Genomic DNA, 72,089 nt, shown 5'->3' on the forward strand with positions numbered 1-72,089 from the left:
CCAACCTAGGTTTCCACCGCTGTTCATCCTGCGAGGACATCCTACACTCGCTGCAGCGGTAAGACTCCCGCTCCAAGCTTGCACCATGCGATTTCTCGATCCATTTAAACCTCCACAGTATAACTAAAATTCATTATTTATGTCCACAGAGGGTGGGGCTCACTGCCCCTTTCTCTCCTGTCCTGGACTACCGCCAGCAACATTAGGTGGTAAGTCCCCCTCGCTCAGAAGCATCCCTTTATTGGGGAGTCACTGTTCCACTGTTGTTATTCGTTCTGCAGCAGCTTACGCTGCCAGTCTTATTGAGTCCTGTGAATTATGCTCTTTAACATGGTTCTATTTCCTATTTCCTATCAGGCATAGTGTATAGCTGGGTTTCCACTGAGTTTGAGATTCTGAAGTGTGTGACTATTCTATGAGAATTGTTTAACGTGTCTACCTGCTATATATTTGGTATTTTTTCCTATAATTACAAGTATTCATTTCCATTTTTCTCTTTCATTTCTCTGTTTAGTTGCCCGAGGCCCTGATGAGAATCTCCATGAGATTAGAGGAGATTCGAAACGCGTAGGCCCATCTTCTTACTGGTCTGCCAACCGATCTAAAAGTTACAACGTTGCATAGACCCGTTGCTATTTGTTGGACTCCCTCTAATTTCCGTTGGATTTGCAAAAGATTGTTTTGAAATTGTAAAAACCTTCGTTAATGGTCCATTTTCCATTACAGAGTACAAATAGCGTGTTCACATTAAGGCAGTACCAGTGTCCTTGGTTCTATTGTTGTAGATAGTGTATATATGGTATGTGTGAAAGTAGCGCGTATGCTGTTGAATGTTTGGCAAAAGTGATATGATTGTAGGAATGAACGGTGGTTTGCTCCAAATTGATTGTTTCTCCATGTGTCCCCTTTGAATTCCTGTCTTTTCCTTGAATGTTTCATTTCCAAATGTACAAACAGATTTTTTATAAAACATTATTGAATATATAATAAAATTGCGACTAAAAAGCATTCCCTTTTCTGAATTTGATTTTCAGTTAATGGAGGATTCATTCTAGTGTTTATCCATGTTTATCAGCACTGGCACCCCCTTCTGTTATTTATAAAAATTAATAAAGCACTCCAACACCGAAAGGTAATTACACTGTTGCGGCCCAGGAGGAAGAGTAGGAGGGCAATGCTATGTCCTGCCCTCTTTGTGATTTAAGTGTGCAGAGTGACATTGTGCAATGTCATTGCTATCTTTGGTCTAATAAAAAAAGATTCCAGCCGTAATAGGGCCCTGGCTTCACCTCCTGGTGCAGGGTGTGCTGTGTTTTATGGCAGGCATGGAGGGAGGGAGGAATAGTCTCGGCTGCAGCACCAGCCTTGTACAGTGCCCCTGCTATTATTAGTGAGTGAGAGGCACTGAGTTGGTGGTGGTAGTGGTTGTGGTGGTATTGGTATTGGTGCTGGTGGTATTGGTGGTACTGATATTGGTGGTGGTGCTGGTATTGGTGGTGGTGGCATTGTTGGTATTGATGGTGCTGATGGTATTGGTGGTATTGGTGGTGGGGTTTTGGTGGGGTGGTATTGGTGATGGTGGTGGTATTGGCAGTGGTGGTGGTGGTATTGGTATTGATGGTGGTGGTGGTATTGGTGGTGGGGTTATTGGTATTGGTGGTATTGGTGGTGTTGGTATTGATGGTATTGACGGTATTGGTGGTGGTATTGGTGGTGCTGGTATTGGTGGTATTGGCAGTGCTATTGGAGGTTGTGGTGGTATTGGTGGTGGTATTGGTGGGGTTGCTGGTGGTATTGATGGTGGTGGTGATTTTGGTGGTATTTTTGTTGGTGGTAGTATTGGTGGTATTGGTGGCGGTTGTGGTAATGGTAGTGGTATTAGTGGTGGTTTTGGTGGTGGTGGTGATATTGGTGGTGGTGGTATTGTTGGTATTGGTGGAGGTGGTTTTGGTGGTGGCATTAGTGGTGGTGGTATTAGTGGTGGTGGTATTGGTATTGGTGGTGGTGTTAGTGGTAATGATGATGGTATTGGTGGTGGTGTTATTGGTATTGGGGCTGCTGGTGGAATTTGTGGTGTTGGTATTGGTGGTGATGGTGGTGGCGGCGGTGGTGGTGGTACTGGTGGTTGTATTAGTGGTGGTATTGGTGGTGATGGTATTGGTGGTGATGGTAGTATCAGTGGTGGTATTGGTGGTGGAGGTGGTGGAGGTGGTGGTGTTGGTGGTGGTATTGGTACTGGTGGTATTGGTGGTGGTGGTATTGATGGAGGTATCAGTGGTGGTATTGGTGGTGGTGACAATGGTGGTGGTATTAGTGGTGATGCTATTGGTGGTGATGGTAGTGTTGGTAGTGGTGGTATTGCTGGTGGTGATATTGGTGGTGGTGGTATTGGTGATATTGGTGGTGGTGGTATTGATGGTGGTATATTGGTGATGGTGGTATTGGTGGTATTAGGGTGGTATTGGTGGTAGTGGTATTGGTATTAGTGGTGGTGGTATTGGTGGTGGTGGTATTGATTGTGGTGCAATTGGTGATATTGGTGGTGGTGGCATTGGTGGTGGTGGTATTGTTGGTATTGGTGGTGGGGTTTTGGTGGTGGTGGTTTTGGTGGTGGTGGTTTTGGTGGTGGTGGTGGTATTAGTGGTGGTGGTATTGGTGTTGGTATTGGTATTGGTGGTGGTATTAGTGGTAATGATGGTGGTATTGTTGGTGGTGTTATTGGTATTGGTGGTACTGGTGGTATTGGATGTGGTGGTATTGGTGGTGGTAGTATTGGTGGGATTGGTGATGGTATTGGTGGTGCTAGTAATGGTGGTGGAGGTATTGGTGGTGGTATTAGTGGTGGTATTGGTGGAGGTGGTGGTGGTATTGGTTGTGGTGGTGGTGCAATTGGTGGTGGTGGTAGTATTGATGTTGGTGGTATTGATGGTTGTATCGGTGTTGGTATTGGTGGTGGTATTGGTGGTGGTGGTGTTGGTGGTGGTATTGGTATTGGTATTAGTAGGATTGGTGGTGGTAGTGGTATTGGTGGTGGTATTGGTATTGGTTGTGGTATTGGTAGTGGTGGTATTTTTGGTGGTGGTGGTATTGTGGTGGTGGCACTGGTGGTGGGGTATTGGTGGTGATAGTGGTGGTGGTATTGGTGGTGGTGGTGGTATTGGTGGTGGCAGTATTGGTGGTAATGGTGGTGGTTGTATTGGTGGTGGTGGTGGTATTGGTGGTGGTGGTATTGGTGGTGGTATTGGTATTAGTAGGATTGGTGGTGGTAGTGGTATTGGTGGTGGTATTGGTATTGGTTGTGGTATTGGTAGTGGTGGTATTTTTGGTGGTGGTGGTATTGTGGTGGTGGCACTGGTGGTGGGGTATTGGTGGTGATAGTGGTGGTGGTATTGGTGGTGGTGGTACTGATGGTTGTATTGGTGGTGGTATTGGTGGTGATGGTATTGGTGGTGATGGTAGTATCAGTGGTGGTATTGGTGGTGAAGGTGGTGGGGTTGGTGGTGGTATTGGTAATGGTGGTATTGGTGGTGGTGGTATTGATGGTGGTATATTGGTGGTGGTGGTATTGGTGGTATTGGTGGTGGTATTGGTAATATTGGTGGTGGTGTTAGTGGTGGTGGTATTGGTGGTGGTGGTGGTGGTGGTATTAGTGGTGGTGGGGTTGTTGGTGGTGGTATTGGTAGTGGTGGGATTGGTAGTATTGGTGGTGGTGGTGGTATTGGTAGTGGTGGTATTGGTGGTGGTTCTGGTATTGGTGGTGGTGGTGGTATTGGTGGTAATGGTGGTGGTGGTTTTTGGTGGTGGTGGTACTGGTGGTGGTAGTGATGTTGGTATTGGTGGTGGCAGTATCAGTGGTGGTTTTGGTGGGGGAGGTGGTGGTGGTATTGGTAGTTGTGGTGGTTGTAGTATTGGTGGTGGTGGTATTGGTGGTGGTGCTGTTGTAAGAGGCTTTTGAAAACAACCGGTCAGGTGGCTTTATTGCAGATTACATGTATCACATAAGTGCTGTTGTCAGCTTCAGTCCTTTAGCACACGTGTGCTACCTGGAATTCACATGACTTAATTTGTTAATCATTTCTAAATCAATGTTACTTGGGGGGTTGACACAGACACAAGATAATGCTGGGTTAATGTGATTGAAAGCAGGCGCCTGTGTTACTGAGCAGTTTACTACTTAACAAAACACAAGCGGTTTCAGCTGAAGCAGTGCATGTCCGGGCTGCAGTAATAGAAACTCCTTAAAGTAAATAGTGCTTACAAACTAAATAACAGGTCCCATGTAACAACCGAAGTAAAGGGGCCAGTAGCCATAGGGGGTTACAAATGAAGACAAGGCTCTACTGAGGAGGGACCAACAAGCTCATTAATGAATTTGAAGGCAGCCGTTACGGAAGACAATGACACAAGCCAATAAATAATATTAGCAGAGAGTGGACGCAGCTTCTCTCCCATACTCCACTACAGCAGTCTAGCAGAGCATGCAGCGCAAGCGCGCTGCCACTAGGCTCGACTTAAAATTTAATTCTACTACAGCAGTCACTCAGAGTGAGCAGAGAATGCACACTGCTGCTAGGCTCGACCTAAAATATAATTAGTAGGCGTGTGTCTGTAATTTCAATTTGATTTGGAGAACTTGAGTTCTCAGTTTGGTCCACTGCCACAAACTACATTTCCACCAATGAGATGTTATCGATATCCAGACAAACATTTTTATGATGCGCTTTTAGGTTAAGGTCTTGTTTCTCAAATAGTTCTTGACTTGTGTTTTGTATTCACATAGGCCAGACTAATTGTTGAAGTTAAAACCCTGCGGTGTCACAATAGAAATATCTTATGAATCTAGGAGAGAGAACTGCAGATAATTCTGTAATTCTTTCAGTGTTGTTACCAAAATTCTGCAATATACGAAGGAAATTTGACCCGGAAAGTTTGGAACAGGAAGGCCGAAACGCGAATCATTATTTTATGGTTTTTGCACATTGTGATGATGATATACTATGATTTTAACTAATAATTTTATATTTAGAGTGTAACCCAAAGGGAGGAATTAAATAAATATCATTCTTTTTTTACTGAATCTGATTTCGATGTCCAGTAATTAGTGACACTTGCCCTAATGTTTTGAGTCTTTTATATAATTTGTATATTGCAGAATTTTGGTAACAACACTGAAAGAATTACAGAATTTTCTGTAGTTCTCTCTCCTAGATCCATAAGATATTTCTATTGTGACACAGCAGGGTTTTATCTTTGTCATTTACCCCCTTCCCTGTCAATTAGTATAGGGTTATCTTCCTAATTTTTGCACGTAATTGTTGAAGTTACACACCCTCTATCCGGAATAGAGGCAAAATTCAGATGACACTGCACATCCACAGGGGACCGACGCAGAGTAGTTGTGCATTTGCGTAACTGTGAGCTGTCCTCTGAGCACTTTAAGCTTATTTCTGTTGGAGAACCATAGTTTTGGAAACCTTGTATTCTTCAACGGCTGATACCTGGTTTGACCTGGTCCAAACGAATTTCGTTGAGTGCACTGCATCCCAAAATGCAATGCAGTGCACGCAACGAAATTTGTTTTATTTATTTAAATGTTTACTTACCAGTAAAACTCTGTATTCCATACAGTACTACACCCCACCCTGCCTCTCGAACTCCCCACGTCACCGCCCTGCAGGTACTCCCACTGCCGGCTGCGGCTGCTCCTGGTCTTCCTAAGCCATCATCCCAGCCTATTTGGTGAACGTATTGGTAAGTGTATTGCCAATTGGGGAACAACTGCCATTTCTTCTACTGCTTAACTTTTATTTGTGACTGCCATCTAGGTTTTTTTAACATGTCGATTTTCATCCAGTACAAACGTACAACTGGAATTTGGTCTAATATTGTTTGAAAAGTTACATTGTCTGAAAAAGTTATATAAATGGAGTTAAGTAAATAGTGGGAGCCCACCTTTCCACAAAGATACTCTGAAGTAGGATATTTACCAAGGAGACTTAGGATATCTACCATTAGAGAATCCAAGTCTTTAAATTTGGATTGCAGCTCAAAAGGCATGTTGGGTATAACAATCAAATATCCATGGCTAGACTATACAGAAATAATACCAGAGAATGAAGACTTGCTGTTTTAATTGGCCACATATAGGGATCATATAGGGATCAGCCAACTACTGGAACCTTCAAGAAAGATATGGAGCAAGGATGGATAAATGTGTGGCTGATTTTAGAAGTAAAATATTTTGCCAGGAACATGTTGGATTATAGTACAGCAAGCATCTTGATGTTTGAGAAGAAGATTGACACTATTCGGAATAAGCAGCAACAATACAGGAATAAACTTGCAGAAGACAGCCTGATAATAGATTCAGGCTCTGATGTTAATTCAGGTATGGACACTTGTGTGAGACGTGATATTTCATCTAAGAAAGTACAACAAAAAGATACTTTTTTAGACGAAAACAGTGCAATCGCGCAGAGGTTGCATCGGTCATTGATACCTCTGTGGGGAGGGATATAAGCTAATCTAAACAACTACAAAAGAAGAAGAAATAGATGTATTCAGACTAATATCTTGGATAAAAAACAATGTAAATGTGTAAAGGCCTCCTGTCAAAAAGCAATAATATCATAGTCAGGATCAGCCAGCAGTGATGCACTCTTCTTTTCCATCTCACACTGCACCCATTAACAACCTCATGCAGTAAGAATGTGTCGGCTGTTGTGACAATGGGAAAGGAGAAGAATATAAGAGAGAAACAAAGAACATGGATATCACAACTCTGATTCGTCAGTGGGCACTGATTCCAGTTGATTAGATGGGAATCAAAAGACAACTAGGTTCACTAGGAAAGTATATCATGAAAGTGAAGCTTCTGGCATCTTGAAGCAAAACTGATCTGTCTGACAGTGAAGCATAAGTATATTCAGAACTTCTTGTTGAACAGCCCTCCACCTGTATTAACAAAGTAACTGCAGTTGACTTCTAAATTTATACTGTCTTGAGATGAAGAGATGTGTTTATAACTGGCATACCTGTGCAGCTAAAAAGCAATTTCAATTCATTGATCTTCTGTGATTCGTATACCTAACAAAAAATAGAGGACTTAGCAGATACTCATTGTACCTTCCAAATATTCTTATAAACGTAGGAAGAATATTGAGATGTTCATTGAGCAATTACACTTTCCTTCATGAGCAGCAACCAAGAGTATTGGTTACATAGTATAAGTAAGCCTATACATCTTCCAACCCAACTTGATTTCAGAAATACTTTTCTGAATGGCAAACTGTCCTGCAGTAATTATTCCTGAACCATGAGTTTTTCAAATGCAAACCTGAATCCAAGCACCATTAAAAGATGAATGTCAAGCAAGGATTTTTTTTCTCCAAAAACCTTATTCATGAATGTGCATACAAGGCAACAACATACCTATAATTGTCTTATTATTAACATTCATGGTTTTCTGTTTTCTCCCCAACAGTAGGTAAATACAGTGGTAATCCCCTTCAATAGTCACAAAGCTATGCACCATCTATACCTTCAATTTGGCCACTCGGCGCGAGGAAATGCACACCTATCTACGGGGAGGTTGATATAGAACATCTACATCCATACACGTGTCTGAAGAAGAAGACCCGTCCCCTCCCACACCCACCCCAACTGTCCCGCCCCCAACCCCCCTTTCTCCTGGGTGCAAAAGTCTCCCATTGGTATGATTCTCCGGTCATCAGTGCCGACTACGGTGTCACTGTGTTCATACTGAATCCTAGGTTCCTAATCTGACCTTGGTATAATTGTCTCCAGACTCCCTCCTTCAGTGTGTATCCTGTGGTCGCTCTCCCTAGGATGGTGTCGGGTCCTGTCTGTCTAACTCCAACAGCATGACCTCCCAGTCCAAAGCCATGGGATTCTTCCGCCTGCCAGTGTCCTCCTCCCTCTTCAGGGTGGCGCTCTCTATCCGGCCCCATTTAACTACGTCCCCCCGCCATGTCTCTACACTGGGCGCTCTGGGGGATTTCCATCTCATGGTAATCACCCTAGTAGCCAAGAGAAGCACTTCATCCACAAATCTCAGTTTGTCTTTCAGTGGCTTAGGGCGGTGGCGTGCTCCTACTAGGCAGTACAAGGCAGTCTCCTGTATCCGCATACTCGTAACCTCCCTTAGTGTCTGACATACCTCCCCCCAGTAACCCCTCAATTGTGGGCATGCCCAAAGCATGTGAAGGAGGCCCGCCTCATCCGCCCTACACCGAGGGCAACAGTGGGGAGAGTCGGGGAACATCCTATGAATCCTCTCCGGGGTTAATTACGCCCTATGGAGTACCATGGATTGCATAAATTTAAACTTCACATTCCGTGATACTCTTTTAGGGTGTTCTAGCACAGTCCGCCATATGGTATCTGGTAGTTCTTCTCCGGTATCCTGTGCCCAAGTATCTCGCAACGAGGTGAGGGGTATCGCTGCGTGTGTTCTGATCCCCGTGTATAACCACCGCACCAAATGTCCTCATGTAGTGCAACAGGTGTACTAGCTCGTGTCTAGGTGGTTGGGCTCGTTGTGGCACCCAAGTTGTCCGGATATAGTGGGATACCATGGCATGCAACAAATACAGTCCGTCAGGGGTCCCCGTAACTTGTACAAATGTGTCATGATCGAGAAGGATGTCGTCCCTGAAAAAGCTCCCAATCTCCTCAACCCCGCTCTCTGTCCAGTGGCACAGTGTCTGCCTTGTGAGTCTCCCCTTTGGCGTTGGGATGCCCAGTAAGGGTATATTCCCGGCATAGGGTGTTATTGGTGCTCTGTACGCTAGTGCCTTCTTCCAGAAGTTGAGGGCCGTAGGAAGCAATGGGTGACATGTCTGCGGTATCTTACTTTTCGGCAACAGTAAGCTATTTAGTTCACCCCAATCTAAGCGGTCCGTCGTGAATCCAATCTCGTGAAGGTTTCTGCATGCCAACCGAAAGGATAGCCACTGTAGCTGGCTGGCGTAGTAGTACCCCCGGAAGTCTGGAACTCCAAGGCCTCCTATCCTGGTGCAGAGCTGGAGTTTGCGGAGACTTATTCGCCTCCTGCCCGTCCCCCATATGAGAGTGGTCAGTAAAGTGTTTATCGTGTTAAATGCCTGCTGTGGGAGACATACCGGCAGATTGACAAAAAAATACAATAGTCGAGGGAGCATGACCATCTTGGCTATCACAATGTGTCCCATAACGGACAGAGGTAATGAGGTCCAGAACCCAATGCTGCTGCGGAGACCAGTGATGGCCTTGGAGATATTACTATCTATCTGGTCTTTCGGTGCCTTATATAAATACGGATCCCCACATATCTAAAAGTAGACTGTGCCACTGGGATCTGGTACTCCCCAAAGGGTATAGAAGGAGGGAGCGGTGCATCCCAGAAATAAAAGCCGACCAATTTATCTGGGTTTATGGCCAATCCGACACTATTTCAAACCTGCAGAATGTGTTGTATAATTGTGTGTGGTCCGCCTCCAAATCCCGGAGGTAAAGCAACATGTCATCCACATATACGGAAAGTAGGTGGGACGTCCCTGCCACCGGAATTCCCAATTGTTCGGTGTGCAGGTGGAGGGCAATGGCCAGGGGCTCGAGTGCTAGAACAAATAGCATTGGGGATAAGGGGCATCCCTGCTGTGTCCCCCTATGTACTAGGTATTCTGCCGAGACATATCACCCCGTTCTCGCCCGGGCGGTGGGATCGGTGTACAGCAATCAAATCCATTGCAGTAAAGAGGCAGGGAAACCGAAGCATTTCAAAGCTTCGAACATGAAGGGCCAGGAAAGGGAGTCAAAGGCCTGCTTCAGGTCCAGTGCAATGCACCCTACTCGGTCAAGTTCCGTCGGTGATGCAGCCATCAGTGCGTGCAGGCGCATCGTATTCAGGGATGTATTACGCCCAGGGAGGAATCCACACTGGTCCCGGTGTATTAGAGCAGGCAGGTGCGGTTGGATCTGCAGGGCAATAGACTTGCTCAATATTTTATATTCTGTAGACAGCATGGAGAGAGGTCTATAATTTACCAGCTCCAGTGCATCCCTATCTGGCTTAGGTATGGAGATCACCAGGGCCTGCATGGTGGACTTCGGCAAGTGTCCTTCCTCAAACGCCGTCCTATATATCTTTTCCAGGACTGGCACTAACGTCTCAGCGTAGGCTGAGTAAAACTCCACTGGGAGCCCGTCCACTCCTGGCGTCTTATTTCTATTTAGGTGTTTAATTGCGGCGCGTATCTCATGTTGCGTGATAATACCCTCAATTGCCTTTTGTGTGTCCGCCGCTAGGGCTGGGAAGGGGAGATCGCGCATAAACTCAGCTATCTTTCTAGAAACTTCTAGGCCTGCAGGAGCATAAAGCGGCTTTAGGTGGTCATGAAAGGCCATGTTAATGTCGGATTGAGTGTGCACTAGGGCGCCCATTGGGTTACGGATTTGTGTAATTGTTGGTGGGTCCGGTCTATCCCGCACCAAGCGTGCCAGGAGAGCCCCGGAGCGATCTGCCTCCGCGTGTTGTCTCCGCAGGTATGCCTTATAATCTACGCTCCGCAGGGACTCTAGCGTTTCTGCATGATCGATGTATGCCGCCTGTAACTCCCTTTTCCATTCTGGATCTACACTCGCCTCTCGTTCAAGTCTCTTTAGTCGGTCCTCCACTTAGCACAATTTCTTGTGTATTTACTGCCTGGCCCCTACTAATTGGCCTATCGCTGCCCCCCGAACCACCGCTTTCATTGCATCCCACACCACCAAATTAGAGGAAGCAGGGTGCGACCTATCCAGGTCTAGATCCAACACAGCATTCCAGTCCCCCCCGAGTACCCAGGGGGTATCAGCCCAGTCTGAGAGTGCCACCCCTAACTGGTGTAAGAATTTACCTTGGTCATAATTTGGGGCATATACACTGCCCAGGATGTCATATAAGGTGCTGTTCACCAGAACATACCTGCCCTGATCGTCCACCCTCCTGTCCAGTTCCACAAAAGGTGTCCCGTGGCGAACCCAAATGGTTGCACCCCTAGAAAAAGCAGAGTATGACGTGGAGTAGACCGTGCCCCTCCATTTTTTCCTCAGCTTGAGTACTTCCGAAGTAGTGAGGTGCGATTCTTGTATGAAGGCTATGTGTGTCTGCTGTCTGAGGAGGAATGAGTGGATACTTTGTCATTTCTGCACTGCCCCTAGACCCCGCACATTCCAGGTAATGAGCTTTTACACCCCAGTCTTCTCAGCCATGATCAAGCGTAGTCAGATCTATTAGTGTCAGTAGTCGTTTACAATGGTCTCTATAGAGAAGCGCCCAGGAGAATTCATACCCCAAAGTGTCTAACAAAACAGAACCAACTCGGCACAGCGGTGCAACCCAACTGAGCCCAACTCAAAACAGTGTAACATAAAAATCCGAAGTCTTGTGCTTTCGCCATAGGGGGGGGGGTGGCCAAGCACACACACGTTCATGATGTTGTTGTCATCAGGCGCTGCCAGCTCGACGGTAGTCCAGCCAGAGAGTCAATCACACAAAGAATATCAAGGCACAATTTGAAACGGTGGCCGCGGGGCACTTATCACGTCCCGCTCATCACCCCATAGAAGTGTCCTCTGTATACAGCCTCATTATATAAGGTGTGGTCTTAGCAAAGCTATCCGGTTTTCACCAGAGTCCACATCCACCCCCTGCCCAGCAATCATATAACTACTCAAAGCCATTACAGGGTCTGCACGGTATAATATAGGCAAAGGATACAGTGGAGTGCATTCGAGGGGAACGTTCCAGGGAGTCTTAGCCGTCCAGTCAATTATCCATTATCTCATCCGCAACTTGTGGTGTGACCGTGGGGAACAGGATCACGCTGTTCTCCGAGTCTGATTGCAGTGTGTCGTCCTCCGAATCTGTATTTATTCTCGCTGCATCTTCTCTAAAGTTTCAAACCATCGACAGAGCCTGGAGCTGGTCCTTCTGCTGTTGCGCCCGGGATCGGTCTCCCTCCTTCCCGGTCCCCGGGGATCCACGGCCGGCGCGGTCTGTGTCTTCCGTTGATTTGCCAGTAGCGACCATCTGGGAGCTTTCCTGGCTGCCATCAATGCCCATCACTTCCAGCCATTCAACAGTGTCAGAGGGACTTTCAAAGAAATGAGTTTTCCGCCCATGTATCACCTTCAGGCGGGCGGGGAAAAGGAGAGCATATTTCAGCTGAGCCTTCCTAAATTTCTTTTTAACCTCCAGGTATGACGCCCGCCGTTTTTGCACAACGTTCGTATAGTCTGGGTAGAGGGACACTCTTTGGTTCTCGAAATGAATAGTGGTCTTCTCTCTGGCTCTCCAAAGGAGGACATCCCAATCCCGGTAATTTAGGATACGGACTATCAACGGGCGCGGTGGGCGTCCCGGTCTAGGCTGACCGGACGGGATCCTATGCGCACGTTCTACGCAGAAGTGTGGGGATAATCCTTCAGTCGCAATCTGGTCTCGGAACCACGTTTCCATAAATTCCGCTGCCCTCTTCCCCTCGCATCTTTCCGGCAGGCTGATCACCCTTATATTATTGTGGCGATTTCGCCCTTCTGCATCCTCCACTAAGCATGGGCGAATTTTGCGAATCTAGCGTTCACGAATTTTGCGAATTTGCGAACCCGCAATCCGCAAAATCCGCGAATTCTTGCAAATTTGCGGATTTTTTTTGTGTTTGCAAGGGTTTCTGCCAGTTCGCGAGGATTTTGTACCAGTTCGCGATTGCGAACTTATTTGTTGGCACGCAACGGTCGCGACTATGTTGTTTCTACGTCTGGTTCATCATCACAGGTTCACAGCATCCTCTGTTTCAACACTGCCACCCTCTGTTTCACCCATGCCACCCTCTGGTACATCAATGCCACCCTCTGGTTCATCATCATCACTGTAGATTATGGGGGGGAAAAGCAAGCACACCTGCCCTGCTTCAACTGACATGAATTAATTTGGGGTTGATTTATTAATGTGTCACTGTTTTAAAATTCCAGTCTGGCACCTGCTTCCTTATCTGTAATTTGCTTTCTGTTGCAGTGCAATTTTTTCCAGGACCTTTGTGGCCTACTTGTAGCTATTCTATGATCCGGCTGTGAGGGTCAGAGCAGGGTCATACAATTGTTGCAACTAGCAACTGAACTCTGGAGGGGCCCCAGTCAGGAAGCACTACAGGGAATGGTTACTAATGATGAATTTGAACTTTTGCACCTGCTGCTGAGTGCTTTCAGTTTAGCAAAACTCGTTTTTCTGCAGAACAGCAAATGTAATGCCCCAAAAGAAACTTACTTGTGAAAGTTTATTTCTAATCCAAAAGTGATCCAAAGAAAGTCAAAAGGCCTCAAATCCAAAAAAGGGCAGGCAAATGTCAACCTGAGGAGTTATTCTGATAAAAATCATCATTTTCAGAAGGTCTATGCTGCTTGCTAGTGGATTTCTTGTGCAGAATTGCACATTTTGTAATTTCGCGAGTGCGAGATTGTTGCTGCCCGCCGCACCTACATGTTTGCAATTGCGAACTTACACCGCACGCCGCAAAATTGTATCACCAAGAAAAAAAATCCGCTGCGTGCGAATTTGCGGATTTTCGGTAAATTCGCGAGCATTCGCGGATCGCGAATTTACCGAAAATCCGCAAAATCCGTGAGTGTAACGGATTTTCCGCCCACCCTTATCCTCCACCCTATCCATCAAGGATGCGACCTGGTTCTGCAGCTCCTGTATAGAGGTTGTGTGTTCCGACACTGTGGGTGTGCGGTCCGCAACCGCCATTTCTTGGTCCTTGACCTTCTCCACTAGTTTGGCGTGGTCTGCCTTTAGAAGGAAGAAATTGGTGGTGAGGACCCCAATTTGTTGTTCCATCACTATTCTAGAGTCTCTAATTTCCTGAAGGATAAGGTCAAGCTTGTCCATTTGTTGTGCGCCCAGTTGGGCTGTCTCCGCCGCCCCCGGACAGCCTCCGCCGTCTCCTACCCCATTCTTCTGCTGGGGCCCATCCGAGTCCCACTGACCCTCCGCAGGTTTCGGTCCTCTACGCACCATGTCTTCCGATCGCCGGGGTCGCGCCCCCTCAGGGTGTAGTCTTAGTGTCAGTCCCACTTCCGTAGGACGGCTACCACTTCCCAGGCAGCGTAGGGGGGTCCGTCCGCCAGGGTATTCAGCGGCATAGTATTGTGGGGGCAAGGGAGACCAGCACCGCCCGCACCAGGCCTATCCAAGAGCAGAGCGCCCGGTGTCCGGACCCTCCTCGGTGGCTCCCCAATCCAGAGGCTCCTCCCTGTCTGGGTCCGCTTCCCCACGGTCCTTTGAGGGCAGCAATCTAATCCGCAGCAGTCCCCAGGCAGCGTCCTGCCATACGTCTGGCGAAATCAGGGAGCCAGTATTCCTTCCTGTGCTCCACCATTTCTCAGTCACCCTTGGTCTCTCTCTCCACGGTGTAGCCACCAGGCGCCTTACTGTTCTCATGCCCCCCCCGGTGCAATGTATAACTCCCCATCTGCTGCTCAGAGCTGTCAATGGGGGGACAGGGAGGGGGGAGAGAGATGCAGGGGCGGGCAAGAGGTCCCGCCACCCTGGGCTCACGCTGTGTCCCCTCTGTAACATCGCCTCACCTCCAGGCTTCAGGAGTCCAGGCACTGTCCATCCACAGTGCGTTCAAAATGGCGCCGAGGGGGAGTTTCAGAGTCTCCTCGGCGTGGTCACACTCTGCGCAGCCCATCCGGCCCTAGCGCCTCTCCACACCGCCTCTATCCAGGCGGAAACCAGCACGGGGGGAAGGTGCCGACCCCAGCCCCCCCGCCACATCCACCAGGTCCTCACCGCGGTGCCCGCCTCACAGCAGAAATGGCACCTGTAGGCTTCCACCAGGTCCCTCCAGTCGGCCGCCAGCAACGTGTCCTTCCCCTCCCAGACAGTCTTTCCTCTGGACCCTGGGCCCCGGTCAAGCTCCAAGCAGGGGGGGGTGGGGAGCACCAATTTTGCGCTCCGCCGCCGAGGGAGGCCCACAGCCCTACTCCGCCTCACCTCCGGCCGGTCTCAGCACTTTGCGGCCGGCCTTTCAGCAGGCAGGCCGGGCGCCACCGTCACTGCTTTCCCCGCCTCAAAATGCTCACACCGCCCGGGAGTCCCGGCCGTCCCCGGGCGCACCGAAGGTCGGCTGCACTCAGAATCGGGCCCAGAGCAGCAGCCCGGCTCCCTCCGCAACCGCCGCTCTGCTGGCGCTTCAGATCGCGCCCGCAACACCGCCTCTGCAGGATCTAGCTCTCGGCCAGGCCCGGAGCTTTAGCAAGCGCCGTCCGCCATCGTGGCTGTTCAGCCATGCCCCCGTCAATGTAAAGCAAGGATAGCATACAATATGAGGAGGTTATCTTTATTATCCAAGATGGATGCCACGATCTCCAAAGAACATGAGTGTTTAAGGATTCCTGGAAAATGCAGTTCTATTGTCAAGGTTCATTATGTAGGCCCCTCTTCACAGATAAAAAAGTTTTTGCCTGGCAGCGCCAACATTCACTGACTACTGTCAGCCTTTCCTTTCTTAAAAAGATCTCAAGGAAGCAGGTTTGGAGTACAACAGTTTGGAAATGGCCCTTTTTGCAGTGTCATCCCCAAACCTTTTGTGTTCCACCTCCTTCTTTTTGCTGAATTCATTTTTGTAGGCATTAGGACTCTGAGTACTTGTTGACTGCTAACCAGTGCTAAAGTGTATGTGTTCTCTCCTCTAAACATGGTAACTTTGGCTCATACCCAATTGGTATAATGTATATCCATATAAGTTCCTAGTAATGTGTAGTACATGTGTCCAGGGCCTGTAAATTAAATGCTTCTAGTGTTCCTGCAACACTGATTGTGCCACCCACTTAGGTAACCCTTAGAAGAATTTTCAGGCCTGCCATTGCAGAGCTTTTGCATGCAGTTCAAAGTGCCATTTCAACTTGGCAAAATAACCTTTTTGCCAGGCCCAAACCTTCTTTTTAATACATAGAAGTCACCCCTAGGGTAGGCCTTGGATAGCCCAGAGGGCAAGGTACAATGTATTTTAAAAGCAGGACTTGTACATTTAAGTTTAATATGTTCTGGTAGTGAAAAACTCTTATATGTTTTTTTCACTGCAGGAAGGCTTATATCTACCATAAGATAACATTAGGATTACCTTATTACAATTGATAAGTATAATTTCCAAACGAGAAGATATAACTGATTCAAGTTTGATGTCTCTGGAATCTCAATTTAAAATCCTAATTTATGATGAAGTCAGATTTTAAATAACCCTTGACGCTGAGTGCAAGCGACTTATGGAAAGGAACTGACCTGACGCTTCCCTTCTCATCTCGCCTTGTCTGTGTACTGTTCCACCGCCGCCACTCCTTGCCGCACTAGCTTCGCGGGTGCCACTTCGCAGCATTGATCCTGAAGGGACGCTGACCACGGACCCTGTGTGTTCTGGGGGAGAGAACAGTTGCTACAGGGGAGGAGAGCTACAGGGACTCACTTGCCCAGGAGCCCCTGCACGGCCTTTGACATCTTGGCTGCGCCACCTGTTAGCCCCGCCTCCGGCCTGTCACACATTCCATTTAACTGGCTCACTTACCACTGTGCGGGACGCCGAGTGAAGCCCGGGCAAAGGGCGGGCCCTCTGAGGCCCTCAGAGAACCTAGGAGACTGGACTGGGCCACTCCCTGTCAAGGTCTGGCAGTGCATGTTTGTGTTCGGACATTGCTACTACTATTGATTCACTGCTTGTTATAATATAGATCTATTTTTGGGGCGATAGCTAGTTTGTTCTCTTTTACCTCTCCCTATTCTAGTTGTTTCTGATGTCAACACGTTCAGGAAAAGTGTTGAAGGGGGTGGGCGGCTCCATTAGAGGGACAATGGACCAGTTTATTGCTAGGGCTTTTTCAGTTATCGAGAAGGCTATTACTGAGCGTCTTCTTTCCCGTGAGCCTCTCTCCAACAAACGCTCATCTTTGGGTCCTATAGGTTTAGCCACTTCCCCTGTTCAGGTGACTGAGGCTTTGAATTTGGACTCCCCAGGGGTTGATGACCATAGAATCGCTGCAATAAGGAAAGGTTCGGACGGGTTGTCTGCTACTCTAAAGCCCATGGTTCTCACGGCCCCAATTCCTGAAGAGAGGTCGGTTGAGTCAGTTGTACCCCCGGTCTCCTTGTCTCCACTTACCCAGCAAAAAGAGTCCCTTGTTGGTAATGAAATAGTTTCGAAGAGGCCAGTTCGTTTAGTTGCTTCCAAAGGGAAACGTACAATAAACCCAAGAAAAGGGAGAACCACCAAACCTTCAAAAAAGTCTAGAATTTGCCCTAAGAAGAATACGGGTAAAGTGGTGCAGGGCAGGGAGGTAAACGAGGGTCTTAAGAGTCCAGAGGGTCGGATGGGTGACCTGTTTACTAGTTTATTGAGCAAACATCCGGCCTTAAGCCCGCATGTCCATCCTTCTACAGGGCCCCACCCTGTTACAGGTCCCCATCCTGACATTCTCTCATTGGCTCAGATTGAGCATCTTATGAAATCATTGATCCTTCCAGTCCTGCAAAGAGTAAAGGGTTTGGCAGAGAGGCTGGATAGTTTTGAACAAACCACCAGGCACAACTTCTTTTCTCTCAAATCCCTTATAAAACTCCACTTTAAAACCAGGGAAGCTGGGCAGGTGGTGACTTCGTCCCCTCAGAGTACTCCTACTCAGGCGAATGTGTCTGATCAAATCTCAATACTGGGGGAGGGGGGGCCCTGTTGTCAGCACAGCAGTATCTCCCTTAGGGTCTACATCCAGCCTTCCTAGAAAAGCTGTTCCTAGTGCCCATGATCAACCAACAGTCCTGCAAATACTAACAACTCTCGCACTACGGCCAAACGGCCTTTGGGTCTTGACAAATCTAGTTCTCTACATAGCTCGTCTTCTGGAGAAAACAGTAAGGGAGCCAATGGGGGGCCTATCCAAAATCCAGTTCCTCTCCCTAACACGCCGACAGTGGGTAAGGGGGGTTCCACCCTTATTACTCCCCTTGCTAATCTCCCCCCTGATTGCCAACCCTTTGTTGTGGTTTTGACCGGGGTTCCTGTGTTGGAGCCAGGCAAACACGAATCTTATGGTGAACTAAAAAACAAGACCACGTTATAGATGAGGGAACATAGACCGCTACCCAGTTTTCTGGATGGTCTTATTCTCCATGTTAGATCGTTTAGTTGGTTGGGTGCTAGGCCAAAAGACCTGAGGGGAGATTGTATAATAGTAAACTTCAAGGATGACAGAGTAGCTGGTTTTATCTGTAATTATTTTTCCAAAGATGGTAAATCTTGAATCAATACACATGAGCTGAACTACTTTTACCCTCGTCAAGCCTTCCCGCAGTTAGTGAATATGCCAAACTGGGAGGGTAGGGTCAAGGTGCATTCCAACCACAAACTTCCTCCTCATAGCTTATTTTCACACCCTGTTGGGCAGGCACCTCAGTGGCCGAGATGAGGTTGTTGACCGGTAGCTCTTTCTCACACAGAGGGGAGGCCACATCCCCCAATAGTAAGGCCTGAGATTTGTTCCTTAGTGCAGATTAGGGATGGACTGATGTCTCTTTCCCCCTGGTTCCTGTGCCCACCCAGTTTTTTGGGACTTTTAGCAAGGATGCTTTGGTTTTGGACCGCTCGGAGAGCAATTGTGCATCGTTGGGGGCCGCAGCTTCTGCTTCTGTGTCTGGTGCTGTACCTCCTTCAATTTCTCAGCTGCAATTGGATCAGGGAAAAACTGTTATTCCCCTGAAAATTGTCAGCTGGAACATAGCGGGGATTACCAAGAATCTAGATCATCCGGACTGGAATTTGTTCATGGAGTCCTTTGGAATATGTATTTTTCAGGAGACTTGGTGCCTCGAGCCTTGTTATAAGGTAGGGTATACCTCCCACTTTGTTCCGGCTACTCCCTCTATCTCAGGGAAAGGTCGTCCTTCGGGGGGCCTACTTATCTGGGTCAGCAATTCATTAGGGCTTGATGTTAGGCAGTGTGCTTCCCTGTCAACTGATTTAATGAGACTTTCTCTTAGTGGTTCCATTAGAGGCCGGTCTTTGGAAATTTTTAACATCTACGCCAGAGGCGGCTGTAGGGACTTGTCCTCTCCCATCATATTGGGGTTGGAACGCGATCTCAGCCTGTGTACTCCCAACATGTATGTTTTGGTTGCTGGTGATTTTAACTGCACGTTCGAGCCCCTTACTGCAGATGATATCCTTGGGATAGCAGAGGAGGACATGAGGAGGGGCATTCCACCTCTAGCATTAGCACCCATAAAAAGATGGTCCAAACGTGCTACGCAGCTGAATGCCTTAGTTCTTCAGTATGGCTTAAGGGCGGCCAATGGCAGATCCAAGTCGGACCCTTATGGTTCGCATACATTTAATAGGGTTGGCCATTCATCTAGAATAGATTATTTCTTATTGGATTATAAGCTTTGGGCTTTTATTTCTGATATGGTTGTAATTCCTTCTACAGAAAGCGATCATAATCTGCTTTGCCTGTCGCTTTTGCCCATGTTGACGGCTCTTTCCCGTTCGCGGGAAGTTCCTGTCTTGCGGACAACTGGTGAAGTTTGTCCGGCTAACTGTGGGAGGCGACTTAAGTGGCAAAAGGTCAGTTTGGATGAGGGAAAGGTCCATGGAATAGGCATAATTATGTCCAAGGCTATGACTAGTCTTGGTGGTAGTCCCCTTACTTTCTCATCTGTTTCCTCCCTTTTTTGTAATACTATTGATGCTCTTGGTGAGCTTTTTGTGACTCGCAATAAGGATCCTCCTAAGAAGTTGTGTAGAGAATCTAGAGGGTCCCATGGATGGTATTGTCAGAAATGTCGGAGGGCGAAAAGGGTCTTGATAGAAGCAGTACGGTCTAACAGCTAGATTCATCATTGTCCCGTTTTGCGAGTCCTTAATAGCGATTATTAAGGAATCGCTATTAAGGAGTTGCAAAACGGGATTCATGTAGGAATCGCTAAATAAATAGCGATTCCTACACATTCCTTATTTGCGATTAGCAAATTGCTAATCGCAAATAAGGATGCGATTTCAAGGGTGGCAGGGGTTTCCAAAGGACACCCTGTAGCACCCCTGAAATGTAATCTACATTAGTGTTGCGCACACACATGTCCAAAAGACATGTGTGTGTGTAACATACAACTGAGAAAAATGCACAAAAGTGGATTTTTCTCAGTTTTCGCTGTAAATAGCGGCCAAAAATTGCGATTTCCAATTTTTAAATGCTTCTTGAATTGCATTTAAGGAATCTCTAATTGAGATTCCTTAAATGCAATTATTATTCGCAAATATGCAATTTCTAGAATTGCGATTTTTGCATTTGAGATGGTGAATCCCAAATGCAAAAATAGCGCTCGCAAAGGGCCAGATTCTCAGAACCTGGCCCTTTGCGAACCGTTTTTGGCTTGATGAATCTGGCTGTAAGAGTCCGGAGAGGATTGGGGTGGCTATCAAGGCTTATAAAAATGCCGTTAATAATGCCAAAAAAGACTGGGATGACCAGTTTTGGTTAGACCTGAAAGAGTCTAGTGCCGGGAGGGACCTGAGGGGTTTGTGGAATGTAGTTAGGTCAAGAAATAGGCCTGTCGACTCCCTGCTAACTCGCAATATTCCGGAGGAGGCATGGTTCAACCACTTCTTTAAACTTTACTCCTCCTCCCAGGCCGACTTTGGCGGGTTGTTTGTCCTGCCTCCAATGAGTCCGGCTGAGTTTAGTGAAATCCAATCCTTTACACCAAAGGAGGTGGAGAGGGTAATTTCTTCTCTAGTACCCCACAAAGCATTGGGTCCGGATGGGGTACCCGGGGATTTGTTTCATTTAAATTTGACTGAATGGGGGCTACTCATCTCTTCTTTACTCAATGCTTCCTATTGTGGTGCAGTCCTTCCTGATTCATGGATGGGTGCTGAGGTCGTTCCTATCTTTAAGAAGGGGGATAGGGACGACCCAGCAAATTATAGACCTATAAGCCTAATCGATTCGTCCCAGAAGGTGGCAGGGAAGGTGGTTCTGGGGAGAGTACTCCAGTGGATGGAGGATAATAAAATTCTTCCAGATCTACAGGCTGGGTTTAGGTCGGATACTGGGACCATCGAGCAAACCTTCAGACTGATGCTCCTGTATTGGAAAGTGGTCATCTTGGGGAAAGGCAGCTTATATCTCGCCTTTATTGATCTACGGACAGCGTTTGATCTTGTCCCCTGGAGCCACTTGTGGAAGGTTCTGCTTGATTTGGGAATGTCCATTTATCTATTATCTTTGGTGATTAAGCTCCATTCGGGGAACTTTGCCCGGGTGAGGTGAGGTAAGCAGGGTGAGAAGACAGCAAAAATACTTGTAAATAGGGGTGTCCTCCAGGGATGCGTGCTCGCCCCCACTCTGTTCTCGTTGTACGTGAACGGAGTGGTCGAACATCTTCTGGAAAATCCGTCCGACTCACCATCCCTGGCAGGCAGGAGAGTTTCCACCCTACTCTTTGCCGATGACACCCTGCTCATTTCTAAGTCGCCTATGGTCTTACAAATTCTCCTCGACAGTTTTCAACTCTTTTGTGAGAAAAGGGGCCTTCAAATTAATACAGATAAAACCAAATATTTGATCCTCAATCCTCCGAAAAAGCTTGGGAAACCCCCATTATTAAATCAGGTACATTTGGAAAGGGTCAAAGAATTTGATTATTTGGGCATCCGTTTGTCCAACACCATGAGGTCGTCAACACACCTTCAAAAGATGCTGTTGAGTTATAAAAGGGTGGTAGGGGCTCTTCTTAAAGAGCAGCGCTCATCTTCCTTTAAACCTATAGCTCCTGTATTGGACTTTATTCAGCCAGAGGGGTTAGTGGGGCCCTGTACGGTGCTGAGCTATGGGGTTCGGAGAATGTTGACCAGTTACCATGCTCAGAATCCAAATTTCTGAAATATTTACTTTCTCTCCCTTACAGTACCCCAACCGTACCACTATTTTTGGATTTGGGATGTCGCCCCATCAAAGACCAGGCAAGGCTGCGCCCTCTGCTTCTTTGGGCTCGCCTCTGGAGAGTCACAGAACTTTCTAGTTATGCAGATGGTCTTAGGGAGATATTAGAACTGCCTGGATGGTCAAAGATTGGGTGGCTGCGGGATGTAAAATCACTGCTTGGGGAGTTAGGGCTTTGGCAGTCATGGTATTCTAGGACTGCCCCGCCTAAATCTACCCATAAGAGGATTTATTGGGACTGGCTGTCGGGGAAGAGAATCTCGAACCCCGATCTTTGTAGATCCTCAAGGGACTTTATCTTGGTAAAGGATGTGTTTTCTCTGGAACCCTATCTCGATGTAATATCAAAATCTAGAGACAGAGCCCTGTTTATTAAATTTATATTGGGTATTTTACCAGTGAGAGAATTGACATCGACCTGGAAAATCCTGGTGTAAACTATTTCCACATGTGCCTTTTTCCCCCAGAGGACTGAGTCGGTTCCTCATCTACTTTTTGAATGTCCTGCTTATAACGCCCCTAGAACTAGATGGCTAAAGCCTATTTGCAGGGATTTGGGTATGATGCATTGTATGGTAGCCCTGAGAAGTTTAAAGCCTGACACTAGGCCCTTATTTGTGTGTGGCATTGCCAAATTTTTAAGTTGGGTCTGGGTGATCAGATCAAGAAGGCTTAAATTAATTATTTAATCTGAGTTATTAATTGCGTCTGTTTTAGCTAATTTATAAATGTTATCTTTTTATGGAAATCTTAAAGAATGTACTGTTTTGAATCTTGTATATTGTATATACTGCTTTTTAAGATTAGATTATCGAAATAAAGCCCTTTGACTGAATGAATAACAAGCCTGAAAATGCCACACTTACAAAGTTGGCCTTTTCTTGAAATTTGAGGCCTGCAGCCTGGCTCTAGTCACGTGGATAGGTGTAGTTGGCAGTTAGGCTTTTTGTATTACTCCTAGACAGCCGCACACAAGGGGATCTTTGGTGTGACTGAGTGGGCCATCACTGGCAGGATGGGAGGTAGAAGCTTGACCCAGTCCACTTACACTTGCATAGGCTGTGTCCTCTCTCCATAACAAGGGCTGCATACCCCCTTTAAGTAGTCTTGAGCCAGAGAAGAGAATGCAGATCCTCTGTTCACTTGAAAGGAATGCCTCTAGAAGATTCTCCATAGTTCAAAGGCACAACTGTGTATAAAAGAATGACCTCAGTTACCACCCCTTCACTACACTTCTGCTCTTGTGAATACTCTGCAAGGAAGAAAACTGCTCTACTGCTAAGATCAGCCACTGTGCAAGACTGCATTCTGCTGGACTCCTGCTTTGCTGTGCTGACTTGCTGCCTGTTGCCCTCTTGCCTGGGTGAGTAGGAGTGAACCTGCATCTCTTCAACCCAGATCCCAGAGTGACTACAAGGGCTAGTTGGAAGGTCTTCTGATCTGAAGCCCCAGGGACATTATAGACTTCTAACGATCTTGCACCTGGACTCTGCCATCTATGAGTCTACCCTGCTAAGTGGTGCTACCCCAGTCCTGGACCCTTGAAGGTGCATTCCAGCAGAACCAATGCATCTTCTCTGCTGAATGAAGCGTTCCCAAGCAGAACCGATGCATCTCCTCAGCTGAATGGTACATCCCAGATCAAAACTAATGCAATGTCTTTGCTGCATTGATTGGACCAGTCACAAAGATCCATATTGCCTACCGCATTCCTCAGAACCGAAGCTTCACCTGACAGCATGGTTCATCCTAAGCCCAGCCCAGGTCCTCACACCTCTCATCAATGGCAGTCCAATGACTCTGCCTGACTCTGCGCCTCATCCCCACAGCTCCTCTGAACCAATACATTGCCAGCTGCTCATCACATCCCAGATGCTGGACCTTGCTTCACAAACCTGCTAAGAGCATCCTCTATGATGATGCAACAGAACCTCACACCACAGTCTTACCACATCTCAGGCCTGATGCATCACTTTGACTGTGCAGAGCATCTTCATTACAGATCCATGCAACTCTTTGGATGAGGATTTAAGGAACTCTTTTCAGCAGGCCTAAAAGGGTTCCTGTATCTGGCCTGTGCTCCTTTTTGATCAGGCTGAATTTGAGACGTTATCCTGGTTTGGTACAACCAGACATCTTCAATTGGGACTTTGTGCTTTTTTGCTGCTCTTTTTACAAACACAGTTTAAAATTCAATATCTCCAGTTCTGTGAATTGTATTTTTAATTTTTGGGTCTCGTTTTATATATTAAAACTTACACTATTATTCTAACCCTGTTGTGGGCTCTTTTTGTTGTGTGTTCTCACTGATATACTGTTTGAAGTGTTGCGCAAATACTTTACACATTGCCTCTAAGTTAAGCCTGACTGCTCTGTGCCACACTACCAAGGGGTGAGTACAGGTTAATTTGGGGGTTGCTTGTGCCTTACCCTGACAATTGTGGTTGCTGCTTGACAAGGGCTTACACCCCAGTCAACCAACATTCCAATTTCTTATAAACAGCCTCTGCACCTGCCAAAACCTGACTGAGGTAAATGCAGAACTATAAGCTGTTGTGTTTTAAAAGAGGCAAACTACAATACATTTTGAATTAAACAGAGTTTATATATGATTTTCTTAAGTTTCAGGCAATGTTTCTTCAACTGAAATAATTTTACAAATAACTCAAAATATTTTGATCTATGGCCTAGTAAAAATAAAACAATTCTCTGTGACAGAGGATGTTTGCGTTGATAGAAGGGGATAATATTATAGAAATAAATCATATAGTGTATCCCTTGAAACTAAGTACTTACAAAATGCTATCAAAAATGTTACTACCATAACTATGTATTGCAATGGCATTATTTTTGAGATTTACAAAAAGTGAGTTTTGGTCGCTCACTATTGAACCACGTTTTAAAACTTTGGTGTTATTCACATAGGTCCTAATTTACAGTTCAGTAGACAGGATACTCTGTCACAAAAATCAGGGTTTACCTTATCTGGCAAATCTTCGGACCACCTACTCAATTAAGAGCCGAGTCAACCATTCGCCTTCCAACTGCAGTGGGCCCGCTGACTCTGCTATCAGAAATTTTACTCAGAAAGCCCAGATGAGTGGGGATTGTCAGAGTAAATACACATCAGACTGTTTACCCTCTTTATAGTGGGTGCTCTGATATCCTTTTTGTCCTGTCAATCAGTGCCAAGGAAATATGTTGGTCATAAACCAAAAAAATAATAATGAACCCCCGATCCTAGAAGAAATGTCCCAGGGTAATAATTGATTTGCTTATCACAAACAAACTCCAATGTTGTGAGTTTGTTTGTGAATAACAAAATTGTTAGGCATACAGCTGGCTAAAAATGGTGACTGCTGACTAAACTTCTAGTGCTTTCAGTGGAGTTGCCATAGCAGTCACTCCACTGAAGGCACAGTGATCAATGTAAGGCAGACGATAATTGTTCGATTTGGTGGCTGGTAGTCTGGCTGAGGTGGCAGACGAGATGGCCTGCAGCATCCTGATGGACCACATGTGGCTCGCCAGGGTCAAAATTAGGCCCTCTCGTTTTATTTTTGAGGGATCAATAGAGATTATGGCAGTCATGTGCATATATTCCTTTTATGGAATCATAAAGTATGACATTTAATGATCTACAATTTGCGATTCCTTAACAGAAATTCACAAAATTGGATTTGATAAAAACAGACAAACTTTCACTGAATACAATTGTTTTTGTGAGCCGACCTATGTACTAATAGGTCGGTTCTCCAAATACAGACTCATAGTGAGTCGCAATTTACCTACCTCATTCATATGCATGAGGAAGGTAGTATTTTGTGAACCACCACAATTGGATATATTTGCAGACATAGTGGACAGCTAGGGTCAGCAGACCACTATGTCTGTGATTACTCTGAAATAAATCAATATTTTTTCTCTTAATTAATTATACATTTAAAAAAATAAAAAACAATTCCAGAAACTTTTTTTATGAGCAGGAGGTGCTCTCATGGACCACTGCCTGCTTATAAAAGACATTTTTTGTGACCATTCACAACTGTTCATTTGCAAATGTTTTACCACCTTCTTTGAGGAGATGGTTAAATATTAATGTTTGTGAATGGATCTCGGTCACAAAACATTAATACATACCTTAAAGATTTGCCATCAGGAATGGATACCCCTAGTACGCCCTTCCAAATACCGAATCCTTATTTATTCCCTTCGCCAATTAGCGAATGATAAAGATTTAGGGGAATATGTACCAACCCATTTCCCCACAGACACAGAATGGGCAAAACGCTTTGATACATCTGGCCTTTACTAACATCTTACCGATTCACTAATAGGCTTAAGTGAATGTATACATGCCATTTTGCGGGTTGAAAAGGCTTTGATTTTACAAATCAGAGCCTCATCGACCATAAAATGGCATGATACATGAGGATCCAATATATATTTTACTACATGAAAAGCCTAATTCCCTTCTTGTGACTGTACATTTGAGCCAGTGAAAAAATATTGTAATTTGTTTTCATCTTATTTCAATAAAAAAATATTAATTCCCAGAGCTTCTAACAAATTGCACCAATGTAGGCCATATTAACACCTTGGCTGCTAGGCATATTTTTCCCGTGTGCTGGAAAGCTTTGATCACCATTGTTCATGACAAGCTCAGCTCGTCATCAGCACAGCTCAACCGTGCATCATGACGAGCTGAGCTCGTCATCAGCATCGAAAGGGTTAAATGAACACTGTCAGGGCCACACTGTCTGTAGCGGTCATCAGGCATTTTCCCAAGAGGCTGGAAGGGTGTGGGCCAGTTTTGCCGCTGTAGGTTTGTTTTTCTTACTGGGGGTCACTTTTGCAGCGTTGATGCAATATCAACTACCAGTAACAAAAGCAGAAGTGCTTCACACTTGCAACTCCCTCCTGCCCCTACTTCCCCTGTGGCGGCGGCTGGTCTGTCAAAATCGCCAGGGCTGCTTTAAGCTCCCAGTCCGGCCTTGAACACAGTATCATGAGCGTGCTCAAGGACAGAAAAGGTGTTCGGAATAAAAAAAAGAGTTTATGTTACACTATGAAACCAAAATAGTTTGATATATTATTGTGGTCTATTAAGTTTTAGAAGATCCAGTAATATGATCTGTAGTGACCCCTAATGAGTGCACCTAAACCGAAGAAGGCATTCTGTTCATGACATACTACCAGATTGCAATCTTGCTTTTGACTCACAAGGTAGAGTCACTAGACACCAGATCATCAAGGTTATACTTGTGAGTCAATGCAAACATTTGAAACCATGGTTAATTGTGTTCCTGGCTAACAGCTCATTGCAAATACAGGGAAACATAGCACTGAATTACTTAAAAAATTATTCATCCTCAATACAGATAGGGCATTGACATAAATCAACAGGATAATTTGAAATAACGTGTAGCAGACATGTCAACTGCAAACATATGAGCTTGGCGCAATGGTGAGGGCTCAAAGCTGGCTCGGCTGCGCCAAACCTGAACAAGGACCACCAACTGTATCATGAGTTAAACTCGTGCTACAGGAGTTGAACCCGTGATATGGTCGGCGGTCCTTTGCCTTTCCAATGGCAGTGCCTGGAAAACAGGCACCATAATGGGAACGAAAAAAAAGTGCCAGCACGACATGGAAGTGGACATTCACGTTGTGCTGGAACTTTGTGGGACTACCAATAGGGGGGTGTAACCCTTTGGTGTGGGAACCATGGGGGCCTTTTAGGGCCCCAGTTGTTCCTCCACCCCTAGCCTTTTTATGGTGTGGCTCCCGCCATGAAATGCCAGGGGTGGACGATCTTGTAATATGCTGAGCGGGACTGCGTCAGTCCCCAATCAGCATATTGCATAGCAGCGCATTCGCCCCACTTCCAGGGAACATTCAACAGTCATGATATAGCAGAGGGTGGACAGCCTGCATAAGTCTAGTGGTTGCAAGACCGCTAGACTTGTAATCAGTGTAGTGTCTGGGGACACGATAGGGGAAAGGAGACCTAAGCCTCGTAGTGGGGCCTAACTGTGACTTGAAATGATGACAAGCACACTATCTACTGGTTAGGGCCAAAGACCACGAGCGGTCTTCCGGCCATTTATTTATACCCAGGAGCTACCCCGCCCCTGAGGTGTATGCGTGCGTGTGTGCGTACGTGAACAGGCCGGGTGGCTCAGTTACTACATCCCCCCAAACTCACGGATCAACAGTCCCAGCCAGGAGGATCACTTGGGCGAGTCCACATTCCATGCATAGTCTTTCAGTCTCTGGTTGGGAGTTGGATTTGGCCTGAGGTGGTATCTCTGGTTTTGATGGCTCTCCGTGTTCTCCACCTCCTCACGTCACTCAGGGTGATGTCGGACTTCACTCGAGATGTTCTCCGGACTGGTGGCCTTGTCCGGTTCAGGTCTTGGCGAAGTCGTTCCTCCTTCATCTCGTGGGACCGTTGAAGGCTCACTTTCCACTAGCCCATGAGCCACGTCTTCAGCACCCTTGGATGTTGAGTCGGTGTTTCCATTCTCGCGAGAGACGCGCTTGAACCATGATACATTCATAGTCACGGCTCTCGTGCCTCTGGCCGCGGATACCATGGTGCCTTGAAAGTTTACGATTTCCCACACTTCTGGTTCAAACGCAGGGTCATATTTTGAATGTCTATATCGGTTTTTGAGGACTACCTTGTCGCCGACCACTAGAGATCTGGTCTGGGCTCTCCTGGCTCGACTGGCTTTGTCATTTGTGCGCCTTCATCGGTCTTGGTTGGCATTTTGATTCATTTCCGGTGGGCACCATGCCGGTGCAGTCGGCACACAGTCTCTTGGTACTTTCTTGAACAACAAATGCGCTGGGGCACAGCGCGTGGTTGAGTGTGGTGTTTGCCGGTATGCGCTTAGGAATTGGGACAGACATTCTTCTGCATCTTCTTTTTTCTCCACCCCATTCTGGAGCGCGCGATTCAGAGTTCTCATAAATCTCTCGACTTCCCCGTTTGCCTGGGGCCATTGTTGGGTGATTTTCCTGTGCTGGATGCCACTTGCAGTGAGGTAGGCCTGGAAATCTCTTCCCTGCAAGGGAGGACCGTTGTCCGATCTCATCTCCTCTGGCAGGCCCATCATGGCAAATACTTTTTCCAGAGCTTTCTTCACGTGCGTGAACGCAGTGGAGGGCACCACCTCCACGATGGGGGAACCGGGAGTATGAGTCAATCAGCACGAGGGTATGTCGTCCACCCGGGAAGGATTCGAAATCCATGCTGACTTTTGACCACGGTTCACGACACGGGTCCTCAGTTATCACGGGGTGAGGAGCCGGGTCTTGGCTTGTTATGGTACACGAGTGGCAGTTGCTGACTTCTTTTTCTACAGCGGCAGCCATGCCGGGAAACCACACTTTGCTGCGTAGCCTTCCTTCCGTCTTCGACACACCTTGGTGACCTTGGTGAGCTAAGCGCACGACCTCCTTATGCAATTTGGCGGGTATCACTATCGCTGTTCCTCGGAGGACCACTCCATGAAGTCCAACACTAAGCTCGCTTTGGGCTCTCCACACCTGTTGCCTTGACAGCTGTTCTTCGGTTGTGAGGGCACTGACCCCGTCCAGGAAGTGTTTCCAGTTCCGATTCAACAGCGTGGCTTTCACCTTAAGGAGGCACTCGTCTTCATCCATGGCTTTACTAATGGCCTCCAGTGTGAGGGCTGTCGGGCAAGCTTCCTGAGATATCATCCTTACATACTTCTCAACCTCCTCCGTGTCTGCCGACCCATGAGCTGTAATGCTGGTTCCAGGGTGCCGTGACAGGACGTCTGCGGGATTGTCTGCTCCAGGTCGGTAAATGACTTCAAAACGGTATGTCTGAAGTTGGACGGCCCACCTCTCGATCCGGGGAGGAGCCAGCCTGGCTGTTCCTGTGAATAAGGGCACCAGGGGTTTGTGATCTGATACGACTTTGAACTCGTGTCCATACAGGTAGAGGTGAAAATGCTGGCAGGTCCATTTAATGGCTAGCGCCTCGCATTCAATTTGTGCGTACCTCATCTCGGTCGCTGTTAACGCTCTGCTTGCATATGCTGTCGGTACCCACTTGTGTGCCTCTGTTTCCTGCATGAGGACAGCCCCGAGACCAACGGGACTCGCGTCCACGACCAACTCTGTGCGCCGGTGGGGTCTGAAGTAGGCCATAACTTTATCATCAATCAGCGCAGCCTTGATCGCCGTAAAGGCCTCATCCTTTCTGGCGGTCCATGCCCAAGGTTGGCCCAACTTGGTGAGGACGCGTAGTGGCTCTGAGAGGGACGCCAAACCAGGGATGAAGTGGCCACAGTAGGTGGCCATCCCTAGGAAGCATCGGACTTCTGTGGCCGATGTGGGTTTGGGCGCTGCTCAGATGGCCTCGGCCTTTTTTAGATCGACTTGGAGACCCTCCCTGGAGAATATGTAGCCAAAGAAATCCACTGACTCTTTGTAGAAAGAGCACTTGTACCTGTGCAAAGTGAGGCCATGATCAGCGAGGCGTTGCAAGGTGGCTCGGAGGTGAATGTGGTGTTCCTCTAGGGTTTTGGAGAAGACAAGGATGTCGTCGTTCAGATTTATAACTCCGGGTAATCCTGAGAGTGTTTCCCTAATAGCGTTTTGGAAAACCTCGGCGGCCGACGACACGCCAAAGCTTAGACGCTTATACCTCCGAAGCCCGACATGAGTGGAAAAGGTAGTGATGTTGCGGCTGTCCGGGTGAAGTTCGAGCTGGTGATACCCGGCGTTGAGGTCCAGCTTCGAGAACCAGCGGGCAACGTAGAGGTCTGCCACAATGTCGTCCATTATGGGCGTCAGGTGTGTTTCCCTCTTCACTGCCTTGTTGGGCAGGCGCATGTTCACGCACAGGCGTATAGCACCCGGCTGTTTCGGCTTTGGGGATATCACCAAGGGCGACACCCATGGTGTCGGGCCCAACACCTTTTCGATAACTCCCAATTCTTTGAGTTTCTGCAGTTCTTCCTCCACCTGCGGCCGCAGGTGGAACGGTACTCTCCGGTGTCTGAGGGCCGTTGGTCGGACGGTTGGATCCACGTGCAATTTAAATGTCTTTCTTTTTAGGCAGCCAAGCCCTCTGAATAGAGCCGGGAAGTCCCGCAGCATTGCGTCCGCATGCAGCTCATGTACTTGCCGAGCAAAGAACACCAATTGAAGATCCTCTGCCGTGTGGCAGCTCAGAAGCGTGCCACGTCTGCCACCAGTGACATGAAATTTCGTCTTGACTTCATGGTCGTTGCAGGCAGCTACTACCTCGATCACTCCTCTCAACGGAAGCGGGTCGTCACTGTCATAGGTATAGATTTTGGCCCTCGACGGTGACAGTGGCGGGCGTGGCGACAGTAGTTCGTATTGAGTGCTGTCCATCACATTCACTGACGCCCCTGTGTCAATGAGCGCCTGCACAGGCGATCCGGCAATGGAGATTTCACACATCGGGGGTGGTCTTCTTCTCGAGCCTTCCCTTCCAACGAAAGAGACAAAGAAAACGTCGTCTTCATCGTCCTCGAGGCGAAACGCCGATCTGGAGGCGTCGCTACATGGGCCTGGATCTTCCTGCGAGAGTTGTCGCACGGCCTGTGCGGGGCTCTTCCCGCCCGATTCGGGGCGGCGGTTGCCGCTGCTGCGGCACATCTTTGCGAAGTGGTTCATTTTTCCACAATTAGAGCAAACTTTGCCTTTAGCAAAACATCTTCCCCCGGCGGGATGGTCCATGCCGCAGTTGCCACATGAGTTCCGTGACGACGTCTGGGAGTTTCCTCTCTGAGGTTGCGGCCGTTGACGAATGACGTCCACGTGCTCCTCTTTGATGTGAGGGACTTTTGCGACCGCACCAGGCTGGTCGAGGGCCGCTTGCATCTCATCAGCCCTGGCGTTGGATAGTTCATGCGATCGTGCAAGAACGAGGATTTCATCCAGGTTGCCTGAGGATGAGGCGTCTGAGTTGCACCGACCTACACCCCTGGATCAGTTGTGCCCGTATCTCCTGGCGCTGGTCTGGGAGTTCACAGGCTAGGGCCAGCTTCCGCAGCCGTGCGTAGAAAGAGTTGATGGGTTCCGTTTCGCCTTGTCTTGCCTGGCGCAGTTTGAACCATTCGTAGTCGGGGTTCACCCTGGGGTCAAAGTATAGGTTCAGTGCTCTGACTGCGGCGTCGTAGTTGTGGTCGCCACCCCTATCCGGCAGCGTCTCGAAGAGCTTGTCGAGTTCATCACCGCCGTAGCACATGAGCAGGGAGCGTTTAACCCTGCCATCGGTCTCCCGGACGCCGACAAAGTAGTGGTCTAGCCTCCCAATCCATAGGTGCCATCTTGCTGCAGCCGTGGGTGGATCCGCAAGTTCACTGAATGGGGGAAGGGGCGCTGCCAGGCCACACCCGAGGGGGCTAACACAGCGGCCGCCGCGGTGCCTGCAGCAGGTCCGGCGGCTTGGGGTGGCACAGTGGCAGGAGGTCCGGTGGGCGGTGGTATTTGAGCTTGCGCGGGAGCCGCAGCCGCAGCTCCGCCATCAGCAGGCTGTACGTTCATGGCCGCCGGAGTGCGAGCACGTGGATGTGTCTCGTGACATAGAGCCAAGGCGGGCCTGAGTGAGTAGGCGCGTTGAAAACCAGGTCTCGAGTGGCAAGGAGTGTGGAGCTATGTTCTTGGGTTGCGTAGGGCTTCTAGCAGGCACAGGCTCCTTGGAGCAGTGTAGCACGTCTGCCAAGCGGGGCCCTGAGGAATATGGCAACTGGCGTGGCTGCAGGCGCGCAGATGCAGAGAAGCGTCTGAGGGCCGAACACACCCCCCGATCCGACACCGCGGTCCGCCCGATGCGTGAGCAAACGCAGGGCTCTTCCGTCCGCCGTCCGCCCGATGCGTGAGGAAACGCAGGGCTTTTCAGGCCGGTGAGGTGTGCGCATGTGCGAGCCGAAGCTTCCAGCGCAGCCAACGTGTCCCGGGCGCGAGGGCCGAAGACTTCCCCCCGGTGCACCAGTAATGAGGGCAAACGCTCGCCAGCGCTGCAGGTAGGGACACCCTGCACGGAGGTGCAGATGTAGGCACACCAGACGTGGGGTCGCGGGAGGGTCAGGCAGCGCAGTGGGCCACAGACCACTGTCACAGAGAGGCGCAGGCTCACCTGATGCACCACGGCCTGTTACAAGGTGGACGGCGTGTACTAGTGCGTGCGCACGCGGCAATGCCAGCACTGGGGGCCTGGGCACGCCAGGCACGGGCACTCTCGTGGGGTCAGGTCATCGGGCACCGCTTGTGGCGAGGCATGGATAAAAAAACACCTTGTTGCCAGTGTAGTGTCTGGGGACACAATAGGGGAAAGGAGACCTAAGCCACGTAGTGGGGCCTGACTGTGTCTTGAAATGACGACACACACACTATCTACTGGTTAGGGCCAAAGACCACGAGCGGTCTTCCGGCCATTTATTTATACCCAGGGGCTACCCCGCCCCTGAGGTGTATGCGTGCGTGTGTGCATACGTGAACGGGTTGGGTGGCTCCGTTACTACAATCAGGTCCACAGTCTTGTTCATCCCTTTCTTGTGGTAGAACATATTTTCTTTTGTGTGGGTACATTTTACATGCCTAAAATTACTTTGCCTCTCAGTAGCTGATGTTTCAAAGGGACTCAGTGTATGCCTGTTCCAGGGTCCTATATAGGTAGATGAGTTAAATAATATTTTGCATCTTAAAGATCCACTGCTGTGCCATAAAAAACATTCAGAATCTTTATCTGTGTGTAAAGTTTAATACCGATTATGCTACATTTCAAAGAAGTCTTCAATGCACTTCTCAAGTAGATTAATATTAATATGGTGCAGTAAGGCGTATTTGATATCATGGTTTAATGTTTTAACCAGTCATGATTATGGTGTGATAAATAACCTCCCCTGCTAAAGCAGGTGAAGTTTTCTTACGCTGTTGAATAACTTTCCAGCAAGCATGAGACATGACAGTCCACCTTTGACAACAGTGGCTGTATGCTTCCAAGCACTGTATAAATCCTGTTGTCAAGGTCTATCAAAAGTTTGTCTATCTACTCAGATATCTTGATTAGTGTTGTTGGAGCTTCTTCTTTCTAAGTACCTGTCTATTTGAGAGGAAATAGTACAGTTTATTTAGTGTTTTATGTGCCATGCTTTGTATACATAAAGGGACATTTAATACTATATCTACTATTTCTATTTGTCTAGGTTGTGCTGAAGAGGTGAAGGCGAATTGAGTCAGATCATTAAAGGAATTGAGGAATTCTTGGATAATCCTCAGGAGCCACTGTAACCCTCAAACAAATAGCCAGATAAGTGTTCTTAGATCTAAAAAGATCTGTTGTGTAATATCTCAAGATATAGCTAAGCTGAACTGTTTCCACCCACAAAGACATAGTGGAAATGTCAGTACATCTAGTTGGCAGAATTAAAATGTATAATAAAATAAAAACAGTAGACATGACATGCAAGTAATTAACGCACAAAGAAAAGACACAAAAGCATATCTAAACTTTTCAAAAACATGTAATTCACGCAAACACAATCACACACAGCACGCACAAGACTCTAAAAACATGCTCGATTAAGTCATTACTTATTCAAAACATAGGCTCTACAATGAGATATGCGATGACAACTGTTTCACCACACCTATCACTGCCTGGGCCTCGTTAAACTATAAAGCAAGCACACACAACATGTTCGCATGGGAAAATAAGCCACAGACAATGTCAGCTGATGTGTTTGTTGCACTATCTATCCTTATGGGAAACATTAAAATGAACAGGAGAGTTTCACCATCTCTGTCAAGTTTGAAGAAAAGATAATGGCAAGATACCACGTTCCCTCTGGATATGGCTTCAGAACTGGAATTGGAGCTCCTTTCACCTACAGCATGCTACAGTATCATACCTGCTCATTGCAAAATACACTTCTTGGCCAAAGTTATATTCCAGATAACAAACTGGAATATGGTTGGCATCTCAGAGGCCAGTTAGTCTCAGTGTTTGCACCGGGTATTGAAATGCATCCCCATCTGATTGTCCCAGCTATCATTTCTGTCTCAGCAGGACAGGCAATGGAGGCACACCCCTTCTAGGCCAATGCCTATTTCCTCCAGCTGTTTTGTGTATGAATTGCACACATGTGGCATTTCAAACACCCCATTATAGGGTACACCTGTTCACACAAGTCACCACTGGTGATCATCCAAAAACGCATGTGATGCTTCAGGCTATAAGTATGTATCTCGTCTGGGTCATCAAATGAAAGGTTCATCTTTTCGCTTTTGGTAATTGAATGGCATGTGATTGCTGGGGATTACAGTTGCTTATGGTTGCTTAAAAAGTGCTACCAACATCCTGGTGATGCACATGCACATGGGTTTCATTAGTGTGACCAGCACACTTTACTATCCACTTTCCAAAAACGCCCATGATGGCTTCTTTCTTTGCATGCCTCGATGAAATATATGAATAATGCGGGGGTAATAACCGAAACAAAATTCCCCATGACCCCATGACTGTATATCAGATGTTGCTTAGTGTGATCTCTTTCCTATCTCCATGCCTCCTTCAGTCATCAAGCTAGTGTGAGCAGAGGTAGTATAGTACATACACAACAAACCAAGTACTGCTATAGCATTGATTTGGAATTCTCAAGTCAAACTTCAAATCAGTTAATTGCACATGGGTGGTGTGGTGGGAATATATGATGTTACTTAGCATACCGTTACTCCGCAGGTATTTACTTCAAAGTTTTTACTTCGCAAATACCTTTACTTTGCATGATTTTAGTGTGCATGCTTTTACTTCGCAACTATATACAAATACAGTAAAAATGCTTTTACTTCGCAGTAAATTGTTACGCATACCGTTACAATACGTTATTTGGTACTTTAAAGCAAAAAAATTATCGTAATAGTAACCTATCCCCTGGCATGCACCCTGAACTCTAAAAATACCCCCTACACCCCAAAACCCTATCTTACCCTGAACCCTAAAAATACCCTTGTACCCCAAAACCTAAATGCAGCCTGAACACCCAAAAATATCCCAACACCCCAAAACCTTAAATGCACCGGGAACCCTCAAAATACCCCATATACCCCAAACCCTAACCCACAATGACCACTAAAAATACCCCAATTCCCCAAAACCTAAACGCAACCTGAACCCCAAAAACACCCCAGCACCTCAAAACCTTAAATGCACCTTGAACCCTAAAAATACCCCTACACCCCAGAACCATAACCCACCCTGACCCCTAAAAATACCCCTGTACCCCAAAACATTAATTTGCACAGTAACTCCATTATGCATAGTGAGTGCATGCTAAGTAATGGAACATGCGTAGTAAATGCATGCTAAGTAAATGCATTGTAAGTAATGGCATCTGCGAACTAAAATATGCGTAGTAATGGTAATACGAAGTAATGACCACGTAATAAAGGTCGAATACTGTGTGGTTGTACTTTATTTAATCAAAATGATGACAATCCTAGCCTGCAGCAAAATATTGCCCTTTGATACGGCTTGCCCATAGACCTACCTTCTACACTACTGCCCTATGTATGTCTTTGGGCTCAGGATAGTAACCTGAGGTCAAGTCCTCCATGAGTTAAAGAAAATGTGTGACTTCACCTGAGCTGCAAGTATGGTTGTTGTCCCATAGTGGACGGAGTCTATGATGAAAGGTGGACAATGTAAATATCCACATAAAACATCCTGGTAAAGGCAAATAATGCAACAGCCAAACATGGCTGTTAGACTGGTCAGCCTTAGGCTGGTCTTCTTCCAGACAATGTGCCTGCTTAGGTCCTCTTTTTACTGAGCATTTTTGTTGGCCTTAGGACTCAGAGCACTTTACCACTGCTTAACAGGTTTAAAGTGCATTCACCTCCTGCTGCAAATGGTAACATTGGCTTATCTGCAATTGGTATACTTAATTATTTATATGAGCCTTGTAGAGGACCTGTAAATTCAACGCACTGATTGTGCCACCCACACAGGTAGCCCTTCAAACAAATCTCAGACCTGCCAATGCAGGGCCTGTGCTTCTAGCCTCCTGTCATTTTGACTTGGCATTTAAAATCCCTTGCCAAACCTCAAACTCTCCTTTCAGTACACATAAGCTGGGCCCAAGGTAGCCCATAGGGCAAGGTGCCACATTAAAGTGTGTTGTGTTGCACACATACTTTACACATTGCCACTTAAGTTTAGCCTGATTGTTCTGTTCTAAGCTACCAACTGTGAGCACTGGTTAACTTCAAGTGTTTCTTACTTACCCTGGCTAGATTTGAGGTCCTTACTTGCAAAGGGTGCATGCCTCTGCCAACTTAGGACCCAGGGTCTACCAACAGCCAACCGAGAAGTTCAATAATTCAATTAATCTGCATTTGCATAGTGCAGCACTGTCACCCCCTAGGGGTATCTTTGCGCTTCCCAAACATCAGTACTTTTGTTTGTCAGAGTTGAGTTTGAAGCAATTGTCTCTCATCCATTTTATTACATTGGTCATGGCGTTGCAGAAGCTGGGTTTAGCAATAGCGGGGTCCTCAGTGAGCAAGAGGATTAGTTGAGTGCCATCTGCGTAGGGGATAATGTTGAGTCAGTGGGATTTGATGACGTATGCAAGGAGGATCATGAAGAAAATGGTCGAGCCGAGGGATGAGCATTGGGGTACTCTGCATTTGTTGGCCTTAGCTGCGGAGGTGAAGGTAGGCAGTAGAATGTTCTGTGTGCATCCTATAAGGAAGGAGACTATACTTTTGAGGATGTTTTGTTGTATGCAAATGTTGTAAAGTCTGTTGATGAGGGCGTGGGGAGAGACAGTGTCAAATACAGTAGAGAGGTCTAGGAGGAACAGGCCCCCTGTTTTTTCACATACAAGGAAAGTTCTGATGTCGTCTGTGGCAGAAATCTGAGTTGTTGCAGTGCCATGGTTGGCCTGAATCCTGATTGTGATTTGGCAAGTAGGTGGTTTTGTTCCAGTTATTTGGTGAGTTGTTTGTTGATGGCTTTCTTGAGCACTTTGGCTGAGTAGGGGGGCAGTGAGATCAGTCAGTAATTTTTGAGTTCCCTGGGTTCAGCAGAGGGTTTCTTTAGGAGGGGTCTGGCCTATGTAGTTTCCATTTGTCTGGGACGGCTGTTTCAGAGATGGAGGTCTTGAGAATGAGCATGAGTTCAATGCTGATTGGGTTGGGTCTGAAGTTGAGGAGGTGGGGGGCAGGGGTCAGTGGGTGGCTCATTTTGGATAGATGATATGATGGCTTTGGTGGTCTGAATGGTGAGCGAAGACCAAGTGGGGATCGCATGTCTGGTGTTCGCTGGTTGTTTGTGGTTGTCAAAACTGATCGTAGTGAGTTTGGGGTGAAAGTTGTTATAGATGGTGGCAATCTTGCTGGGAAGTAGAGGATGTCACAGAGCGATGCATTGTGTTCTCTTTGGCTGTCCCGTTGGCGAATTCCTTGACTATCTTGAATAGTGCCTTTGTGAGGTTAGCCATGGTGGCGATGTGGGCAGTGATGACTGCTCTTTTGGTTTCCTTGATGCATAGGTGAGTTGCTGAGGGCTGCTTTGTGAGTGGCTCTGTCGGAGGGGTTCTTGGTGATGTGCCATCCCTTCTCAAGTAGATACCAGTTGAGGTTGGTGGTCCTGAGCTCAGGAGTACACCAGCTGTCTTGTTTTGAAGTTTTGTTGTCAATTGCAGGTTTCAGCGGGGTGAATCTGTGATCCAAGCAGAAATCTTCCAGTCAATGTCTGCTGACATTTCGGGAACTGTGGTGTAAAGGGCCTGTGTCCATTGGGTCTTGGTTACCTTGCCCAAGTTGCAGTGGGTGGCTCTGTCATGCTTGGTGATGGTATGCTGGGCATTGGAGATGGTGAAGGGAATGATGGTCTGGTCGGTCTAGGTGAGTTCAGTGAAAATGGTGCATTTTACCCTGTCGCTGGCAGTAAATAAGCTTTGACTGGGTCTCCAGCTTTGTGTGTTGGATCGGTGACCAGTTGGGTAAGATCCATGTTGTTCAGGTTCTCCAGGAGGATGGTGGAGTTGGCGTAGTAAGGGTTGTTAACGTAGAAGTTGAGAGCACTGAGTAGGACGTAGTGGTGGAAGTCGATCGCTAGGGGGGACTTGAGGTTTGGAGATGGCATTGTAGAAGGCTGGTCAGTGTTCCAGGGGTCAGTATGCAAGGATGCCTTATATTGTAATCTTAGCATTGGTCTGTAGTTGGGTGTTTTGGGTTTCCATTAAGGGTGTTAGGTCGTCATTGGTGAAGGTGCATCGTATGGATTCCTTGAAGACGATGCAGATGCCCCTGCCTTGTTTCTTGGTGTGGTCACAGTGTATTAACCTGTAGCCATCAGGAGTGGTGGTGGTGATGTCCGGGTTCGATAAGGTGTTGATCCACAAGTTGGTGATGAATGCCAAGTGTGGGGAGAACTTGGTGATGGGGTGCCAGATTTCTGTGATGTGTTTTCAGAGGTAGCGGGCTTTAAGCAGGATGCATTGCAGTGATTCTTGGTTGTTTGTGGTCATCTGGGCAGAATCTGTGCAAGGTCCAGTACATGTAGGAGGTCCTGTGTTGCAGGTGAAGTGACAGTTATGACAGGTGTAGGGTCATTTGGTTGACCGTGGAGAGGTCATGGAGAAGCAGTTGTTGCGGTATCCTGAGGCCAGGAGCTCCTTGGCAGGGTATGGGTGTCCTAAGAGGTGCAAAGGGCTGTCAGGGAGGCAGGAGGGCAGACATCGGGAATGATGAAGAGGCAGGAAAAATACAGTAGGAAACAACAAAGGCTACAGACCCTGTCTAACCTCAAAAGAACTGCCTATAATCAAATTAACCCCAAACAATAAATAAATAAATGCGTCTATCGGTAATATTTAACCCTCGTGATTAGCAAACAACATTGACCACCAGAATAGGGAAAAGCCTAACCTCCAGATAGCGGTATTGAACTGGTGGCAGCAGGGACTATGATTGCAAACTCAGTCTAAAGGAGCTGGCAGCAGTGGAAAGACGAGTGCAAGCCCAGAATGTGAAGAGCTACACATATCTTTAAACAACACTGACATTGTAACATGGCTGGTCCCATGCCCGGCTGTCAAATGTGGAGGGTTATGCCTGGGACTGCCTGTCCCACCATGTAAAAATTACCCTACAGTATGTCAACCAAAAGACATCTCGGCCTTGGGGAGAGAGGAGTCTCCTTCACAGAAATCTGTGAAGCCTCATGGCAAATGTCAGAGATCCCTGGAAGCCACAAAGCCAATTCACCTTCTTTTGACCAGGACCATCAACATTGAGACATGGAATGTGAGGACCATGCACGAGACAGACAAGATAGCCCAAGTGGCAGCAGAGATAAAAAACTATATACTTGCCATGCCTTTCATCAGCAAAACCAGACGATTACTGTCTGGACAGAAACATCTGGCTCCAGGAGGAATGTTGATGAATTTTGGACATGAGAAAGAGAATGCTATCGCCAGCAGCCAATAGAGCTCTGAATGGATGGGATTCCCACAGTCCCAGAAACATCACAGCGGGCTTTCTCATGAAGAAAGTGAGGATTAATATGAATGTTATCCAGTGCTATCTACCCACAAATGACATTAAAAAAGAGGAAACATTTTTACAACAGAGTCCAGTTGATCCTGGAGAAATGCCCTGAGAGAGATTTCACCATATTGATGGGGGACCTCATGTGCCAAGACTGGAGTCGATAATACCAGGTACCAAGAAGTCATGGGCAACCATGGCTTTGGCAACATGAACAAGAATGGTGAAAGGTTCAAGGAATTCTGCACCATGAACAGTCTGGTTGTAGGCTGCAGTGAATACCCACAAACAAGAATACACAAGACAATGTGGGCTTCATCAGACCATTAAACAGAGAATCAGATCAACTATATCTACATTAGCAAGAGAATCTGGAGGTCTCCTCTGGATATGAGGGTGATTAGAGGAGCGGACATGGCGTCAGACCATCACCTTGTCATCATAAGGCTGAAGCTAAAGGTATTCATAACACCAACATCCTAAAAAAACACAGAACCAGAGTGAATAGTCAGTCACCCTGAGCAACAAGTTTCAAGTCCTGCATAGAACTATAGAATGATGGAGAGACAGTTTGTGAGAGAAGATGAAGGAAAAAGAGACATCAACCTGCTGGGCCCCAAGAAACACCAGCAACAAGAATTGATCTCCACCAAGCCTCGCAGCAAAATCCAAGGGAGGAAGGAAAAGAAATCTGCAGTCAACATCAGCTGAATAAGAGCTGAAAAAGCAAAAGCTCAGGACAAGTACACCAACAAAAAACTAAGGAAGTAAGAGAAGCTTAAGAGCAGAAAAGTAAAGTCATAGTTGGTCTTGTCACAAAAGCCCAGGAAGGAGCAAGCCATGGAGAATTGACAGATCTCTATGAAATAATGAGGAAACTTTCCAGCAGACACAGCAGCCAGAAAGATAAAAACACAGCTAGGAAGGTAGTTATGGGTAATAAAGGCCAACAACGAAGATAGGTGGAACCCTTTGAATAATAGCTGAACCAGCCCATGTCGCAGTCTCCAACAAAGATACAACCAGCCAACAAGGACTTGACAATCAATGGAATCACACCAACTAAGGTAAAAATATGTCAATCTATCACACATCTGAAAAATAGGAATGCAGCAGAACCTGACAACATTCCTGAAGAGGCACTGAAGGCAGATATTGAAACATCAGTAGATATGCTCTACCCATTTCTTCGAAGTATGTGGGAAGAGGACAAGGTATTATAAGATTGGAAAGAGGGCTACCTAATCAAGATCTCCAAGAAAGGTGGCCTCTACTCTTCTACTAGCCCCAGGCAAAGTGCTTAACAGAGTAATTCTGAACAGAAGGGAGAAGTCAGTGCAAAGCTAGATCTTGCACAGACCCTATTAAAACACTGCACATCATCATTAGGCAGTCAATAGAATGGAACTCCAGCCACTATGTCAAAGCCATCGACTACGAGAAGGCGTTCAACAGTATAGACAGAGAGAGACTCTCTGGAAACGCCTCCCCACTATGGTGAGCCAGATAAACTCATATGAATAATCAGGACATAGTCAAATTTCAACATAACGTGATTAATGCATGTCCGGGCACAATCAGGGCAGCGCGACAGATACAAATAGTTGCTGGGCGAGGTATTGCTTGATGGCCAAAAAAACACTGGGACTATCAATTGAATTTTCAACAGACATACCATTAACACAGTTTAGTTTAAAGAACCTGCTAAAAAAATGTGGCAAGAACATCTCGGGGCAACTGATGTAAATATATAATTTACCGTCGTAATTTCTATGCAGGTAAGTACTTAATCAATAATAACTCAAATCGGAAAGAAAGAACCAGAGTCCGTGGTGTTAGAGTTCTTAGGGGTTTTATTCCTCAAAAAGGAATGGTCAAGACCAGGATATCATGTTCTTCCCACCGCAGGGGTGGAAGAAGGGATAGAGCAATGTTTTATTGACAATACATAGCTTATATACTTAATTTACATCATAGGAAGTAATAGAGTAGGCGTAACAGCTGAGAGTAGACAAGATAACAGCATCCACGTGTTACTAGTGCGTAATCAGAAGGCGTGGACTAGGCGTAACTGGAGGTGTGTGCTAGAAACGTCACAGGTAGGTGTCACATGTGGGTGGCACTAAAACAGAAATGTTGCAATGTCAGCAGAAATCAGAAGCTTGGATGTGCGCGCAGCTGCATGACGTGTGATTGACGTGAAACTGGAGGGTGCAGGGGCTTTGACATTTGCACTGACGGAAAGAGACAGAAGTCTAGCATGTCAGATCAACTTGTGCTTCTATCATATCTGATATCTGGTGTTTAGGAACTGAGCTATCTGGGCGGAAAGGTCTCTGGGGCAGAAGCTATTCTATACTGACTGTGAGTGCGTGTATAAGCGCCTGAGTGTCTGCATGAGAAGCGTGGGGGCATGGGCCTTCCATGGGAGCATGGTAACAGAGGCTATGAATTACTTGCACGGAGACAGGCCGGCCCTTTGGCTCTGCAGCTGGGGAATGTTTACTGAAGCTAGTAGGCAGGAATGTATCTTTGAGGAGCGGATCAGATAACTCGAAGGTTGTAGCCAGTCTTGGCAGGCAGCAGGCTGAGCTGAGCGTGGTGGGCCGCGCTAGAAGTAAGTCAGAGTTCACGGGTACAGAGGCAGCCTGGGCAGCCTGGCTGAGGCTTTCAGAGTCAGAAGGAAGGAAAAGGCTCGATGGCAGAGATTCTGGGCCTACTTTGCCAGAGCTGAAAAACATGTAGAGTATACTACAAAAAGACGTTGGCATAGCATACTTAGGAACGGACTATCCAACCCATTCAGGGTGGGTCTGAAAGAGGACATGTTAACGTTGGACGCAAATGTATTTGCGTCTTCATAGCTGGCACAGGAGGGAAGTTACATGTACTTTAACTCGTACATGGAGACGGTGGGGTACGCGATAGGGAACATAACTTGACCAAAATTTATATTTCCTCATTCCCTCCTTGTTCCCTACGGACCCTTCATGATATATCGATCATCATAAATTGATCAGTTTGTTCTTGTAACATAATTTGTTCGTCTCTCTTCCGTTGTCTGTTTGAGAGAAAACTGGAATGTTCAATACACGATGTGGCACATAGTCCACATATCGCCGGCCCACACTGTAGACACAGGCAGCAGCTGAATACTATGACAAGGCCAAAGCCTAGGAAGGATAGGATCTTCCATCCCCAAGCAGTTAACGTTGTCCAGAACCAACCGGACCAAGTCCAGGTGCCTGGATTCTGATGTATCTGATTTGCAATTTTATGCAGACGTGTAATAGCTTGATATACGGAAGGCGCGTTTTGTGGAATGAAAACACAGCAACTTGACCCGATGACCTTACAGGCTCCACCTCTATCTGCCAAGATGACGTCAATAACAAGACGATTCTGAAGGACAACAACCCGCATGGCAGATTGCTCCTCTGTTAGGTTACCTAAGGCGGAGGCAGTTTCATGTACTACAGCTTCAAGGGTTCTAGTTAATCTACGTATTAATTTACTGTTTTGGACGGGGCCTAAAAAGAAAAAGAATCCTTTATTAAAATCGGTGTATTGTTCCCATGCCGTTTCTGTATAGTCGACAAGCGGGAGATCTCTTCGGAGTCTATTCTTTACTATATTTGTGTTTCTGTGGTAATCAGGAGGGGCTAGAAAAACAGGTGGCAGAAGGAATGCAATATAACAGGTACCATCCCAATCTGGAGGCAGACGTATGTATGCGGTATGACCACAAACAAAATAAGAATGACGGGTAACTTTAAAGGATGATTTACCATGATCACTGAATTCGACCACAGTAGTACATTTACTATGACCTAAGTGTACTGAACCTTTCTTTCTGACACATAATTCACCAGTGACTGGTAATACTGGTATAGCGGGCAGGACTGGTGCAGCTTCGGATTCAACAGTAAGAATCATAAGGCTAATTGTGTAATTACTTAGTCCATATACTTCATTTTCTAGGTCAGTTCCTATTCTAATGGGGAGTCCCTCCTTATCAGGGTAACAGACGTTGAGCAGGACTAAGTTCAGGTTTCCCCAAACCCAGCTCCCGTCGAGGACAGCAATATCAGGATCTAAGGAATTAATTATTTTGAACCATGCACCACAGGAGCCGTTGTGAGTGAACGGGTACGGAAAGAGGGGCAGAGCTCCCTTGTAATTCTGGTAGGGAGGGAGTCGGCCACATATCCAGCAGTTTGTAGCGTTATTAGTTTGATGGGAGTGATGTAACATACTAATGAATGTGTTGTTGCGCAGCGCAAGTCTGTAAGAAAGTTCATGTGGAGGTAACTCGCTAAAAGAATGTTCAGCAGAAACGTTGTAAGCAGATTGTTCATGCTTGAAAATAGGGTAATAGATTGGAAGAAGTACACTTGCCACAATTATCAGAATACTTAGACAAAACATGATTAATAGTGTCACTATACAGTGACTACGCAGTGATTTACAGTATGTACGTTTCTTGAATTGTCTCTCTCTCTCTCTATCTCGATCTAGGGGATACATGTCAGAAACTATTTAACCGATTCACCTAGGGGAGGACTTAAACAATTAAACTGTCTGACTTGCTAGATCGAAGCTTGAGTTTATACTCCTCTTGGGGAGTTTTCTCTCGTTTGGAAACTTTAAAGTCACTGGGCTCGATACAGTCTTTGAAGGGGTGGACGAGCCTGGGTCGGATTTCAGTTCATTGCATAATTTAACATGGCTCATGTGAATCCACCCCTTTCGGCCCTCAACTTTCACCGCTGTCCTTGTAGTAAGTAGAACGGTCTTCGGCGATTTCCAGCGAGCTCCAGCGGACTTTTCCTGTCAAAGTTCCTTATGAGAATCAGGTCGCCTGGACGGACATCATGCGGCTTTACATCAGTGTTGTCAGGGAAGGCTGCGGCAACCTGTGAACGACATGATTGGAGTGCAGACATCAAGGAGGCAAGGTAATCTGTCAACATATTGCAATCAACATCAGTAATTTTCTTAGGAATGGGCGTCCCCCACATATTCGGTGGTCTACCAAAGACCACCTCGTACGGGGATAGTCCTGATCTCGAATGGGCGACCATTCTCATATAGAACAGTGCCACTGGCAGGGCGACTATCCAGTCGACCCCTTTCTCTTGACATATTTTAGCAAGGCGTGTCTTTAGTGTCTGATTATGCCTTTCTACAAGGCCTGCGGCTTCGGGATGTCGGACACAATGGAATTTCCATTGATATCCTAGCAGCAAGGAAACCTGCTTCATTAATTCAGATGAGAATGGCTGTCCGTTATCTGAGTATACGACACGAGGCATGCCGTACCGTGGGAAGAATTCACGAACCAGCTGCTTGGCAGTGGTCGGAGCAGTATAGTCTGGGACTGGGTAGGCTTCGGTCCAACGAGAGAGTGCACAAACAACTACGAGGACATATTTGAATCCTCGACAACGGTCCATCTGGATATAATCCATCTGGAGGACTTCAAAAGGATGATCGGGAGGATGAAATCCGCCTTGCTCTACAGGGACGCTTTTACCTGGATTGAACTGACAACAGATCATGCAAGTACGCACTTTCTGTTTTGCTGCTGCTCGTAAGTGTTTATTGCTCCAAAGATTCTGTAAACTGTCTAACATCGCTTTTTCTCCTAGATGTGCTGGACTATGTGCTGTATTAATTATGACTTGAACCATAGAGTCAGGGAGAAACCATGTACATTTTCCCTTCGTCATCCAACCTTGATCTGTCTGGATCCCTCCTAGTTCAATCCATTTCTTTATTTCATCTGGGGTAGCATGTGTCTGAATATCGATAACATCTAGTGTGGGATCCCTGACTGTCATACAATTTGTTGGTCCTTTTGTCTTTGTCATGTCAGTTGTCTGAGTGTGAGTTAATGCTGTATGTTTTGCTGTCTGGTCTGCCAGGTCGTTACCCTGGGAAACAGAATCTGTAACTTTAGTATGTGCTTTACACTTCATGACTGATATGCCTAAGGGCAGATGTATTGCTTCTAACAGTGCTTGAATGAGGGGACCGTGTTGTATCTTGACACCATGAGAGGTCAAGAAACCTTGTTCTTGCCATAACATGCCGAAGTCGTGTACGACTCCGAACGCATAACGGGAATCTGTGTATATGTTAACATTTCTGTTCTTGGCTAGTATACAGGCTCGGGTCAGAGCGATGAGCTCCGCCGCTTGAGCAGACAGTGTGTCAATACGATGTGTTTCTTTGACTTCAGTTTCAGTGGTCACTGCATACGCGGCCACTAACTCTCCTGTACTTGTTCTCATACATGAACCATCCACATAAAGTGTCAGGTCTGGATTTGTCAGTGGGACATCTGTTAAGTCTCGTCGTGGCTTTGTTACTGCATTAATGATTTCTATACAATCATGCGGGGCTGGATCTGTCATAATTGTAGGTAACAGTGTTGCGGGGTTCAGAATGCTGCAGCGTCTGATTTCTATGTGTGGCTGGAATAGCGTTAATTCATAACCTGTCAGTCGTGCTATAGTCAAGTGTTGAGTCTGGGTTCTGTTTAAGAGAACCTCTACAGAATGTGGAACTTGAACTGTTAATAGATGTCCTAATACATTTGAATCGCTCTGTCTGATTGCTAATGCTGTTGCTGCTACTGATTTTAAGCACGCAGGGAGTGCCTGGGCTACTGAATCCAATGTACTTGAAAAATAAGCGCAAGGCTTATGTGAACCTGCTTGATCTTGAGTGAGGACAGACAATGCTGTACCCTCACGTTCTGTAACAAAAAGTGTAAACGGTTTGCTGTAACATGGTGTCGCTAAAACTGGTGCTTGACATAATGCTTTCTTTAATTCCTCAAAGGCTTGTGTATGTTCCTGAGTCCAGGGAAGGACAGTCGAAATCGCTGCCTCCTGCGTTGTTAACTGAATGAGTGGTTTAGCTAGAAATGCATACTGAGGAATCCATTGTCTGCAGTACGAGGTGAGGCCTATGAAGGCCCGCACTTCCTTTTGTGTCTGGGGTTGTGGCATATTTGCAATTAACTGAATGCGATCGGGAGTGAGCTGTCTCCCCACTTTGGACAGCAAGTGACCCAAGTACACAACTTGCTGAACACAGAATTGTAGCTTCGAAGGAGACACCTTGTGTCCCTTGTCTGCCAGAAAATGTAAAACTGTCAGTGATGCTTGTTCACATTCGGGCTCACTTCGTGCGGTGATCAGCAGATCATCGACGTATTGCAGTAAAGCGGTGTTAACTGGCATTGTGATACAATCAAGTTGTCTTTTCAGTGCTTGGCTATAGATGCTGGGGCTTTCTGTGAATCCTTGAGGTGCGCGTGAAAATTTGAAACTGCGTCCATTTAAACTGAATCCGAAGAGATATTGGCTCTCTGGATCAATAGGCACGCTGAAGAAGGCGTTCTTGAGGTCAATTACAGTAAAGAACGTTGCTTCTGAATCAATAGCAGTCAATAAGGATGAGATGTCGGGAACCACAGGGTACTGTGGAATAATGCATTTGTTCAGTTCTCTAAGATCAATCACCAGCCGATATACTGGCGGTGCATTGGGATCAGTACGTTTAAGAATCGGAATGATGGGTGAATTACAGATATTGGAGTCGGTCTCTACGACCACTCCCTGGGTAATGAGCTCTTCAATGATTTCCAGTAAAGCCACTACAGCATCGGGCGGTAATTTGTATTGTCTGATTCGAGGTAGAACTACACCTTGTCTGAGTGTAACACGGTATGGGGTGATGTGCATACAACCTACATCAGTTGGGCCTTTTGCCCACAGGTGGTCTGGTACGTTTTTCAATCTGACATCAAACTCACGCAACATATAATGACCCTTGAAATCCCGCAGAAAGAGTCTAACTCCCTCCGGAGAACAGCAAATTATGGCTCCTAGAGCCTTCAATGTTTTAATTCCTAACAGATTTTCTGGACATGATTTCGTAAGTAACAAGTCTGTAACACGTGATAATGGACCCACAGCCAGGGGGACTGGTTCTGATACCTCATTTACAATGGGCTTTCCTGAAAAACCAAGGGAAACATTCTGTGAGCCTGAGAGGGGTGCCCCTGGAACTTCCTCATGACTGATTGTGGTACGACTTGCCCCTGTATCAATTAAAAACTTTCTGTCTTTTCCCAATACTTGACTGTGTACATAAGGACCTTCTTGATCTACAGGAATTTCAATAAGAGGCAAGCCACCCTCCCTCTCTAGGCTGTTTCATGTATATCGTGGATAATCGGGGTAAGCGGACTGGGCATACTGGTACATCTGTTGTGAAACTTGCTGAGACGCGGCAATGGGCTGCGGCTGTGATATCGCTACTGTCTGTGCTGTAGGTGAGGGAGCATGCGTAGGCTGTGTATTCTGCATGGGCTGCATATTCTGTGAAGACTGATGCTGGTTATGGTCTTGTCTAGGCGGATGCGGTCTTTCTTTAGTTTTACCTGTCGCTATGTTATGTTTCAGAACTGGGCATTCATGTACGTAGTGACCTGGCTGCTTGCAATAGTTGCATGTCCCTTTTACGGGAGCTGCGGCGTGACCTGTCGGGGTCGTACCCTTTCTATTTCCGTCGGTATGGACCGACTGGGCTACTAACATTTTCATTTTCGTGTCTTTCATACGTTTCTGTTCCTGATCCTGTTCTTCTCTAATTCTGTTCTGATGGTATTGTAACATTTGTAACATCTGTGACGGCGTATTTGCTTGCCATGTACTCTCAACCTTGTATACACGATTCTTAACTGCTAACAGGGAATTCTCAACTAACTTGGATACAAAAAGATGCGGGTACGACTCGCTACTTGGTTTAAGACCACTATTAATAATAAAACATTTCTCGAATCTTGAATAGAAGTCACTAGTATCTTCGTCGGTTTTCTGTTTACATGCTGATATTGCATCCCAGTCTTCTTTTCTAGTTGTCAATAATCTTGGCAGAACCTGTACTATCAGACCTGGTAGTGCTTTAGTTTTCTCCCCAAGGCCTACCCCTGGGACCCGTTTGTTCTCTTCATCTTCTATTTCTGCCCATGCAATCTTTTTGTCTCCCACCTCCCATTCTTTTTCCTTTAATTTCTCGTAGATGCCCGTGGGCAGTAATACTTTTAACATTTTCATGATATCTTCGCACGTATAATCTCCCATCAGTAACATGTCTTTAAGCTCTCTGTGAAAACCTGCAGGGTCTTTATCATGGCACGGTACTAGTTTCTTCATTTCTAGCAGTTCTAACTTAGTCAGTGGCGTGTGTACATACACGCGTTTCAAGGTACGATCTTCACCCATAACTGGATGTACTTCTCGTAAGGGGTTCTGACTTTCAATGCCATGCCGACGTTCCATATGATACATTTTCCTTTCTGGGGGGCGGGGCGGGGACATATTCGGAGCTTATGAAAGTGTCATATCTATGACGCTGTTCTAGAATTATTTGAATTAATTTGGTACTTAAACCTCTCCATCTATCCATGAGTAGTGCTTCTAATATTTCGGGTAAGGGACCTGGGTCAGAATGCTGGTTTCTGTACTTTGTGAGGAGGTGCTGGATCATGTATACACCTGCTAATTTCTGCTCGTCTGGGGAGAGGTTCAGAAATGTCTGCGCTACGGTGTCATCATTATATATGTCTGGATTTTCGGTCCATGATATGGCTGACCGGGCTAGTTCTTGTTCATCCATAGAACTGAGTACATGGTACCCTACTCGATCTCGAAGCTTTTTATCACTTTCCTGGAACTGATGTTCAGCAGAATTCGGGTTTGTTAAGGTAGAGAAAAGGACTCTCTTGCTTTCTGGACGGATGCCTTTCCTAAGGTAAGTTCCTTTACCTACATATGCTATAGTGTCTGCAGTTTTTTCTGGTTCTTCATGTTCTTCTACCCCCTCGGAGGAAGCCTTTTCTTTCTCTTTTTGGTGTATTTCTATCACTGCTTTTCTAATTTTCTTGTACATACTGGCTATGCAAGTCCCCTTGTCATGTTTTCCTTCAGATATATTTTGACCCCACTTGTTTAGTGCATCTAATTCACTCTGATCGGTCCCAGGCCTATCTCGTTCTCTTATTAGGCAATTTATAAAAAAACGTAGTATCTGTGCTTGAACGTCAACTTTCTGATGCTCCATGGCATCCTTAATACTGTCGGGGTCCTTCCCAGTCTGAACAAACTCATATATTCTATCTAGGCGCTCCTTCATTCCTGCATAGCACAGCAGGAAATCAGTAGCAGATCTTAACCGTAGTGATGCCATCATCATTATATCGTCTTTGCCGGGTACTGGATCATATCTGCAAACCGAAAGGTTTTCTTTGAATATGTCAAGGCGGGGTGACTTGAACGAAAAAGGATTCCGCAAGTCCCCTAGCTGTAACCTGCGTGTCGATGGCGGGGTGTGAAAACCCCCGGTCGCACCCCCTGAGGCGGAAGCTTGAACATTATCTCTTTGTGGAGTTTGTACCTGAACTTGAATTTGTCTTTTAGTGGGATCAGGTAGACGTGGTTTCGGTAGATCAACTTTAGGTACGGGAAGTGGTGGAGCTGGTGGAACAGGGGAAACCTGTTGTGATACTGGCAGAATATGATCTTGGGGCGGGTTACCACCCCCGTCCCCGTCGGTAGGCAGGGCGCGAACAGGCAGGTTGGTGTAAGCGGGTGCTACATCCTCTAGATAGGAGTTCAGGAATATGTCTTTAGTGGTCCTATGAGTTACTTTAGTTGGAACCAATGGTGACGGCAGGTTTTTCGGTATTTCTGAAATGGCCTCGGGAGAACCCTCAGCCGCGAGATACATACCGTTTACGAGGTTATTTCGTGCGCGGTCTACTTGCTCTGATTTTACTCGGATCCCCTCGGTAACTAACTCGTTTTCTTGGGCCTTGTCTGATTCTTTAAGTCTGTCTTCTCTACGTAGTGCTCTTTCAGCACGCTTATGTGATTCCTTACGCCAAAACTCTATGGCGTCTTTCTGAGATTGTCTGGCTTTCTTTTTCCATAGTGCTTCCTCTACCTTCATGATGCACTCGGCATCCCATGTTCCGGTAACGGGCCATCTGTGTCTTTCGTCTAGATGTTTAGTATAGTCAGCCCATAAATCTAGATATAATATGGCATCTATGCCATGCTTATGGTACATAAAATTACCTGGGGTGTCCCTAGGGGGGATAGGAATTTCTTCCTCTAGTATCCCTTTCCTAGTTCCTATCTGCTTTAACTTGTTGAAAAACGGCATCTTGTTTACTCGGTACTGAACGCTCAATCCTTGCTACTTAATACTAGATACAGCTAGTTATACAAGAACACAATAATGCACATTAGAAACAATCACACTCATACCACGACATTAATCACATGAAAAGACATTTTGAAACATATATGACTACCCCCTATACTGGATGTACTGCTAAACAGCACAGATACACTGCTAAAGCGGTGCAGAAACTTGAAATAACGGATGTACTGCTAAACAGTACAGATACACTGTCTAAAAACAGTGCAGACCGGACTTGTGTACCCAAACCCGTCTAGATACGTCCCAGCAATGGTACTCACCGGGAAGCACGGAAACAGAAGGCCTCGGAAAACTCGACTGGACTCGACTCGACACTTCGGAAAACTTCGGGAAAACTTCGGAAAACCTCGGAAAACTGGTGGGCCTCTTGACACCTCGGACCTTGCTTCTTTCGGCTAGGCTCTGGTCGGGATCCTCCGCACTCCTCACCGCCTCGTCTGGGTACTGATCGTAATCTTCGTCACCTCCGTGGGCCAGAGGGAGATACAGGAAATCCTGCCGGTACGCGTAGTTTCCTTCTAGCTGATGGCAGGGGACAGAGCTTACAACGCACCAACCGGCGCGTGAGGTGGGGGAGGGGTCCCTGTTCGGGCGCCAAAATGATGTAAATATATAATTTACCGTCGTAATTTCTATGCAGGTAAGTACTTAATCAATAATAACTCAAATCGGAAAGAAAGAACCAGAGTCCGTGGTGTTAGAGTTCTTAGGGGTTTTATTCCTCAAAAAGGAATGGTCAAGACCAGGATATCATGTTCTTCCCACCGCAGGGGTGGAAGAAGGGATAGAGCAATGTTTTATTGACAATACATAGCTTATATACTTAATTTACATCATAGGAAGTAATAGAGTAGGCGTAACAGCTGAGAGTAGACAAGATAACAGCATCCACGTGTTACTAGTGCGTAATCAGAAGGCGTGGACTAGGCGTAACTGGAGGTGTGTGCTAGAAACGTCACAGGTAGGTGTGTGGCGATTGCGAAGATGAAAGGGTTGAATTCCTGCTATGAAGTGAAAACGGGAATGTGGCAAAAAACTACGACTCCCAGACTGCCCTGGGGGAGTCTTGTGAGTACTAAGCCCCTCCTTTCCCAGAGAAAGGTGCTTGTCAATTGTTCCTGCAGTTCGAGTCGAGGGATGGGCGGATGGTGATCCCCGCCGGATTCCAGCGAGAAGAAGTTCAGCGCTTAGCCGAGGAATCGTGTTTTGAAGACCGTGTGGAGAAGCTGAGAAATCGCCAAGCGGTATTTTGTTTAGACGAGAAGGAGTGCGGGCTCGCCTCCTTCCGTATTGTAGATTTGTATCCTGGACTTGAGAATTTGTTCAGTTCAGTGTAGCCGCGGGATTATTCTAGTGCGCATTAGCGCTATTGTGAACCGCGAGTTAAATAGCCTTGTTATCGGGCGCGCGTGGTTGTTTAACGCGAGCCGGTAAACAGGCTATAAGTGCCAGAGAACTTTTGGAGGCCCTGCGCGGCTGCGCTAGGGACGCATTCTGTATTCTGCCTGTCAGAGAAAAGGAACTCGAGTTTCAAGACAGATGAGCTATGTACCTTTAGATACTTTTGGGAAAATGGAGTCCATGTTGTGATGATAAACAACTTCAGAAGAGCAACAGATTAGAAGCCTCGTTTGTTTATGATTTATGCTCAGTGGAGTAAACTTATTATTGTGGAACTGATGGTCAGAGACATTGGGGATTATCCTCTATATGAAAAGGACGCGTTGAAGAGAAAAGGAGTTATTGGAAACCCTCCATTAGAAGCCCTTTCAGTAGGAGTAGTGGTGAGTGATATCATAATCTCACTTGATACTAGATTTACTTATAGTGTGAACCTGAAGGGTAATAGCGTGTTTGTTCCCCTTTCAGATACCCGTGACGGTGTTACTGAGCTGTCCTTTAGACCCAGTCCATTTCTGAGACGAAGCGCAGAGAAGCACCTCCATCTCTACGTTTCCCCATCTGCTTCTTCTCTCCTTTTTTCCCTTCCTTGCACAAGGTCAGACAGAGGTATATTTTTACTCTGTTGGGGGTTGTGCAAGCAGGGAGTCTGGGCCCTAGCATCTATCATCGTCTCCGCTGGGACAAGTAGTAAGGTTAGTGGTGTTTATGTTCCTTGTGCTGATGCCAGTCCCGACAGGTGTCACATGTGGGTGGCACTAAAACAGAAATGTTGCAATGTCAGCAGAAATCAGAAGCTTGGATGCGCGCGCAGCTGCATGACGTGTGATTGACGTGAAACTGGAGGGTGCAGGGGCTTTGACATTTGCACTGACGGAAAGAGACAGAAGTCTAGCATGTCAGATCAACTTGTGCTTCTATCATATCTGATATCTGGTGTTTAGGAACTGAGCTATCTGGGCGGAAAGGTCTCTGGGGCAGAAGCTATTCTATACTGACTGTGAGTGCGTGTATAAGCGCCTGAGTGTCTGCATGAGAAGCGTGGGGGCATGGGCCTTCCATGGGAGCATGGTAACAGAGGCTATGAATTACTTGCACGGAGACAGGCCGGCCCTTTGGCTCTGCAGCTGGGGAATGTTTACTGAAGCTAGTAGGCAGGAATGTATCTTTGAGGAGCGGATCAGATAACTCGAAGGTTGTAGTCAGTCTTGGCAGGCAGCAGGCTGAGCTGAGCGTGGTGGGCCGCGCTAGAAGTAAGTCAGAGTTCACGGGTACAGAGGCAGCCTGGGCAGCCTGGCTGAGGCTTTCAGAGTCAGAAGGAAGGAAAAGGCTCGATGGCAGAGATTCTGGGCCTACTTTGCCAGAGCTGAAAAACATGTAGAGTATACTACAAAAAGACGTTGGCATAGCATACTTAGGAACGGACTATCCAACCCATTCAGGGTGGGTCTGAAAGAGGACATGATAACGTTGGACGCAAATGTATTTGCGTCTTCATAGCTGGCACAGGAGGGAAGTTACATGCACTTTAACTCGTACATGGAGACGGTGGGGTACGCGATAGGGAACATAACTTGACCAAAATTTATATTTCCTCACAACAAGACCTTGAACGGATCAGACCGTTTCTGGGTGCATCAGGTCTTATTAATTCATATGAAACTACTGCATGCCAGCCCTATTTAAAAGCAGGTCTTGGAAGGCAAGCCCTACAAAATGTCATGAGGGTGAGGCTCTTAACTTTGCCAATACAAGACTATAGAGCCCACTGGAAAAACTGGTCATTAAGTGGGTCTGGATGTTGTCTGTGCCAATACCACATAGAATCCGTCGAACATGTAATTTGCTGTTGCCCAGCTTTGCTGTCCCCAAGGCGTATGTATTTAAGAACAATGTTCATTCATTACCGCGTAAGAACATGTAAGGAGGCCTTAAGGCACATTTACACCACCTTAGTCCAGATGGAGCTGACACTCATTGGGAAGTTTTATGCGGCTGCTGGAATGTCCTTACGATCGGCCCGAGAATTGACAGCTAAATAAATTATGTTTGCAGGCCCACTGGTACTTGCAACTGCTCAGCATAGCACTTTTTAATACTATTACTGTCTATACTAACTTTTACTAGTAAAAGGTTGCCCTCCCCAGTTTTGTATACCCCTTGAATGTCAAATCCTTCATGTCTTTTTTCTAAACTGACCTTTTTTTTTGTACAAGTTTACTTATGTACAGTTACATTACAGTATCTCTGCATTATTAATCCCCCTTTTAGATTTTATTTATTTTATTTTAACCTTTTGTAATTTGCATTTTCTTGTTTCGCTTTTGTAAAGCATTTTAATTAATCATACAATAAAGTTGTTGTTGTAGTATTTAGAATATTCAGGCACTCTCATTAGGGAATGACCTGCAAGATAGTCATGAAGGACAACTCACTGTACCCTTCTAAGTGAGGACCACAGTCTGCCAGGGTTGTTTGCTTGCACTTCTTCTCTTTCTGATGTCCTTAGAATGGATCTTCTACAACAGGGAGAATAAATGCAATCCAGTCGACACCTTGGAAGGAGCTTGATGACCTGTACTTCACAGATGGCCTGGACCTACTCTTCCATACTCATCAGCAGATGCAAGAGAAGTCTGTCAATCTGGCAGTCACATCAGCACAACTTGGCCTCTTCATCAAACAAGATCCTGAAGACTAGCATGGCCAGCACAGCTGCAGTCACTCTTGTATTTGATGCACTGGAAGAGTTTGAGGCCGTCACCTACCTGGGAAGTTGTATTAGACAAGCAGGGTTGCACAGACACCAACGTCAAAGCAAGAATATGCAAAACAAGGGTTGTCTTCATTCAGCTAAAGAAGATATGGAGCTCCAAGGATCTAAAGTGGCTAACTAAGATCAGGTTTTTTTCACTCCAGTGTAAAATTGGTCTTACTATATCGAGCAGTTACTTGGAGAACAAAAGTGACCACCACTAAAAATGTCTAGACTTTCATCAACACCTGTCTAAGGAAAATCCTCCAAATCCGGTAGCCAAAAACCTTCAGCAACAATGGTCTATGGCATCAGACATCTCAACTCCTTGCTCATGAAGAAATCACAAAAAAAAACTTGGGCTGGATAGCTCTCACCCTCTGCAAGCCTATGTCAAACACCATGAGGCAAGTTCTGACCTGGACCCTCAAGGTAAATGTAAAAGTGAAAGACCAAGAAACAACTGGAGCTGAAGCCTCAAGACTGACTGCAAGGACAGAAGCTAATCCTCGACTTAAATTGAAAGAAAAGTTCAAGAATGAGAGAGCCCTGGTTGATGGCCTATACCTCAAGAGTGGTAGTAGTCCTAAATAAGTATGCAAGTACATTGTTACAACCATGTGTCACGTTACATCTACAATAGTGACGTCTAATATGTGTAGATCTAAACATCCCAATATGTTAGGGTGTGCATATGTAAATGCACATGCTTCAACTTTCCAAGATTACATAATATATCAGACATGCAGTGATAGTGAGGAATACCAAATATATTACACCATGGAGTAAGGTTCTAGGCAGCTAGGACTGTTGCTCATCTTGCCTACATTGATGTGTTCCATACTTGTTTATTTTTTCAAAAACCATATGCTGCATATGTTTATTTTATAATTAATCTCAGCAACTGTTAATTGATCAGGCCGCATTCCAGGCCATCACTTTTTGCTCTCCATGCCACTATGGAACGAGGCCAGAGATGTGCATATTGAAAGTGAACCTCCGTCTTCTGGGACCGACGATCCCAATCTTCCAAGCAAGAACCCCTCCAGAAGGGAACACAAGTAACTGCAGACTGGTTTTAGCCAACTTGTATTTTGAATCCCATGTTATATTGCGCACAGGACCAATATCAAGACATACCAATCACAGGAAGAAATCTAAGTTGGCATGGTGGGCAAATAATCAATGGACTGGAATTCAGCCCAGAAATAGTTCCAGTGCTCATTTTGCCACCGGAATCAAGCTCCTGAATTTGTTTTTCACTAATGGAAGGCCCATGTCCTCCATTGGCTAAAATTAGGTTACTTTCTTGCAATATGTGATAACTTTTGATGGAGATCAGGTAGAAGTTCTATGTATATATTTTTTCAATGAATTCACATGCTATTTAATGGTAAAATCTGATATTGAGTCACATTTCTGAAGTTGCCACTTTTAGAAAGTTGGCATGTTCTTATCCTAACAATTTGTGTCTTTAGCCAGTGTCATATAACTGTGAATGGCTCTTTGGATTCCTCCCAGACAGTGTGACAAAAGGGTCTAGGTGTTGACAGGAAGGCCATTCTGGTAGGATGGTAGGTGGGGCAGAGCTGGACCCAGCCCCATTTAGATATCAATGGGCTTTCCTTCAACACACACAAAGAAACATGGCACTAGCTATATGTCACCCAAGACTTCTTGGAGCCTTGACAGGGGTATGTAAGAATAATCAGATGTAGTAGTAGACATGATATCCCCCCTACTTTGAGAGATGGCACCAACTATAAATATCGGACCTCCTGAGACCCTCTTCAGTACACTACTACACTACAGGACCTATGGACACTACAGAAAAAGTACTGTCTTGTTGCACCAGGGGACTGCCCTGCTGCTTGAGGCCTGCTTGTTCCTTAGATTGTCATGCTATTTGAGGCCAACCAGAGTGGTGGCAAGGGTCAGCTGGCTGTACTTCGGTTCTGAGTTACAAGGACACAACAAGTTCCAGAGGCCTCCCAGCAGCTGCACAGCTGACCTGCTCCTACTGAACCTGCCTGAGACCTGCTGGCCCCCAACAAGATTTTCACTCTAACGCAACAACTATCATTGTGCTCATAAGTGCTATACTTATCTCAAACTTTGAAATTGCATATTTCTCAACTTACTGATCGGCTGCTTGTAGTTTTTGTTGTTCTGGTTTAATTTTATTTACTACAATTTACTCTATTTTTATAAACTGGTTTGGGATTTTTCTTGTGTTTCACTTTATTTCTGTTTTTTGAACTGCATAAATACTTTACACTTTGCCACTAAGTTAAGCCTGACTGCTGTATGCCAAGCCACCAGAGGGCTAAGCGCAGGTTAATTTAGTGAATTTTTTGGTTCATCCTAACAAGGATTGTGGTTGTTGCTTGTGTAGGGTTTCTATCCCCTTCAATCAATAACATAATTCACAATATATTACTTAACTTGTAATGAAGACACTTAATAGATAGTGTGCCACTTTTCTATACATTAAGCACTCAGCCTTAGTGGCTTACAAAGCACATCTAACAGATGTCTTTTTGGTACATAAAAATAGTTTTCCATATGTGGCAAGGCACTTTTCATTCATATGTGTCAATACAATTCTTTTAAATAGCAGCGTAACGAGAGCACTGTGGTACTCTTGGCACCTACATATTGTTGACATATATGTGGGCGGTGTAAATACATACTGCAGCCCACACATGACATGTAACTTCAATCATGATGGTGCAATTTATGTAGTTCTAGCATAGTCTTATAGAAAGGTTAAATGGACCTATTGGGTGAGACCGGTTTTGATAGTACTATTTTAGGGCCAGAGCACACTGACAGTGGCACCGAACTCAAGTATCACAGTGCCCACAGACATAAACCTAGTACAAATAGCATCCAGAAAAAGGCAACCGATGGGGAAGACCATGCAGAAAAGTTGAATTTGCTACAATTGAAACATGCAATATCAGGCCCTGTGGGTGGGAAGGCAGCACTGAAATGGAGATTTGGAGCTAACAATGGTCATACCTGATTTTCTGGTAATAAAATAGCCCCAGCAAAACCTACAACATAGTTCTGCAGCATTCAGGAGATCAATTACCAAGGTATAGCATACCATGAGGAATGAGGTAGGGACACTTAACATCCACCTAATGGTGTTGGTCTTCTTACATCTTTCCACTCTACACTCCTGGAGAATCAGTAAGGCAAAGAGGACTTGGTTGAAGAAAACCCAACCCCTTACTGTTACAATGAGGAAAACAACCATGCTGGGTTGGAGTATCCCAGACTACAGTGACAGCTGCATTCTCTCCCCTTTCAGGAATAAAAGAATTGAATAGAACTAGAAAGCAGGAGAGAGGGAATTATATATGATTTGAAGCATTTCCTTGGATCCTCATTAAATCTGTCTATCTTTTTTCTGGAATTGGAGGAATACCAGAAGAGTAAAGGATAACCTGACAGAGAAGATTGGGAAAACTCTCTACAGAATATAAAGGAAAATAGGACTGGATTATCTCTAGACTGAAGCAGTAATCTAGGCATATGACAAGACTATTCCGACAACATTTAATCTGATTATAATATATGAGAACTAATTTCTACATACTTCCAGTGTCCAGACCAATTATGTAAACTGTTATATGGATAATTTAGTGCAAATGTATTTGTAAAAGTTTAAACATGTTATTATCATGATCGAAAAGATAAATAGAGGTCTACTTTCCTTAGTTAGAATGACTGCGTAGTGTACTGAAAACTAGTATTTAAGTTTCACACACTAACAATTCACAATTTTCAAAAATGAAAAATAATGTGATAAGAGAAAACTGGTAAACCTACATTCACTGTCATGCCTTGGAGAAGTGTGGCTCAATGATTAGAGCGGAAGACCCTGATGAAGAGGTCTAGCCCGGGACCAGGGTTCAATTCCCCGCCTTGGCGGGTCTTGGGCTCAAAATTCCACAGACCTGATAATTCTCACCTCGGTGCCTATTCCAATCATGGAGTCCCACTCTGCAACTCTGGGCAATAGCTTGCTTAATCTCCACAGCAGCCCCCACAACGCTAAGGATGCCTGGCCCCCACCTTGGGGGTGCCCAGTGTTGTAAATAAAACAGCGATAGTGTTAAGCATTAGCTGAAGACATGATATCGTGTCTGTTTGCTCGTTTTCCCGCCCGTATTTCAAATACGGCCAGACCTCATTTTGTTTTCTGGCCTTGATCTTGTCTGCTACACATTGCCATGTGCCCGACATGTGGCGGGTCCTACCTCTCTGCTAGTCACCTCTGAAGTTTGCCCAGCAATAAGCTATAAATAGTCATTTGTGCGTCTAGCGCATGCTCAGTAGGAGTCACATCTGTCTTTGATTAGTATACATAGGAATGTGTATTTACGCCGGTCTCAAGAACCGTTAACTCCACCCATGTATTGATTATGTTCAAGAAATGTCCATATATGGTTGTAAATCATGTTTTGAGTTGTATCCGCCTACTTATGAGCCCCTTCTTTGTGTATAAAAGGGGACAGTGTGCTCGAGTTCTTTGTGCTACCTTGTACAATACTGTAGAGTGTTGTGTGGGCTGTAGTACCACCTTAAAAGGTTTATTAAACTATGGGGCATATTACCAAGCAATAGCGATAATTATCGCTATTGCTTGGTTAGAGACAAAAATTTACCGCTGAGCTGCGGTGATTTTTATCGCAGATAAACCTTGGTATTACCAAGGTTTACAAGGTTTATCGCAAATGCGATAAAAATCGGCCGCAATGAATGAATATCGCTGAATAGTCAGCGATATACATGCATTACCGAGCTAATGCTCTTAGCCATGTTATCCACCTCCCATTGGATAACATGGCTAAGAACTGCTCAGGGCAGGTGTGAGCTTTTGGAGGTATTCGCGCTTAGCGCGAATATCTCCAAAAGTTGGTAATAGGAGATAGCGATGTTAGCGACTGTTTCCAGTCGCTAACATCTTGGCACGCCCACTTTGCATGTCATTAGTGATAAATATCCCTGACATGCAAAGTGGGGCCCAAGACGGTCGCTATCTCCTACTAGCTGTCGCTAACTGGTGTTAGCGACAGCTAGGTAATAGGGTGATAATTTTATCTCCGCTTTCTTGGCTTTTAAAGCCAAAAAAGCGGAGATAAATCCCCTTGATAATATGCCCCTATGTCTTTGTATTTTCAGTTTCCGTGCCAGTTTCTTTGTATAGTCTGAGGACTTCGTGCACAGAAGGGCGAACTCTTTGCACTCGCGGGCCTTGCTGAGGCCTGTACTCATCAATTGGCGCCTGTCACGTGGGGCTCATCGGCGACTCGGATGCTCGAAGGATTGGTCGTGATGAAGGATTGGAACCTTGCCGGGGACGTGATCACTGCCAGCGGCGCCTTTAGTCCTTGCATCCCGAGGTTTTCTCCCTTCCCTTCCGATCTGACCATCTGGGTGGCGCCGGTCCTCGACTGAGACCTCCTCTGTCGGTTTGCTGTGCAGTGGCCGTTTGGGCGAATTTGGAACTTGGCAGTTGGAATCTGGACGCTCTTGATTGGTAAGAACCGTTGTACGGTACTTGCTGCGAGGCTTTGGTAGTATTGATTGGCAAGGCAGTTTTAGGATACGCTTGCTGTGACTAATTTGTTTGAAGTGACTAGTCACATGTTTGGTTTGGATTTGGGATATATGCGTTGCAACACATCTAGGCTGGCAATGTGGAGTTATTTCTCCTGAACTTTGGATTTGAGCGGCGCAACGTTTCAAGTGCCATTTTAATTATAATATTGCATATTTTGCACTGTTTCTGACATGCCTGTTTTTGGCGCACTCCGTAAGTGGAGCTGCTGTTTTGGAAGTGACCGGTTAAGACTTGAGGAATCACAGCCGGCTCCCCCAGAAGGGAAGCCGAATATGGACATGTATGTAAACTTTGGTCTTTCCCCTATGATGTACAGCACGTTATGGAGGAAATATACAAAAAAGGATCCTGAGTTATGTTGGCCTGAGTATGTGGAGCAGTATATGTGTAAACGACGAGCAAGGCAAAATATGTTTGAGTGTGTACGTATGTGGGTGAAAGCAGTGCCTGAGCGCGAGAAACGTGCGCAAGCGCTGATTGAGAAGGAAGAACGAAAGAGTGAGCGTGAGAGAGCGCAAGAATCGAGAAAGCGTGAAGCAAAGGAATTAGAAGAAAACCAGGAAAAAGAATGTCGGTTGCAGATATCTGGCCAGTATGCTGTTCGACAGCCTCTTTATCCTGTCCTTAATAAACATGATGATATTAGATCGCTCTCCGCCCCCATACGCTGGTCCGTCTGCTCCGAGAGGAGGAGGTCAGGATTCTGGATCACCCCCAGAGAAGGTGGATACTCGGTCTATGTTATCAGCCGATCGTATGGCTGACTTCTGAAAGATTGTTTATCGGGTTAACAAGGCTACTGTTTCTCTTCCTGAGTTAATGCAGGATCTTGAAGGGTGGCAGGATACGGAGAAAATATACTTTGCTGGGACTCTTTCTGATGAAGTTGTTACATCTTTTCTGAAGTATTCCGATGTTCTTGAACCTAATAATGTGGTAGCTGATTCTAAAGAATTGCGTAAAGGTCTTCTTCCTTCTCAGGTGCCTGATGCGGTCCGACGGCTGTTTGCGTTGCGGGACGAGATGTTTCGGCTACGGGATGAGGCACGAAAAAGGAAGGCGGAAGAGGAGAAAACAAATCCGAGCGGCGGCGGGAAGCAGTCATCCATCTTTCATTCAGATAAGATTGGTGCAGTGCATGTTAAGTGGATGCGAGAGGCAGCGCCTTTGTACTTTCCTCCTAAAGAAGCTAGTACTAGCTCAGATAGAAGTTCTCCTGATGCAAAAGGGTACGTTATCTATAATTGGGTTTATACTCCTTGGAATAGAGTGTATGTTATGGCATTAAAAGCGGCATTATCTGATCTACGAAAGAATCCTGCCGCCTTTTATGAGGAAGTTGAGGTGGCCCTAAATTCTTGTACTATGACCCTGGCCGATATTGATTTATTTTTTGGGCTTATATTACCCCCAGATAGGTGAAGATCTGTTCGGAAAGTAGACGATCCTGTAATCTTTAAGGCCAAATGGAAGGATCTTGAAGATGAGGATAGAGGCAGGAAGCCTGCGCAAAAACCACCCCAGTCGATTTTAGAACTTCCTGCTGCCATTTTGACTAAGTTAAAAACGATAATACCCCCTAGAAAGATTGATTGGACTATGTTAGCATCGTGTAAACAGAAGGAATATGAATCGGTCTCAGTTTTCTTTACACGATTTGAGGAAACTTTTCATGATTTTAGCGGTCAGTCGCTTACTGACGACATGGGCCGACATCTTTTTGTTGATAATTATGTTTCGAATTTATTGCCAGGAGTGGCAGCTTGGTTGAAAGCGAGTGAAAGCTCCTGGACGACTTCGTCTCCGGCATCCCTCCTGACGATGGCTCAGTATTATGAGCGTCAGGAATTAGAAGCGAAGGGTAATGAAGAAAAGAAGTCTAAGGATTTAAAAACGAAGGTTATGTTAGCACAAATGTATGGACCGCCTCGTAAAGGTGCTGATAGGGGCAGTCGAGATTTTTCTGGTTCTTCTTTGGGTCGTTCGGATTTGGCCAGGGATCAATATGCATATTGTAGGCAGAGAGGCCATTCGGCGAAAGAGTGTCCATTGCTGCACGCACAACGGCAAGAGCGTGGGCAGGGACCGATGAGAAATAGGGGAGGCTTTTCAGGCCCTAGAGGCAACACGAATGACCGTGCTAGGTTTGACTCTAGTATGCGACCGCAAGATGGGTCTAATGTCTTTGATCGATGGAATCAATGTCAAATGTCTGAGTATGTACGTCCTGAATGCCATGATTCACAGTATGCATAGGATTGCGTAGGATGGGTTAAGGAATCAGTCGAAGTGCCAGTAGATCAGAGGGGTCCTTATGTTACAGCACATATTTTGGGTTCTACTGATTGGTTCCTGGTCGATACAGGAGCTACTCATAGTGCTTTGTCTAAAGAATTGGGTCCGAGGGCTCCCCTGTCAGGCTTAACAGTCACATCTATAGGGTTCGATGGAACGCCTTCTCTTAGCCCACTATCACAACCTCTTACACTTCACGTAGATAAGTTTGTTGCACCATGGTCGTTTTTGCTCTCCCCAAACATGCCTGATAACATTGTGGGTTTGGATATGCTCAAGCATTTTCGGGCCACAATACGATGCTCCCCTGAAGGAGTACGTGTTATTTTGAATGACAACTATCCGGCAATGGAGAGGGTGTGTACGATTAAAGAAGATACTGCATTGGCCTCTTTACCTCATACCTTGTGGGCTACTTCGGATACTGATGTGGGACAGATGATCATTCCCCCGGTACACATTAGTGTAAAGGAGGGAGCTGTGTTGCCACGCCTGCCTCAGTATCGAATCTCACAGGAGGGGGAGGAGGCGCTTACAAAGATAGTGCAGGATCTCATTAAAGTAGGGGTTATAGAAGAAGTTCCGTACAATGTGTATAACAGTCCTATACTACCGATTTTGAAGAAAGACACTGACACTAGGGTTTATTGATTTATTATTGATTTACGGGCGGTGAATAAGATAGTGATACCTCAATACCCAGTGGTTTCTGACATTACGACACTTCTTAGACTGGTTCCGCCAACTGCGACAACGTTCTCTGTTATAGATTTGAAGAACGCTTTCTTTTTGATCCCTATTCATCCTGACAGCCAATATGTTTTTGGGTTCACTTTGAATAATCGATCGAATAGATTTTGTAGAGTTCCTCAAGGCTATACTGCGAGTCCCAGCATTTATAGCCAAGCGATGAAACGACAATTGGATTCTTTCATTCTACCTGAGGGTGTGGCGCTTATACAATATGTTGATGACATCTTGTTGGCAGCCAAAACCCCTGAACAATGTGAGGAGTGTACATTGTCCTTGCTTACTTTGGTGGCATCGCACGATCACAAAGTATCGAAGAAGAAATTGCAATATTGTAGACCAAAGGTAACCTACTTAGGTCACCTTTTGTCTAAGGAGGGGCGTGCACTCACACCAGATCGTATTCAAGCAATTTTGGATACACCAACACCCTCCACGCAGAAAGATGTTCGAGCTTTCTTGGGTCTCACTTCCTTTTGTAGACAGTGGATACTAGGTTTTTCACTCATAGGTAAACCACTGTTAGCACTTTTGACAAAGGATACTCCAGTTCCCCTTCCCTGGACAAATTAGTGTGAGAATGCATTCCAACAATTACGGCAGGCTCTTTGTTCAGCACCAGTGTTAGGCACCCCTGATTATATGAAGCCTTTTACATTGTATGTACATGAGAGAGATGGATGTGCATTATCAGTGTTAGTGCAGATGCACGGTGACAAATAGCGCCCTTGTGCATACTTCTCGGCGGTGCTTGATCCTGTTGCTCGAGCACTGCCTGGTTGTTTTCGCTCTGTTGCAGCGACAGCTGTGTCAATACGTCAGAGCAAGGATATGGTGCTATCTCATAAGCTGTTGGTGTTGGTCCCCCATCCTTTCGATGATCTTTTGAATCAGACAAAGACGCAGCATCTAACTAGTGCTCGTCTAACAGGATACGAGCGAACGCTGTTGGCTCCTCATATTACACTAAAGAGATGTGCAACACTAAACCCAACCACGTTGTTGCCCTTTCCGGTGACTCAGCCTGAGGCGCAAGAAACACATGACTGTGTCTTTGTAACTGAGGAACAGACAAAGGGTCGTATTGATTTGCAAGATACTCCCTTTACAGATGTGGATGGAGAGCTGTGGGTGGATGGGTCTTGCTTGAAGTTACTAGATGGGACTACCTCAGCAGCATGTGAAATTATTTCACTACACACAATAGTGGAGACAGCATGCATACCACAGAAATCAGCTCAAGCAGCAGAACAGATAGCGTTGACACGAGCATGCGAGCTTAGTGCAGGATTATGCGTGAATGTCTACACAGACAGCCGCTATGCTTTCGAAGTAGCGCATGATTTTGTCCTGCTCTGGAAGGAAAGGGGCTTTTTGACATCACATGGAGCACAGATAATGTACGGAGAGTTAGTGCATAACCTGTTTGACTGCATTGACCTATCCAAAGAAGATAGCTATAGTGAAATGTAGTGCACACAAAAAAGTGTCAGATAAAGTGGGACAAGGAAATGCTTTTGTAGACCGAGTAGCACGTGAAACCGCGATGCAGCCTGACTCCACTCCGATGTATGTTGTGAAGTCACAAGCTGAGCGGTGGCACGATGCTAGGAAAGAGGTGCTAGAGATACAAAGGACTGCTTCTGACAAAGAACGGGAGCAATGGTCCAAGGATGGAGAGTTGGATGATGAAGGTTGTTGGAGGAATAAGCATATGGATAAGTGGAAGTTACCCACAGCCTTTGTACAACCTATGGTTCAAATGGCACATGGGCTAGCACATGTTGGAGCTTCGGCAATTGTGAAATTGCTTACACAAGTTTGGGAGCATCCAGAGATTGCTAGCACGGCTAAAAGAATAATACAGACCTGTATGATTTGTCTTAAGTACAATCCAGGAAGAGGGACACGAACTCCAGCAGGAGAATTTGCAACACCTACTGCGCCTTTTGAAGTATTGCAAATGGATTATATTCAGCTGGAACGCAGTAATAATCTGAAATATGTCCTGGTTGTGGTTTGTGCATTCAGTAAATGGATTGAAGCATACCCTATGAAGGACAATACTGCAATGACTACGGCAAAGAAGTTATTGAAGGAATTCTTTCCTCGATACGGTGTTTGTAGATTGTTGTGGAGTGACAACGGTCCTCATTTTGTAGCGGACGTTGTTAAGTATGTCTTGAAAGGATTGGTGGAAAAGTACAATGGCACTCTGAAACTTAAGATAGCAAAAATACAGGCCTCTACTTCTTTGACTTGGCCAGATGCCTTGCCTTTGGCATTATTATCTATCAGATCAGTACCGCATTCTCGGACAGGCCTTACGCCCTACAATTTGGACGTCCCATGAACATATGGGGAGTGCCCAGGCCAAGCTCAGTGTATGACGTACCTTGTGTTTTAATGAATGACTGTTTGGCACAATTAACTGATAGTTTGGTTTCTATTCATCAACAGGTTCGAGAAGCACTCCCGGACCGGTCCACAGGAGAAGGCCATAATCTCCGGCCTGGCGACTTTGTCCTCGTTAAGTCCTTTGAGAGGTCGAGCAGTCTGGAGCCGAGGTGGTGCGGTCCCGAGCAAGTTCTCCTTGCCACAAGAACAGCTGTTCGAGTCACCAACCGGAAAAACTGGATCCATTCCATCCATTGCTGGAAGGTGCAACCTGGCCTGGTGGAGCCTGCTGTATTGACCGACCATCGAGAAATCCTGACTGCGGAGAAAGGCCGTGCTGTGGTACCTGGCGAATCTGAGGAGTTCTTCCCGGACCCGACAGTCCCTGGATCAAGAAGATATAATCTGCGACCAAGGAAAGAACCTGCAATTGTGTGAGAAGTTGTCAGAACGGTCCCTAGGTCAGTGAAACGGAGAGCCGATGAGGCAAGGGGGAGGATCAGCCCTGCATTAGTGTAGCGACACCCGTCTTGGCCCGCTGGTGAAGAAATCAACAGCTGCCTAGGGGGAAGAGTTCTGACAACATTTTAGTTTCAGGAAAATACTGTTTGTACATTTGTTCGAATGGATAAGAAGAAGATTTTTGTTCTGTAGGATTAATCGCTGCTGTAGCAGTTGTTGCTACAATCACGTGGTTTGTTGAGGATAAGATTCCTGCCCATGAATTGTATGTTGTTTCCACTCCAGTCCCAGATGAGAATCTCTTTTATGCACTCCCATATCAAGAGTTGAAGCATCGACAGTCATATTTGAATAACACTTTCATTCAGATGCTGCACCACACCTACGTTGCTACTAATGCTACGAACTGTTGGATATGTGGGATGATGCCAGCACACCAAAAGCAAGGGGGGACACCGTTCATACCTCTCCCTTTCTCCCATAATGGCTCTTGTCGAGCATGGTACACTTTGCTTTTTGCTGCGAGAAAGCCTACAGTGGGTAGATTGCTTTTCAGACTGAATAAAGAATGCCATCAGGATAAAGAAGGCAATCCACAAGCCAATGGAACTATATGGGAGTGGGAAGAATATCGACCGGACAATGATTCAACACCTTATATTTTTACGAACACTAGAGACACTGTCGGTAATGAGAAATTTGTGATCTCAGTAGCCCAAGCACAAGCAGATTTATGTGTACAGAGTGTAGGTGATAGTGATTGTATTGTGGTATTGATTATTGATGGTTTGAACAACAGCACATTCCTTGCCTCTCATAACACTTATTTTGTATGTGGAAATAGAGGCTATTAAAGATTACCAGCTGGATTGTCTGGAGTATGTTATGTATCATTTTTACTAGCGCCTGTATTCTTGGCACCTGCATCGTATCATAAAGATATGAAATTACTGAATAATGTGACTGCAAACAGATACAAATGAACTTTGTCCGTTGATGACATAGATTAGACAGACACTAGTCTCCAGCAATATATAGATTTCAATTTAGGATTATTTTTCTTTGTGGGAGGTGCTCTGAATAGTAGAAAGATATGACAATTACCGAGAGTAGTAGAAGCTGTTACTAATCAAACTGCTGCAGCCCTTGGCAATCTCACCGAAGAGCTACAAATTACTAGGATTGTTGCGTTACAGAACAGAATTGTTTTAGATGTGATGTTAGCAGATAGAGGCGGGGCTTGTAGAATTATTGGAAGTAGTTGTTGTTTGTTTGTCCCCGATCATACTCCTTCTGTGTACAAAGCCATCAATAATTTACATAAGATTGCAGCCGATATACATGTCGAAAATGGGACTTGGGCGTTCTCGGGCTGGTTCTGGACTCTGATCTCTACATGGGGTTTGAAAGTTCTTACTGGACTTTGTATAGTTATTGCAATCATTTTTACGTGTTGTGTATGCATCCAATGTAGTTCAATGATATGTTCTTTGTGTGTTTAATTTTGTGTGCCTAATAAACGAACTGTTGCTGAAGCTGTCCATCAGAAAAACATAACTAGAGAGACAGCTGAAATGATGAGCATTGATATTAACGATGAGTATCTAGATTATCCTAGAAAACCGAATGTCTTCAACAAATGCTGAAAGGGTCGTCTGTTGTAAATAAAACAGCGATAGTGTTAAGCATTAGCTGAAGACATGATATCGTGTCTGTTTGCTCATTTTCCCGCTCGTATTTCAAATACGGCCAGATTCCATTTTGTTTTCTGGCCTCCATCTTGTCTGCTACACATTGCCATGTGCCTGACATGTGGCAAGTCCTACCTCTCTGCTAGTCACCTCTGAAGTTTGCCCAGCAACAAGCTATAAATAGTCCTTTGTGCGTCTAGCGCATGCTCAGTAGGAGTCACATCTGTCTTTGATTAGTATAGATAGGAATGTGTATTTCGGCGGGTCTCAAGAACCGTTAACTACCCATGTATTGATTATGTTCAAGAAAATGCCATATATGGTTGTAAATCATGTCTTGAGTTGTATCCGCCTACTTATGAGCCCCTTCTTTGTGTATAAAAGGGGACTGTGTGCTCGAGTTCTTTGTGCTACCTTGTACACTACTGTAGAGTGTTGTGTGGGCTGTAGTTCACCTTTAAAGGTTTATTGAACTATGACTTTGTATTTTCAGTTTCCGTGCCAATTTCTTTGTATAGTCTGAGGACTTCGTGCACAGAAGGGCAAACTCTTTGCACTCGCGGGCCTTGCTGAGGCCTGTACTCATCATCAGGAGTGGACACCTCACAGGGAAAGCTAGGATGGGTTCCACAGCGGTAAACGTACAAGCGCCTTGGGACCCCTGCGGGTGAGTAGTGCGCTATACAAGTATCAATTTACATTTACAATTTACATTTTACCTTGGCTTGTAAAACGGTATGATGGCAATGTGATTTTGTGTATGCAGCCTTACATATACATAGATGTCCCATAACTTTCCTCAATGATAACCACTATTTTAGAATGCATAGACATATGTTTAGTGAAACAACATCCATGACTTGAATAAGTAAAGTCATTGTAATCTATAGGCTTGAATGTCAACCTTCTACTGTAGACAATGCCAGTGCATATGGTAAAGAAATGTTGCAGGTTGATAGGTTGTCCATTCAACATCATGACCATGCAACCATGATGCATAGGCATTTCCCAAAGTTACAAAAACTGTATAATTGGTAGCACATTTTTCTCTCTCGCTTTCTGTCTCGCTCTGTCTCTCTTTTCTATCTCTCTCTGTCTCATATAATCAACAGAGGCAAGCACTGACACAGGCTATTCACAGCAGGGCATAAGGAAAAAGAGGAGGTCATCAGCTGCAGTTAGCTTCCCTAAAACACCAAAGCAAAACAGGTGAAGCAGAAGACGTTGGTACAGGAGTGGAAGGATGAGAATGTGCAGTCATCCTTCACCAAAGCTACACCTATGCCTGCTCATAGAAGTGCATGGTCGAACGTCATATGCCTCTGGGGCTGTGGCCCACAAGAGGGATAGGTGGTGGTCTGCAAGCACCCCAGATGCTAGGAGTGCAATGAGAAATGGGGTTCGTCTGGCCAGGAATTGCATTTGGTTTCATGGTCTCAAGCACCATTCACCGTGAGCCCATTTATCTTCCTTCCCCAGCCAATTCCCGCTGTGCCATCAAGCATTGGCTACATGTGTGTGAACTCTCATGTTTCCCTCCTCCCCCTTTCGAATCCATTAGTTCCTCAGATTGTTTAAGTGATTCGGTGATGCCAATAGTCAGATAGCTCAAAATGGAAGAGTGCTGTTCTTCTTATAAAGAGTCCCCACATCTGATGTGATGGAGGAGCCATAAGTCTTGATTTAGAGTTTGGCGTATGAGCTATTTCATCATAAATGTGACGAATATCCTGTCTCCCAAACTCCTAATAAGGCACATAGTGTTGTGAGTAGGGGTTGTGGGTGACTTCACATTGCTTATGTCAGCATGCAGTGATCCATTAGTATACTGTGACCACAATGTGTCTATGGAAGTCAGACTTTTCCTATTCACAATGTTGTGTTTTTGTTTGCTGATACTGCCAAATTGGGGCCAATTGAAAATGTTTTTCTGTAAACCATGGTATTTCTCCTTTTGGTGACATAGTACAGTCAGGTTCAACATACTTACTATGACAAAATATCCAATGGCAGGACATCACTTATTTGTCATGTATAATTGCCAGACATCCATGTTATATGATGTCATTTCAGAACATGCATAGTTTCAATATATTGGCATTCTGTGTATCCCAAAACCATTTGTACAAAAACACTGATTAGTTTTAGTTAGATGTTCTGGAGGTATTGGAAATGCACTTGAAGAGTGCAGATGTAAATATTGATAATATCTTTGTTGGAGTTGAGATGATCAAATAGCCATGACATACATACTTGCTACATGCATTATGTTATCCTGTGTGTGAATAACATTATTGATGTGCTAGTATTTGACAGTGTACAAACCCAGACATGCAGTGATAGATAAGCTGTGTAGGCTCTCTTGTGTGCCTGGCATGAGTGGCCAGTTCAGATGATCCTATAGGCAGGGACATGTCAGTGCAGATAATGACAAGTGGCGGGGGAATTACAGTCTCATGATTTGATTAATATATGTGTTAGACCTGTCAGCCTCAGGGTGGTCTTGCCCCAAACGTTTTGCCTTCCTTCTCCATTTTTGGTGATCTTGTTTTTACTGGCCTTGGTACTCTGTACACTTTACCACTGCTCATTCGTACTAAAGTGCATGTGCTCACCCTTTAAAACATGGTAACATTGGCTTATCCCTAATTGACATACTTAATTTACTTATAAGTCCATAGCAAAATGCTACAACATTTAACCAGAGCCTGTAAACTAAATGTTAGTAGAGGGCCTGCAGCACCTCTTGTGAGACCCGCTTAAGTATAACTTTAAACATGGTTCAGGCCTG

This window comes from Lissotriton vulgaris, chromosome 3_1 (assembly GCF_964263255.1).
Source record: "Lissotriton vulgaris chromosome 3_1, aLisVul1.2, whole genome shotgun sequence".
Lineage (NCBI taxonomy): Eukaryota > Metazoa > Chordata > Amphibia > Caudata > Salamandridae > Lissotriton > Lissotriton vulgaris.